Below are 72089 nucleotides of genomic sequence, written 5' to 3'. Positions count from 1 at the left end.
CTGGGATGCATTGCTGGCATGTAAAGCGCAGGAAGAGCAGGGATGCCCAAAGTTTTGCTATGAAGGAAACAACTATGTCCAACCAAGAATTGTCTTCCTCAAAATTCCAGTAGAAACGATGATAAACTAACTATACTTTCCATTCTAAGGTAAAATTAGTGCCTTATGGAAATAACACATAGCTAAGAGCCTATTGAAATCAAGGAATACTGGTAATTCTCAGAAAATCAGAAGAATTTCAATTATAGGCATAAATGTATATAATAGGAGCATATTCATTGCATAATATGATACTAGACCTCCATCTCATCAAACTCTACTCATAGATGAACTAATATTAATTTGTGCGTACGAACTTGCAGGATCCAAAGCAGGTAGCCCTTGAGCTTAACTTCAAATACACTGAATGGAATCGTACATTATTTATGTATAATAATTCAAGAAAACACTTGAATTCTAAATAAGTAATTCTAAATAACTTCCTGACCTATTAGGAAGGTCCTTCTGGCTCACCATTGAACTCTGAGCTATCACTTGAAAAATTTTAGTCGACTGTTTTAGATTGTTGAAAGTCAAGATCCTATTTTTTAAAAGATTTTATTTATTTGTTCATGAGAGACACAGGCAGAGGGAGAAGCAGGCTCCATGCAAGGAGCCCAACATGGGACTCAATCCCAGGTCTCCAGAATCACGACCTGGAGTGCAGGCAGCACTAAACCCCTAAGCCACCAGGGCTGCCCAAGATCCTGGTTTCTAAGAGCAGGCTTCATTCCTTAACCAAACAGGTTTGAGACATTAAAGAGGTCATGAAGAATTATCAGGCAAGCATGAAACCAAAAGGTGTTTACCTGGGCAGCCCGGGTGGCTCAACAGTTTAGCGCCGCCTTCAGTCCAGGGCGTGATCCTGGAGAACCCGGGATCCAGTCCCGGGTGGGGTTCCCTGCATGGAGCCTGCTTCTCCCTCTGCCTGTGTCTCTGCCTCTCTCTCTGTGTCTCTCATGAATAAATAAATAAAAATCTTAAAAAAAAAAGTGTTTACCATCACCTCCTACCTCACCGATAATATCTAGCAGAGGGGGAAGGAGCAGATAGTCCCTATTCTATATGAGAAAAAAACTTATCAATTCTTTTCTCATCAGACAGCACATAGGAGTTTGTGGGGTAGTAAAAGGGGGAAATCAGTCACTGGTCTCCTATGGGTTCCTGAGGCACTTTGTTTTGTTTGTTTGTTTGTTTGTTTGTTTGTTTTCCTGAGGCACCTTGAGTTTAAGTTTTCTGGTCATGGAAGAACTTCACAGTGTTTGAGGGTTTATAGCAAGTTAATAGCAGTGATATATCATAGCATACCATGCCAAAGCACATGTTCTAGTTTGTAAGGCTTCCCTGAAAAGAAAATGAATTTGAACCTTTCCTTATGGGTATAACTGGGAATATTCAAGACTGTCATTTAGAGTGCTCAGATACAGTGCCAGCCACAAATACAACAGAAACCCACTAATCTGCTCAAATTGTATCACTGAAAACCAATCACACTCATAATTCAAACAGGGCATTGTATGTGAATTTATATCACTGTGCTAAAATAAAACTGCATATACTTTGTTGTAACTTTGAGCAAGCTGACTTCTTCAAATAATTTATGGGCATAGTCTGTTCACTGGATGAAAATCCCATTAGTAAAAGTAGCATTTGCTTGGAGTGCCAAGGATCCTCAAGAATTATTACAAGGCCCATCATCAAATATCCGAACAATGACTAAAGAGGGTGTTTGATTATCCATCATTTGAGAGATCCTTAAAAAATCAGGTCAAAACCAACTTCTGATCCAATAATACTGTAATCAATATTCCTCTCCCATATACTCACACACACATGTGCTTGTGTGCATGCACACACAGACTCTAAATCAGGGGGAAAAAAACTTAGCTAACAATGAATCAAGCTGTATCTCACATTTATATAGTCTACTCTCTCCAAATCCTCACATCTAGCAAATACAAGGGCTTTAGGGCTTAACTAAAATACCTGGGAGGGGGGGAAATCCTGTCTCACATAGAGCTATCCCATTCATTCTCTAGCACAAGAGAGGACTGTCAGAATGTTTATCAGGCAGAACAAACATTGTTGAGGATGTGCCACCATCAGTTACTATTGATTAAGAATGATATTCAGTCCCTTACAGACCCTGTGTCCTAGAATAACCTGTTTATCAACCTTAGCGACACTTTCTTCTCTTTTTTCTCATATTCTGTAGCACATATTTTTCAGTTTTTGTTTTTATTTTTATGTTACAGAAGAGCAGAGGGCAAAGAATTTTGCCTATTAATTCAGCGTTAATAAGGAGTGTTATGTGCTTTAACATATCCTCCATGCACACTGATGTTCCTGTTTTCTTTGCTTTCTTCTCCTTAGTGGAAAGCTGTCTTCCTCACTAATTAAAATTCATTACCTGCTCCTAAAATGAAGAAGCTGAGAAGTTACTGACTGCCTGCCTCCATCATGCTTAATAAACCCCTGGAGAACAAATAATGTCCTTTTGTTTGGGGGAGGGTGTCTTCTTTAGCTTCCAATCTCTTTGGCAACACAGTGGCCTCAGCTATTTTATCTGTTTTGCCATTTGTGGCATCCAGCTATCAACATGAAGTGGTTAGACATTCAGTATTTATAGCAATCACTCATATCCTTAGTAAGCACATGTTTTCAAACATACTTTGTCTGGACGCAACCCCCACAATCTGACATTATCAGTCTCTCAGTGAGTGAAAACTGTTACTGAACTATAGTCTTATTCTCCAAAATTAATAATCCTAAACACAGGTTTTTATACACAAGGTGGAACAACCCACCTGACCGTGCCTCTTTTTTCAGCTGATATAAATTCATTGTTGTGCTTGTTTTTAGTCTTTTTCTTGCTACCTATAGATCTCCAGTGAGCTTTCTTGATCTGTTTGATCTGAATTAACCAGGTTTAAGTGTTAAGTGTGGGCTTGAGGTTTGGAGGAGAGAAATTCCTAATACTCCAAGGTCATTAAACTTTCAGGACAGGAGTTCTGTTACTTTTTGCCTGTCTTAATCCACATCATTCTATCTTTCTGGGTTAAATTGTCCACTATTTTAACTTTATCACATTGTTAGTGTTAACTAAGTAAGAATTTGCATGAGATAATAAAGTAATAAAGTTTAATACCATGGCTTTGAAGTCAGATGAAGTCATTACTTTGCTTCTTACGATGTGTAAAACCTTCGGCAATTTACTTAATTGTCTGGTTCTCAGTTACCTCATCTGCCATGTGGGAAATCATATCTTTTAGTTCAAAGGATTGGTTTAAATTAATTTGAATGATTCATGTAAAGTACTTATTTAGTGGCTAGAATAGTTATAAAATAATCATACTCTCTTTTTGGAAGATTTTATTTATGGGGCACCTGGGTGGCTCAGTTGGTTGGGAATCTGCCTTTGGTGCAGGTCATGATCTCAGGGTCCTAGGATTGAGCCCTGGATTGGACTCCCTGATCAGCAGGGAATCTGTTTCTCCCTCTCCCTCTGCCTCTGCCCCTTCTGACACCCTTGCTCATGCTTGTGCATGAGTACTCTCTCTCTCTCTCTCTCAAATAAAATCTTTAAAAATCTTTTTATCTTTAAAAATCTATCTATCTATCTTTCTTTCTATCTCTCTATCTATCACACAAGTCAGGGGGAGAAGAGAAGAAGAAGGAGAAAGAGAATCTCAAGCAGACTCCACACTGAGCGTGGAGCCTTACTGGGAACTCAATTTCATGACCCTGAGATCATGACCTGCGCTGAAACCAAGAGTCAAACATTTAACCAACTAAACCACCCAGGCACCTGATCATACTCTTCTTAACAATAATTCGTTTTGAGTGACTATCATATTTCTAGGATTCAGTGACTTTTATGTCTTCCATATGCATGAGGTGAAGCAGGTTGTCTGTGGGAAGTTAAAATATATCAGACTTTTCTGAATGTCCCAGGATACGCACAAAAAAAAAAAAAAAAGGATGTGGCCTGGGCAAATAATAAATGGAGAGGTTTGTGGACCCCATATGGAAAGAGAAAGTCCACAAGTGGGAGCTTATTGCCTTCTTTCTACTTCTCAGAGATATCACTATTAAACTGGCAGTTTTATTTTCCACTATTCTCCCTCATTTCTGTCTCCCAATAAAGCACTTGAAAATTTACTTATTCCCTAAAGTGGATGAGATGTGCCTGCTGAAGAGATACTTCCATAACAACTTGCCCCTGAGTATATTTGGCTATCCTGGTTCAGTGCCTCCAGTAATCTGGCTTTAGTCAAACAATGTGTTAAGGGATTTTGTTAACATAAAACTTAAGAGTAATTTAACAAGACTTCATAACCTATTCCCTTGCATCAACTCTAAACTCAACCCATTTTTGTCATTGTCACTGCTATTTCTTGCTGGTTTTTTCTCAGTCTGTCCTATATGATTATAATTTATATTCCCATAAGATCTATCTTCGTCACACTTGTATAATGTAACAGTGAGTGCCAACTCAGTACCTGACAGCAAACTTAATACTGTCCCTGTGCATGTCCTGGGCTTTGATCAACCCACAGACACACACACACACACACACACACACACACACACACCTTTGAATCAGGCAAACAGGGTCTCCTGTGCCAGCTGTGGTGGACCTATTTTTGAAAGAACAGGATATTCTGATAGCCACTTTTCCCTACTCCAAATTAAATGGTACTAATAGTACTCTTACAATAATTTTGGCCCTTCTCTCTGCCTGGGACTTTGAGTGTGTGTTGGGATAATGGGGTATCAGATGCTGCAAAAATAATAGCCCATTTTTGGCGGACACGCCATTATTGTTGGGGTTTTTCTGTTTGCTTTTAGTCAATATCTGGATGGAAATGGATGTGATGCCACAAGAGTAGTTCTCATTCTCTGCTCTCATACTTCTTTGGCCCCAATCTCCTCACTTTTGCAGGTTCTGCCTACTTCCTAAAGGCAAATGCTCTCAACTTCTGCCTCTTCTTATTTCCCAAAGTTTTCCTTGAGCCATTTTATTTACACAACTTCTTCCATCTCATATTTACACTAATGACTTCCACATCCATGCCTCCTCGGGGATTTGAAATGTTAAATCACAACTTTTCCTTTTGAGTTGTGGAAGAAAAATATGAAATATCTCAAGGAATTAGTTAAGGAGCAAACTCTCAGTGGTGTTACTGATACATTTGGAGTATTCAAGCAACTTGGCTGTGAGTTTAAATTGGACTCCCTATGTTTTCTCACCTTGAATTGAATTTACTCACCCATTGCCAGGTGGAACAGTCAAAGATCCCAGGCATCCGCATGAGGCAGGAGACCTCCCCTTATGAATTACCTAATGAAAAAAATAGTAGTGCTAAGTTTAGTGCATGGGGACCAACGTCAAAAGAACAAAAAGAGAGAGAGAGAGAGAGAGAGAATAAAGACGAAGAGGAAAGGAAGAGCCTGAGGTCTGAACTATACTACTGGGCCCCCATTTCTCCATTCCATCTAGTTGGAGAAATGAGTAGACAGCTGGATGTGCCCTTCTAATATTGTTCCCTCATAAAAAAATAGAAGTCCATTAAAGAATAGAGGACTAGAAGCCAATAGAGAATAAAGGAATACATGTTCTTCGAGAATGTGATCTCAGATCAGTTTTATACATTCCACACACTCATATATGCAGGTTCTATGGAACATCTGCATCTGATTGTCCCACAGGTAATTCAAACTAAGCATGTCCAGAATTGAAACCATACCTCTCCAAACCTAATTTTCTTTTTTTTTTTTCCAAACCTAATTTTCTATAAGTGAAGGTTAGGCAACTTGGCAACTTCTTCCTTGCTCTTCTTTATCTATTCAAGTACAAGACAATACTTTCTAGACTACCACTTAAGTACTAATTATTGAAAATGCATTGCTTCCTAGTTATTATGTTATATGTACTATCTTGGTCAATTTTTTTTTACAACTCTGTAGGGTAAGTAACATAATCTATAAGAATGAGAAATCAGAAAACTAGAAAGTTTAAGCATGTTACTGAAGTATAAACTCCTCAAGTACATGATGTTAGAGTGGACAGGCACTCCTCACACCTGGGCCCTTCCCTTTATACATTCTGCCATCCTTTGTTATCTTTTGCCTGGAGACTATTTGCACTAGTCTAGAAAATGGACCCTCTAACTTCAGATTTGACTCCTTACAATCAGCCCCTACATGAGTTGCCTACAGAGTGCAATTTGTAAAATGCAAATCTGATCAAGGAAATTTTCTGGTATAAAAGTTTCATAGACTCCCCGTTATGATGCAGCTGTTGTCTGCCTATCAAATTTAATCTTCTACCCTTGTCCCACACAGATCCTAGGCTCTGCTGATGCTGAACTAATTGTCATTCCCAGGAAATGCCAGCCTCATTCTTGGCTCCTAACTTTTATATATGTCATTTCTTTCTTCTCACTAAAATGCAATTATCTCACCTACCCTATCCCAGCCTTCGAAAGGCAAACTCTAACTCAACCATGAACTTAAATTTTACCCTTTGGGTGAACCCTTCCTTAAGCATACTTCAACACAAACATGTCACACTGAAGGCATTTCATTACATTGCATTGTAACTGCTACCCAGCAGGTCTGTCTGATTATGAAAGCTACCTTGGAGAGTACAGAGAATCTTTATGTTCCTGTCCCTCGTATCTAGCACAGAGACCAACACATAATAGGTACTCCATATACAATGTTTTATTCAGTTGAATAAGGCACTCTATATCTCCAGAACTGTATTTAATATATTTATCTTGGGAAAGGAGTAAGGGAGCACAATATTATGGCATCCTACTTACCAACATTCTACAGACAACACTGTGGTCTTTAAATAATTATTCATTTGAGAATGATGAGTAGAAATTAACAACAAGAAAAAAAAAAGAATTTGACTCTCTTGCTTGAGGCAGGAACCCTCCAAGAGTCACCTTCTGGTGGGGCAAATCTTCCTTGTTCCCACAAAAAGAAGCAAATTGTAAGAAAGCACAAGTATATACAATTATCGAATTTTGCCTATCCAATGAAAAATATAAAAGAAGTGACAAATTGCCAAATTAGAGCTCGAGGAATTGTGGATAGATATTTAGGGGTCCATGAAGAATAAAGTCATTAGGGAGCAAAATCTTTCAAAAAGCTTAGGTGCAGACTGTATGGTATAAGATACCAGGACAGAGAGAGAGAGGAGGTAAAGGAAGCACCAGATTTATGGCACCATAAGAGCTATGTATACCTGGCCACCTTAACCTTCGCAGCATGTTGTGAAGTCAATAGGACATTGGGTTTCAGAGTATTTAAATACCTAAAATCACACAGCTGGAAAGTGTCTTCCAGCCTAACTTGAAATTCTATATTTCTGCCAATTCACTACCTGCTCTTAAATTAGTCCTCTTTGTCTGCAATCAAACCAAAAGCTTTTGTATTTTGTGTTTGAAAGAGGAAGATATGCACTAAAAGCAATCTAAACAAAATGTCAAACTATAACTTCCCTAAATATACATACCACAAATAGTTAACAAATGACCCTCATCACTCACTGATTCATGCCTTAGGGCATTCAAGTCAGATCAATAAATGCCAAAATCACTCTAGCTGAATAAACTGGAATTCAGAAACAGGCACAGATGAGACTGACCTGGGATTTGCAGTTCCTCACTATTTCAGTCTAATGTTCTTGGTTCACCTTTGTTTCTTCATTAAAATCATAGAAAATGTTTTCAGTTAAAGATCTTAAGGAATAAATTCAATTTCATTATTTAATGGTCATGATAAATCAAAAATCAACTAACAAAAGCTGTTAGACTTGCTAGACTATGTGAAAATATATTTGTGTTAATTGTGGAGCAATTTATAACATAACTCACTAAAAAATATACCATACCATACAAGTGTTTTATGAGGTCATTCGATCCCTGACTTTTTCAGTCAGATGTTAATAATTAGAAAATGAATCAGAATCCCTAACATTAAAATGTAATTCAAAATGTTGTAGTGGGACCTTGGTAATAACAAAAAAAAAATGAGCAGAAATTACTACTATTACTACTTTTTATCATCCCCCAAATTCTCCTTACATATACAAAATACCTATACAGACAAATCTTCATTCAAATATCTCACTCCAATTTCAATATAGCTTTATTTACAAACATATACCCAGACAGATAAAAATGATGTTTGTAATCTGGAGAAAATAACTAAAAGTTATTTGATTATCCTCTATCAGTTTAGTAGCAGGGATGAATAAAAATGAAAGCTTTCCATTTATTTCTCTGTTCATTTCCCAGTTTTGTTGATCTTGAACCCAATTTGTTTTTTTTTTTTTGTTTTTTTTTTTTTAATTTTTATTTATTTATGATAGTCACAGAGAGAGAGAGAGAGAGAGAGAGGCAGAGACACAGGCAGAGGGAGAAGCAGGCTCCATGCACCGGGAGCCCGATGTGGGATTCGATCCCGGGTCTCCAGGATCGCGCCCTGGGCCAAAGGCAGGCGCCAAACCGCTGCGCCACCCAGGGATCCCTTGAACCCAATTTGTGATGATGCTTTGTCATTGTTTCTATTCATGATCTTCCTTTCTATCCATTGGATAGATATTATTACTAGGTGTCTTAGCATTCATCAGTAAAGGCTGTGGTCTAGGCCAACCCCACCCATCCTCACTATTTAGAACCAGTTCATAAAACATATAACTCTAACACCTTAGGTCAAAGTAGTGTTTTTGTTTTTGCTTTTGTTTTTGTTTTTTCCTGGTCATGTCTCTGATAGGCAAGCGAATAGGTAGGCACAAAGCCACAAAAGAGGCCATAATTTATAGAACAACAACTTCCCTGAAATCATTTGTAACACATCAGCAAAACTTCCAGGAAAAGAGCAGTTCTCAAGGGAAAATCCCTTCTTCTAGGGATTGCCTACATAATATCATAAGAGGGATAAAGGGGAAAAAAGGGAAAAAATTTACTCAGTTATACTAATAAGGCAGTATTAAAAGATTCAGTATAACATTTTTTTCTTTTGCCAACTAAGTGTTTTTGTGGACTATCCTAACATATTAACCATGATTAGTAGCATTATAGAAAATATATTCTAAGTTCTAAGAAGTTAATATATAGAACAACTTTCAGAAGTCAATTTTGATGTTAAAATGTCTTTATTTGGCTTGTTAGAGTTTCTAAACAACTCTCTGACTTCCAAATTTATTACATGTAAACTGGTGCTTTTATAAAGGTTAGTTTTTCTAAGGTACAATGGGAATTTTTTTCTTTCTAATAATTTAGAATTTTGATTTTGTGCATGATTGGCAGGATTTATTGTGAAAAAATTAATGTGGTCTCATAAATATTTTAAAATTTTACCTTATAAACAATAGCTGTGACTTGTAGGATTTTTTGGGAGGTGAAGAGGAGTCATTTCCATTTTAATATCAGTTGTTTTGGTGTCAAATATCCACTTGAATCCTAAAAATGAAGTTTCTGTTCATCAATAATTTTGTAAATAGATTCCTCAAAAATCTGTATTTTATTAACTCAAGGATATTTTTTGTCTTCTCCCAGGGTTGAGGCCTTTATTTATTTATTTTAAAGATTTATTTGTTTATTTATGATAGACATAGAGAGAGAGAGAGAGGCAGAGACACAGGAAGAGGGAAAAGCAGTCTCCACACTGGGAACCTGATGTGGGACTCGATCCCGGGACTCCAGGATAGTGCCCTGGGCCAAAGGCAGACGCCAAACCACTAGGCCACCCAGGGATCCCCGGGTTGAGGTCTTTAAATGTCATTATCTTGACTGATTATTTCACTCTGAAAATTTCTTTATTTTCTCTACTCTCAACTTTCTTCATCTTTATCATTTTCCTTGTTTTTACTTCCAACATTATTAAATTCTCTTTACAAGCTGTTGGGCAGTGATTAGAGTAAGGGCAGTCATGATAGAAAATTATTCAGGGATCCTTGGATGGCCCTGCTGTGCCTGGATGGCTCCGCGGTTAAGCTCTGCTTTTGGCTGGGGGCATGATCCTGGAATTCAGGGATCCATTCCCACATTAGGCTCCCTGAGGGTGAAGCCTGCTTCTCCCTCTGCCTATGTCTCTGCCTCTCTCTCACTCTGTGTCTCTCATGAATAAATAAATAAAATCTTGTTTAAAAAAGAAGAAAAGCATTCAAAATTTTAAGTGCCTTAAGAAATGGCCAGTGAAACTGCACTAATATATTCATGGAGCAATCATGCACTTATTGGATGTATGAGTTACACTTCTTGCTGGTCCAAGATGGTAAAATGGAAAAACAAGTTGAAGTAGAAAAAAAAAAAGGAAAAAGAAGGATGGATATAGCAAACACCACAATTAATGGGGAATGATCATGAAACAGAAAAGTCTGAAAAAAAAAAGTGATATTACAAGTTCTAATGTATATGGAATTTAGTCATGCATTCATTCATTCTACTATCATTGATCAACTATCCACTGAACGTGTACTCAGAACACTGTGGTAGAAACACTACAAATGTTAGAGTGAGCAAAATAGATGCAACCTCTGCCTTCATGAAACTTAACATCAAATCTTAGAACACTGACAGAAAGCAGTCAATTACCAAGTTAGTAAGCTGTAGAGGCAGAGATCATGTTCATAACACTCTTGTCAATATACCCATGACCATCCCCTCTCTCTTATCCCTCAAAAAGCTATCTAACCTTAATTCTTATCCAAAGATTGGAATCAAATATACCGTCTAGGGGCAACCCGGGTGGCTCAGCGGTTTAGCGCCGCCTTCAGCCAGGGCGTGATCCTGGAGACCCGGGATGAGTCCCACATCAGGCTCCCTGCATGGAGCCTGCTTCTCCCTCTGCCTGTGTCTCTGCCTCTCTGTCTCTGTCTCTGTCTCTTTCTGTCTGTCTGTCTCTCTCTCTCTCTCTCTCTCTCTGTGTCTCATGAATAAATTTTAAAAAATCTAAACAAAACAAAACAAAACAAAAAACATACCGTCTCTATGACATTATTCCTAATTATTCTCCCATGTAGAATTGATTGCTCTACCTTCTAAGACCCGACTGTACTCTAAAGTGATTAATATGTGCTCTAAAATGCATGGTCTACATTCTACTGCATTCTACTGCATTTACTTTTTTTCCACATCTACCTCTTATTAAGCTATAAGCTTTATCCTCCAATACTAACAAGGTCAAGTTCAGTATTCACCTTTGACTCTTCAGTGTATAATATAAAGCCTAACCAAAGGAAACAATTAATAAGTCATCATTGAATGAATTAAGGAACAAAACATTTTTCAGAGCCCACGCTAGAGTTTGCACAGTGTTCATCTGAGTCCGGAATATAGGCAAATAGGAATCAGAATTTAGATAATAGTCTTTGTTGTAGCTGAGTCACAGACTACAGTACCCATATGCACTATTGTGAAATGTGAAATGTGTTTAAGATTCAGTGGAAAAATGAAGATGTTTTTAATATTCTCCAGTAGTGCTTTGTCCAAAGCAGAGACAGTTCAACCATTAGTAGAGCTTATTATTGGCCATGGGGATAGAAAAATAAGTAACTTGTGGATAATTCAGCTCAGTTGCTGAGCAATAATTGCAAGATACAAATAAGTAAACAGTTACACATCTTAATAATAGGCAAGTAGAAATTAGTACCTGGACTAGAATAATAATTTAGAAAGTTCCTTACATTAAACAGCATTTGTTTTACCATTTCCAAGGATTTGTAAGTTTTCTAATTTTTATTTTTCATTTAAAAAGTTTCTATCAATATTTTATTTCACAGGAAAATGTTAACTTGTTTTCTTTATAAGTAGCATGGGACAGACCTGATCAGGGAAACTATAGTAAGTAAACTACTTCAGGAAACCAGAATGTACTATTACTTATTAAAGATTATACCTTATAAAATGAAAATATGTAGGCTGTAACTCCTGTCTGAGTATTGCGAAGTCTGTCAATCACTTATTGTGGCTGTGAGAGATTCTTCCAGATGGCAGAATAAATTCTCCAGGGACAAAACAAAGACCAAAATGCCTTAATTATTTAATGTTTTTGGTGATAAATGCCTGTTTTTTTTTAATGATCTGCTTTCCACTCAGTCAAGGAAGAAAAATGGAGTCTCCTCTTGACCATCTCTCTCACTTCCCGTATTCATTCAATCTAAAATAAAAACCACAAGACTTTCTCCAACCTCTTGCTTCCTTAAGATGATTTCTCCTTTATTCTCAGGTAAGGGCAGAAATCTCATTAACATTACCAGGCCAACATTTCAACACCTTCACTACCTCCTCTCTACGGGAAAAAGAGGTGGCTTACTCAATTGGTGAGGTGAGCAGAATCCTAGGCTATAGTATTCTATTGGATGGGTTAATATGTTGAAAAACACTGCTTACACATGGTCCTACCTCATAATGCTTGCTCTTTCTTTCACTTTTCTTGACCTCTTGGGTCTAACTGCACCCAGCTGTGATACTCATTCTCTTCAAGCTTTTCTCTTCAAGAAAAGCCTAGTTCTAGAAGATCTGGTTAAGATTTTTATCTCTTAGTTCTAGCTTCCCTAAATCTGGTTAAATAAGCCATGACAATTCTTATCTATGTCACTGAATGCTTTTATTTAGAGTGAAAAAAAATCAATAATTATCATTTCAACCTCTGATCCTTGTCTAGTCCTCTTATTTTACTTCTTATTGAGTCTTATATTTCATGTAGTAAATCAGATATCTCATTTTGAGCTTCCTATGTTTCTTCATGATTGCCCTTTCTTAGTTAAGAATCAAGGAGGAGGAGGAAGTGGGGGTTATTAGACTATATCAAGCCTCCAAAAATATTAGTCCTACTAACTCTGTGTTTTTAAACATTATCTATCCTTTATTTATTGCCTCCCTTTGAATAATCAGCGTCCCTAGTTTGAAAAAGTATAATAATATTCTCATCAGTCTCCAGCCTTTTCTATCATCCTTCCCTATAGGCATCATATTCTTTATAATATATACCTTCATAGGTCAGCTTCATTAGTCAACATGCCCTGCACTTAAAAAGGCCCTTCACTTGGTTTAAAAATGTTACTGGTCTCTTGAAATTCTTAATTTTATCTCTAAATTTGTATTTTGTAAATGAAGCTTAGGTACAGAAAAAAAATGCATGCTTACTGCAAATATGCAGAACTATAGAGTCCAACCAAATATTATAAAATATACTACATAAGACTAATATGGTTTAATTTATTGTATTTGAATATAATTTTTATAGGAAATTCTTGGTATCTTTTTCATGTGTTTCTGCATCTAATAGTTATTAAGCTCATTATAAGTGGTTGGCTAACACAAGGAAGAAAATGCTACTGAAAAAAGACATGATAAAACTCCTTGGTCATTTGTGTTTCGTAGAACTCCATTAATGACCTTCAGTATGTACTCTAAGCTAAGTATGTATTCAATTCTAACTTGTGGTTCAAAAGAAAGCCTGTTCTCTTGGGGCCTTCACTTACTCACTTACTCAGTTATAGAATTAATATACTTACTTTAAACTCACTTTGAATCTCACGGAATTCCTATGCATCATGGATCTGCTGGTAATTTGTATTCATGGGCATCAGTGACAAGGAATATAAATAAAGCAGCAAGGGACAGAGGGCACATATATTGCATGTGTCTTTTCTGCTTCCATGGATGATCTAAGGATTTAGCTTAAGTTAAGAAACTTATATAAGTTGAGGCACTTGGGTGGCTCAGTTGGTTAAGTGTCAGACACATTTTGGCTCGGGTCATGATCTCATGGGTTGTGAGATCAAGTTCTTCACTCAGCTCCCTGCTCAGCTGAGTATCCACTTGAGATTCTCTCCATCTTCCTCTGCCCCTCCCCCTACTTGCAGTCTTTCTCCCCAAAGTAAATAAATACATCTTTAAAAGAAAAAAGAAACTCATATAAGTCATGTTTAAACTAAAGACATGAACCAATAGGAGACATGTATTTTATATATAAGAGATTTATTGCAAGAGATTGGTGTACACACTCATGGTGGTAGGATAGATAAGCCTGAAATCCATAGGGCAGAACAGCAGGAACCATGTTATGTAGGTACTCTTGGGCATAAATTGAAGATCCTACTCCTATCTTGAAAGAAGTCTCAGTCCTTCTCTTAATGGTTTTGAACTAATTGAATCATGCGCCCACCTGGATTGTCTAGAATAAACTTCCTCACAGAAAGAAAACTAATTATACACTTCAATCATGTTTACAAAATATATTCATAAGATCAGTGTTTGATTAACTGGGGACTGTAGACTAGGTAAACTTACACATAAAACTTTCTTCATTTTTTTTTTCACTGTTTTACTTTTTGCTCCTCTGACTAGATAATTTCCAAAGATCTCTCTTGGAGTGTGCTCATTCTTTCTCCAGCCTGATCAAGTCTGTTTTTGAAATCCTCTAGTGAATTTTTCGATCATGTTATTGTATTGTTCAGCTCCAAAACTTCTGTTTGGTTCTTTTATGTTTTTTCTTTATTTTTGTTGATATTGTCATTTTTTTCTTTTTATGTACCATTTTCCTGAGCTATTGAGCATGTTTGTGATGATTATTTTGAATTCTTTGTCAGATGATTCATATAATTCCATTTCTATGGGGTTGGTTTCTGGAAATTAAATTTGTTCCTTTGATTAGGTCATCTTTTCTTCTCTGTTCATGTGCTTTGTCACTTTTGTGTTGGGGTCAGCAAATCTATCAGTTTTTATGAATTGGCTTCATATAGGGAAAGGCTTTCACTAATCAGTACAATTAGAAGTCCTTCAGGCCTCTTGAATTTTTCCTGTTAATGCATTTTCTCTGGACTAGTGCCTATAAATTCCCAGTTAGTAGGCTTTGCTGGGTTCTTTCCTCAGGAGCTCATAATCTCTTGCTCCCTCTTGTGTCTGTATGCAGTTCTGCAGGTTCTCTCAAACTGCCAGAGACCACCCAGCTGTCTATTGTTCTCAATAGTATTCAGACCTCAAGATATCCTGGGTCCAATCAGTGCATCCAGTCAAGAGAGACAAAAATTCATCCCTCAAGCAGCATCCCTTGTAAATCTAGATTGTTGGTCAGATGCTCCACTTTTCTCTTTCTACCCGGAGGGGGATGCCACTTGGCTGTACCACAAGTCCTCTGGAGCACTAGCAAGCTACCCAGATTTTTTTGTTCTCAATTGCACCCTGGGCATCTAGAGTATGCAGGACCTTTCAGTGCTCCCATAAAGGTGAGAAAAAAACCAATTTTTTGGGTAGAAAATGTAGGATGCAGTCAAGAGTTTGGGATTTTCTCCCACTCATTTCTACTGCCCTGGGGAGAGGAACTACGGCAAGTAACGGTGTATTATAACCAGTCACCACCTTTGTTCTCAGTTACCTCCAACTCAGCATTTTTTTTAGGGGGGGGGTGCAGTTCTTGGACTCATGGTCCATGTAGTATGGTTGGACTGGTGTCTTCATGGGAAGAAGCGGTCTGGGGCTTATTACTCTGCCATCTTGCTGTGTCACCCTCCTATCACTAATTTTTAAAGAGATTTTATTTATTTATTTGAGAGAGAGAGAGAGAGAGCACAAGCAGGGAGGGCATCAGAGGGACAGGGAGAAACAGAATGCCTGCCAAACAGGAAGCCCGACATGGAGCTCGATCTTAGAACCCTGAGATCGTGACATGATCTGAAGGCAGATACAACCAACTGAACCACCCAGGCGCCTCTCCTATTAGTAATTTTAAGGTAAATTTTTAGAACATCCTCTCTAAATCTGGAATAAGGAAGATAAGGATAAGATTTTCATGGCTTTTCATCAACATTTTATTTGATTAGAAAGAATAAGAATAATTTATTATTTGGAGATAAAAGAATTGTCTATGTAGAACCCCCCCCCCATATATAAACACAAAATATTAGAAGTTTGGAAAAGTGGGCATATATACAATTAATACATGAGAATTATTTTTATTTCAATATATGATCAACCACTGTTAGAACACATAAACAAATTAGATATTTAGGCTGCCTAACAATCCTAAAATTTAGTGGCACAAAACAACAACAATCATTTTTTTGTTGTTGTTTATAAATCTAGTTTGGGCAGAATTTTCTGGAGAGAGCTTGTATTTTCTCCAAGTGGCATCTGTTGGGACAACTTCATTGGGAGATGGAGGCTTCACTTTAAAGGTGACCAATTGGAGCTGACTGTTCAAGCTACATTATATAATGTGAATCTAATTTCCTCTAATACATGGCCCACTCTGGAAGGCCTGCTTGGAGTTCTTCATGACATGATGGCTGGCCTCTGAAGAGGGAGCATCCAAAGAACACAAGGAAGAGAAGAATTGCATTTTGTGAAAACTTCATATGTTATTTAGCATCATTTTGTCAAACTTTATGGTTTAAGGCAGCCATCTCTGTTTCAAAGACAAGGGATGTGGCATTTCTATACACTAACAATGAGACCGAAAAAAGAGAAATTAAGGAGTCAATCCCATTTACAATCTCATCCAAAAGCATAAGATACTGTAGAAACTACAGAACACTTCTGAAAGAAATTGAGGAAGATGGAAAAAATATTCAAAGAGAATAGAAAAGAGATGGAAAGATGTTCCATGCTCATGGGTTGGAAAAATTAATATTGTGAAAATATCTATGCTACCCAAGGCAATTTATACATTTAATGCAATCCCTATCGAAATACCATGGACTTTCTTCAGAGAGTTGGAACAAATCATCTTAAGATTTGTGTGGAATCAGAAAAGACCCCGAATACCCAGGGGAATATTGAAAAAGAAAGCCAGAGCCGGGGGCAGCACAATGCCAGATTTCAGGTTGTACTACAAAGCTGTGATCGTCAAGACAGTGTGGTACTGGCACAAAAACAGACACATAGATCAACGGAACATAACAGAGAATCCAGAAATGGGCCCTCAACTCTATGGTCAACTTATATTAGACAAAGCGAGAGAGACTATCCACTGGAAAAAGGACAGTCTCTTCAATGAATGGTGCTGGGAAAATTGGACATCTGCATGCAGAAGAATGAAACTGGAGCATTCTCTTATACCATAAACAAAGATAAACTCAAAATGGATGAGAGATCTAAATGTAGGACAAGAATCCATCAAAATCCTAGAGGAGAACACAAGCAACACCCTTTTTGAACTTGGCCACAGCAACTTCTTGCAAGATACATCTATGAAGGCAAGAGAAACAAAAGCAAAAATGAACTATTGGGACTTCATCAAGATAAAAAGCTTCTGCACAGCAAAAGAAACAGTCAACAAAACTAAAAGACAACCTACAGAATGGGAGAAGATATTTGCAAATGACCTATCAGATAAAGGGCTAGTATCCAAGATCTATAAAGAACTTATTAAAGTCAACAGCAAAGAAACAAACAATCCAATCATGAAACGGGCAAAAGACATGAACAGAAACTTCACAGAGGAAGACATAGACATGGCCAACACACACATGAGAAAATGTTCCTCATCACTTGCCACCAGGGAAATACAAATCAAACCCACAATGAGATACCACCTCCTACCAGTGAGAATGGGGAAATTAACAAGACAGGAAACAACAAATGTTGGAGAGGATGTGGAGAGAGGGGAACCCTCTTGCACTGTTGGAGGGAATGTGAACTGGTGCAGCCACTCTGGAAAACTGTGTAGAGGTTCCTCAAAGAGTTAAAAATAGAGCAACCCTCTGACCCAGGAATTGCACTGCTGGGGATTTACCCCATAGATACAGATGCAGTGAAACGGCAAGACACCTGCACCTCAATGTTTATAGCAGCAATGTCCATGGTGGCCAAACTGCAGAAGAAGAAGAAGAAGATGTGATATATATAGACTCCTAATTCTGGGAATCGAACAAAGGGTAGTGGAACGGGATTTGGGCAGGGGGTAGGGTGACTGGGTATGGGCACTGATGGGATGAGCACTGGGTCTTCTACTATATGTGGGCAAATTGAATTCCAATAAAAAATATACAAAAAAAAACCAATATGCATACCAAATTATGTATGTTTAAACAAACCAATTGAAGAAATTTTAAGAAAAGGAAAGTAGTTTTTAATGCAGGGAAAATGGATACTTTTATGATGTTTAATCTCCTTATTTATAAGCATGGTGTATACCTTTTCATTTTTGTTCCTATTTACAATGATATCTTTTATTAGGCAGACTTTCCTTTCCAAAAATGACCACTTCATTTTCTTACAATGTTATACTACTCCTTTGACACTCTCTCCAGCATGATATGGATTTACACCTCTTGTCTTTTTGGTTTTGTTTTTTTTTTTTTTTTTTGTATTTTTTTAATTAAAAAAAAACCTTGTTCGTTTCCCAGAATTAGGGGTTTCTCATGTTCTGTCACCCTCTCTGATAATTCCCACTCATTTTCTCTCCTTTCCCCTATAATCCCTTTCACTATTTTTTATATTCCCCATATGAATGAAACCATATAATGTTTGTCTTTCTCTGATTGACTTACTTCACTCACATAATACCCTCCAGTTCTATCCATGTCAAAGCAAACGGTGGGTATTCATCGTTTCTAATGGCTGAGTAGCATTCCATTGTGTGAGTGTATGTATGTGTATACATATATATGTATGTGTGTGTGTATATATATATATATATATATATATACTCAAATGCACATCTTCTTTATCCATTCATCTTTCGATGGACCCCAAGGCTCCTTCCACAGTTTGGCCCCAATAGACATTGCTGCTATAAACATTGAGGTGCAGGTGTCTTGCCGTTTCACTGCATCTGTATCTTTGGGGTAAATCCCCAGCAGTGCAGTTGCTGGGTCAGAGGGTTGCTCTATTTTTAACTCTTTGAGGAACCTCTACACAGTTTTCCAGAGTGGCTGCACCAGTTCACATTCCCTCCAACAGTGCAAGAGGGTTCCCCTCTCTCCACATCCTCTCCAACATTTGTTGTTTCCTGTCTTGTTAATTTCCCCATTCTCACTGGTAGGAGGTGGTATCTCATTGTGGGTTTGATTTGTATTTCCCTGGTGGCAAGTGATGAGGAACATTTTCTCATGTGTGTGTTGGCCATGTCTATGTCTTCCTCTGTGAAGTTTCTGTTCATGTCTTTTGCCCGTTTCATGATTGGATTGTTTGTTTCTTTGCTGTTGACTTTAATAAGTTCTTTATAGATCTTGGATACTAGCCCTTTATCTGATAGGTCATTTGCAAATATCTTCTCCCATTCTGTAGGTTGTCTTTTAGTTTTGTTGACTGTTTCTTTTGCTGTGCAGAAGCTTTTTATCTTGATGAAGTCCCAATAGTTCATTTTTGCTTTTGTTTCTCTTGCCTTCATAGATGTATCTTGCAAGAAGTTGCTGTGGCCAAGTTCAAAAAGGGTGTTGCTTGTGTTCTCCTCTAGGATTTTGATGGATTCTTGTCCTACATTTAGATCTCTCATCCATTTTGAGTTTATCTTTGTTTATGGTATAAGAGAATGCTCCAGTTTCATTCTTCTGCATGCAGATGTCCAATTTTCCCAGCACCATTCATTGAAGAGACTGTCCTTTTTCCAGTGGATAGTCTCTCTCGCTTTGTCTAATATAAGTTGACCATAGAGTTGAGGGCCCATTTCTGGATTCTCTGTTATGTTCCGTTGATCTATGTGTCTGTTTTTGTGCCAGTACCACACTGTCTTGACGATCACAGCTTTGTAGTACAACCTGAAATCTGGCATTGTGCTGCCCCCGGCTCTGGCTTTCTTTTTCAATATTCCCCTGGGTATTCGGGGTCTTTTCTGATTCCACACAAATCTTAAGATGATTTGTTCCAACTCTCTGAAGAAAGTCCATGGTATTTCGATAGGGATTGCATTAAATGTATAAATTGCCTTGGGTAGCATAGATATTTTCACAATATTAATTTTTCCAACCCATGAGCATGGAACATCTTTCCATCTCTTTTCTATTCTCTTTGAATATTTTTTCCATCTTCCTCAATTTCTTTCAGAAGTGTTCTGTAGTTTCTACAGTATCTTATGCTTTTGGATGAGATTGTAAATGGGATTGACTCCTTAATTTCTCTTTTTTCGGTCTCATTGTTAGTGTATAGAAATGCCACTGATTTCTGGGCAGGATACAGTGATTTTTGTATCCTGCCACACTGCCAAATTGCTGTATGAGTCCTAGCAATCTTGGGGTGGAGTCTTTTGGGTTTTCTAGGTAGAGTATCATGTCATCTGCAAAGAGGGAGAGTTTGACTTCTTCTTTCCAATTTGAATGCCTTTTGTTTCTTTGTGTTGTCCGATTGCTGAGGCTAGGCCTTCCAGTACTATGTTGAATAGCAGTGGTGAGAGTGGACATCCCTGTCTTGTTCCTGATCTTAGGGGAAAGGCTCCCAGTGCTTCCCCATTGAGAATGATATTTCCTGTGGGCTTTTCGTAGATGGCTTTTAAGATGCTGAGGAATGTTCCCTCTATTCCTATGCTTTGAAGAGTTTTGATCAGGAACGGATGCTGTATTTTGTCAAATGCTTTCTCTGCATCTATTGAGAGGATCATATGGTTCTTGTTTTTTCTCTTGTTGATATAATCTATAACGTTGTTTTATGAGTGTTGAACCAGCATGCCGGGGAAAAATCCCACTTGGTCATGGTGAATAATCTTCTTATGTACTGTTGGATCCTATTGGCTAGTATTTTGTTGAGAATTTTTGCATTTGTGTTCATCAGGGATGTTGGTCTATAATTCTCCTTTTTGGTTGGGTGTTTGGTTTTGGTATTAAGGTGATGCTGGCCTCATAAAACGAGTTTGGAAGTATTCTGTCCCTTTCTATTTTTCGGGACAGCTTTAGTAGAGTAGGTACTGTTTCTCCTTTAAACATTTGATAGAATTCCCCTGGGAAGCAATCTGGCCCTGGACCTTTGTGTCTTGGGAGGTTTTGGATGACTGCTTCAATTTCCTCTTGGTTATTGGCCTTGTTCAGGTTTTCTATTTCTTCCTGTTCCAGTTTTGGTAGTTTGTGGTTTTCCAGAAATGCATCCATTTCTTCTAAATTGCCTAATTTATTGGCATATAGCTGCTCATAATATGTTTTTAAAATAATTTGCATTTCCTTGGTATTGGTTGATCTCTCCTTTTTCATTCATGATTTTATTAATTTTAGTCTTTTCTCTTTTCTGTAATGTTATATATCTTATTAATTCTTTCAAAGAACTAACTCCTGGTTTTGTTGATCTTTTCTACAGTTTCTCTGGTCTCTATCCCATTGAATTCTGCTCAAATCTTTATTAACTCTCTTCTTCTGCTGGTTGCAGGTTTTATTTGCCATTCTTTCTCCAGTTCTTTTGGTGTGAGGTTAGCTTGTGTATTCGACTTTTTTCCAGTTTTTAAAGGGATGCCTTTTTTTGGGTGTATTTTCCTCTTAGGTCTGATTTTATTGTATCCCAAAGATTTTGAATGGTTGTATCTTCATTTTCATTTGTTTCCATAAATCTTTTTAATTCTTCTCTAATTTCCTGATTGACCTATTCACATTTTGTAGGACGCTCTTTAATCTCCACGTGTTTGAGTTTCTTCCAAATTTCTTCTAGTGATTCAGTTGTAGTTTTAAGCATTGTTATCTGAAAATATGCAATGGACAATCCCAATCTTTTGGTATTGGTTGATATATGATTTGTGACCCAGTATGTCATCTACTCTGGAGAAAGTTCCATGTGCACTTGAGCAGAATGTGTATTCAGTTGCATTCAGGTGAAAAGTTCTGTATATATCTGTGAAATCCATCTGATCCAGTGTATCATTTAAAGCCCTTGTTTCTTTTTTTTCTTAGAATATCTGTCATTTGCAGATAGTACCATGTTTAATTCTCCTACTATTAGTGTATTACTATCTAAGAATGTCTTTACTTTGGTTTTTAATTGATTGATATACTTGGCCACTTCCACATTAGGGACATAAATTTTCATGATTCTTAGGTCTTCTTGTTGGATAGACACTTTATGCATGATGTAATGTCCTCATCTCTTACTACAGTCTTTGGGGTAATCTTTAATTTACTTGATATGAGGATTGCTACTTCAGCTTTTTTTAGAGGCCCATTTGAATGGTAAATGATTCTCCAACATTTCATTTTCAGGCTGTAGGTGTTCTTAGGCCTAAAATGAGTCTCTTGTTGGCAACACATAGATGGGTCTTGCTTTTTGATCCAGTCTGAAACCCTGCGTCTTTTGATGGGATCATTTAGCCCATTCTAATTCAGAGTCAGTATTGAAAGATATGAATTTAGTGTCATCGCAATACTTATTGAGTCCCTGTTTTTGTGGATTATTTTTTGGGCTTCCTCTTTCTTTTACAGGGCACCCCTTAATATTTCTTGCAGAGCTGTTTTGGTGGTCACATATTCTTTTAGTTTCTGCATATCTTGGAAGCTCTTTATCTCTCCTTTATTCTGAGTGAAAGCCTTGCTGAATAAAATATTCTTGGCTGCAGTTTCTTTTCATTCAGGACCCTGAATGTATCCTGCCAGCCCTTTCTGGCCTGCCAGGTCTCTGTGGAGAGGTCTGCTGTTAATCTAATATGTCTCCCCATAAAAGTTAAGAATCTCTTGTCTTTCACTGCTTAAAGGATTTTCTCTTTATCTTTGGAATTTGCAAGTTTCTCTATTAAATGTCGAGGTGCTGAATGGTTTTTATTGATTTAGGGGAGACACTTCTCTATATCCTGGATCTGAATCCTTTCTCCCTCCACAAATTAGGGAAGTTATCAGCTGTGATTTGTTCAAATATGCTTTCTATCCCTCTATCCCTCTTGGCACTTTCTGGAACCCCTATGATACATAGATTCTTCCTTCTGAGGCTATCATTATTTCTCTTAACCTTTCCCTGTTGTCTTTTAATTGTTTTCTCTTTTTTCCTCAGCTTCTTTCCTTGCCATCAACTTGTCTTCTATGTTGCTCACTTTTTCTTCTACCTCATTAACCCCCGTTGTTCATGAATAGAACTGGAGGGTATTATGCTGAGTGAAGTAAATCAATCAGAGAAGGACAAACATTATATGGTTTCATTCATGTATCTACATTCAATGAATGTAGAAATATGAAAGTCAAAACAGAATATAAAAAATAGTGAAAGGGGAAAGGAGAGAAATGAGTGGGAAATATCAGAGAAGGTGACAGAACAAGAGAGACTCCTAACTCTGTGAAATGAACAAGGGGTAGTGGAAGGGGTGGTGGGCGGGGGGACGGGGTGCCTGGGTCACAGGCACTGAGTGGGGCACTTGACCGGATGAGACCTGGGTGTTATACTATATGTTGGCAAATTGAACTCCAATTAAAAAAAAAAAAAAAAACCCGCCCTCGTTTTTAGGACCTCCAGTTTGTATTGTAGCTCATTTAATCTATTTTTAATTTCAGCCTGATTAGATCTAAATTCTGCAGTCATAAAGTCTTTTGAATCCTTTATGCTTTTTTCCAGAGTCACCAGTAGCTTCTGAATTGGCTTTTTGACATCGAATTATAATCCAAATTCTGTAACTCTGTGGCAGAGTACTGTTTCTGATTCTGTCTTTTGTGGTGAGTTCTTATTTCTAGTCATTTTGCTCAGTGCAGAGTAGCTGTATGAGTGGGCTGAGTCAAGAATATCAACCACGACCTAAGTAAATTTCACCCTAGATGATTCTGCCGAGATCAGAGACCAGAAATTGAAAACAAAGATCAGAACGAAATAAAACAGGACCACTAAAGTGAAAAATAAATTTTAAAACAAAGTAGTAAAAAATAAAAGGCCAAGAATCCCAAAGAAGAAGAGAACAAAGAAAAAAGAAAAAAAAAAAGGAGAATAAAAAAAAAGGTGGGGTACTGGGAGATGGTGGTGGTGAGGAAGTTGTAGCAGAGGAAGAATGTCGTCTACCTGAGGGGTTCTAGAGGATGATCTTCTTGGTTCTCAGTGTATTAAGTTCTATATACTGGAAGATGCTCAGTCCCAAATTTATATAAACCAGCAATACTTGTAGAAAGCCCCACCAATGACCACCAAAACATAAATGAGATAAGAGGGGGGCAGAATGGGAATGAAGAGAGAACATAATCTCAGAATGAACCAGCACGGTATACTACTTGGTTCTGGGTGCACTCTGGTCATGTTTTATAAGGTATTAACTTCCACCATTGTAGCACAAGATGAGGGAGAGAAAACACAAAACACAAAACAAAAAACATATCTCGTATATGTCCCAAAATTGAATTGTATGATGAAGGGAATCTAGAAGTGGAAAATACATCTAAGACATGTAATTGTAGAAATATGAAAGTCAAAAAGGAAAAAAACTCAAAAATGAAGAGCTGTCAGAATATTGTAGTTAAGGTGGGAAAAGAGAAAAAAATATTGGAAAGTTTTAGTCTGCTATAAAAATGAGTTGTACTGAAAAACGGGGGAAAAAAGGGAGAGGTACCCTTTTTTGGTCAAGAGTAAATCCCTTGACTTCCCATGGAGCTTTCTAGTGCTGCTTGGTCAAGAACTTGCCCTTCCCCTGTTCTTCCAGCTGGTCTTCTGAGGGAGGGGGCTGCTGTGCTGATTCTCAGGTGTCTATGCCTGCGAGGAGATGCCCTGCCCCTTGCCAGGTGCCGGGCTCAGTGGGAGCCATTTATCCTGTGAAGCCTTTGTTCCCTGGCAGGAGAACAAAGATTCTTTAATTTAATAGATAGACAAATACATAATTAAATGCAGAAATAAGAGAAATCCTAGAAGACTACCTTCAGTGTGACATCATATATATATATATATCACAAAACAATGAAAGCTCAACTGTGTGTTCTTTAGAGATAAATTGACAAACTTAGGTAAGCTCAATTTTTAAAAGTATGTGAATGATACATAAAAATGCAAAACAATAATTACTTCTGTAATGAGGTGGTATGTTGATATTGGGAAGAAGTATGCAAGTGGCTTCCCCAAATTGACAATATTTTTTAAATGATCTGTATAATTGGTTTACAAACATATTACATAGAGTATATGTATGTGTGTGTGTGTTTCTGTAACAAATAAAAATTCTAGATTTTTGGAATTCTTCCAAACATTTGAATAGATAAATAAAACTTCCTAGTTCTCCTATACTGTATGCATGACTTCATATCTGACAAGACTTATGGAAGCATGTAGCTAAGTAGAAGTGAATTACTTGGTTTACTGTGAACTTTTATGCATTTGATCATATTCACAGAGGTATAGGAGTCAAGAGACCACACAGGGCCTAATGGCCCAGAAACTGAATTTCTTAATAGCCTAGCTTTATAATAACAATCTTATCCTGTTTTATAGACAAAATGCACAGTTCCCATACATTGAACAGAGTATTTTATTCATTATTGAAAAACTTCTAATGAAATAAAAGAGCATTTGTCCGGGGCGTGATCCTGGAGTACCAGGATGGAGTCCCACGTCAGGCTCCCTGCATGGAGCCTGCTTCTCCCTCTCCCTCTCCCTCTCCCTCTCCCTCTCCCTCTCCCTCTCCCTCTGCCTGTGCAGTGTGTCTCTCTCTGTCTCTGTCTCTGTCTCTGTCTCTCTCTCTCTCTCTTATTCTGTCTCTCGTGAATAGATAAATAAAATCTTAAAAAAAAAAAAGCATTTGTCCTCAGATAACTTACAGTTAGTTCAAATGAAGATAAATACTCTCCCAGGTATCTACCCTATTACTGGAGCTAAGTGCAGAATCAGCAGGGGACATCTTTTTACTTCAGGATTTTCTGCAATTTTCAAAGCCAATCAACCCTTTCAGAAAAACATAGTGTGTGCCCAAGGGCAAGATTCTAGAACAATATGAAAGTTGTTAATTATTGGAGTGCTTTTTGTTGTTTTTGTGCTTCTTAGGTTTCTGCATGAATATGCTGCTGGAAATTGAGTAGAGTTCACAATACAGTTCTTCACAGTAATAAAATTCTACGTTGGGATCCATAATTCTTTAAGTCTCATAAATCAGACAAGATCAAATTTACACAAATATTTGAAAATTACTGCAAAGCAATATAGTAACAGCTTAGGTAAGATACTAGTAAAAAATAAGAGTAATATTTTATCCAAAATGTAAGTAGGATCCCAGAAAAGGTTGTGACTAGTGTGGAGTAGAATTAATTTTCATATTTTTCTGCAGTGTAGTGTATACCTAATGAGAATAACTACTATTTGCAAGTTACTTAAGAAGATTCAAGGCAAATTAAACACGAATGCTGACTTCCAGAATCTTATGCCTTGGTAAATGTGATGAGGCACCAACATTATCATACAAGAAGTGCTATAGAAGACAATGCCCCACTATGACTATTTCTGTGCCCTAATACTCCAGCCCAACTCATGGGTTTTTAATAGCCAGTCCCCATGATCTTTATTGCAGGACTTCTCTCCAGCCACTAGAGTGACTTGATCCAGAATGATGGAACTCCATGTTCTGTGGGACCAATGCCTGGGATCTCATTGTCACTTGGCATTCATTTCTCGCTACCTACTCTTCCCACCCTTGGTTCCCACTGGAAGCACTCCTTAATAAATTACTTACACAAGAATCTTCAATTCAGGATATGATCCCAGTAACTCAATCTAAATTGAATATAGGATAAATCTGTAGATCCTGAGAGGGGATCTCACTGAGAAAAAACCCTGCTGTCTAGTTTGTGTGTGTGTGTGTTTTTTTAAGATTTATTTATTATTTATTTATTTATTAGAGACAGAGAGAGAGAAAGAGAGAGCAGCAGAGACACAGGCAGAGGGAGAAGCAGGCTCCATGCAGGGAGCCTGACGTGGGACTCCATCCTGGGTCTCCAGGATCACACCCTGGGCTGAAGGCGGCGCTAAACTGCTGAGCCACCCAGGCTGCCCCCTGCTGTCTAGTTTTTGTGTGTCATGTGGAGCAACATCATCTAGAATTTCTTGTAATGATTTCACTGTGAGATCTCAGTATTGGTTATTAGTTTACATTACAGAGAGCATATGGTCAATATACCTAATTTTAATTTTTCTAAGATTTTATTTATTTATTTGAGAGGGAGAGAGAGAGAGAGAGAGAAAGGGAGGGCAGAGGGAGAGGGACAAAAAAAAAAAAAAAAACAGACTCTACTCTGATCCCGGAGCCCAACACGGGGCTCAATCCAACAACCAGATCATGTCCTGAACTGAAATCAAGAGTCAGACGCTCAACTGACTGAGCCACCCAGGCACCCCTCAATGTACCTAATTTTAAACATTTTTTTCCTTTCCTTAAATGCAGTACAATCTCAAATCTATTATAGTTATTATATTCAATTACTAGAGGAATGAATCAAATGGACCAAATGTTTCACATTCACAAAAAAATTGCCATTTTTTTCTACAATGATTATTTAGCTTGTCCATGTAAAATGCAATTCAGGAGTCTTCCAACATTTTGTTACTTTAATTATGGTTTACAAAGTCAAGCTTGATTCACTAATACTAAATTCATGTAAACAACAATGTTAGGTTTGCTACGCTGACAATAAATTTCCACTTATCGAAAAAGGAAATTCATTCTGTCCATTGGAAGGAAGAGGTTTTTTTTTTTCTTTTTCCTTTTTCCTCTCTCAAAAAGTATCAATTGACTTAACTCTTAAACACAGTTCAAGAAATTATATCACATGTTTAAATATTTTAAAGACTACAAGAAAAAACTAGTTACCTTCACTTAGGAAATATAAAATTGTTATATTTAAAATCGATGATAGAGTGTTTTTTCTTTTTGTTTTGCTTTTTATGTTTTTGTTGTTATTGTTATTGTTTTAAATGATAAAGGAGAATTTAAGTGAGAACTGGATGAATGTACTCTGTTAGCACAAATTAGCTAGGGGATCTGAAATACGGTTAAAGAGGATAGAGTACACATATTGGGACCAGAAGATCAGTAATAAATCCTTTGAAAAGAACTGTATATCCACTATTCACAAGAATAGCCGATGGCTCCATGAGAAGCTGATTGATCTTCAACTCTGTACTGAAGCTACAACTAAAAACTAGTAATTAAATCTGGGGTGTATATGTTGATAAAGTTTCTGAGAGAGTTAGGCACGTCATTGTTGGCTGCCTACAGCCAAGCTAAATCAGATTAATCAGACGGAAATTTAAAGAATGAAATATGGTTAATCGACCTGATCCACACATATCAGAATGAAGTCAAGTGGATTAAGTGAATTGCAGCAGATCAGGCCAACGGGGATATTTCTAGATTACATTCCCAGAACTGAAGTGTTTTATGAGGGGAAAGCTGATCCTTTTTAACTTAATAAAACCCTATTGGTAAGCCAAAGTATTGATACATTTCAAAAGGTTTTATATTTATTATCCCACACAGTAAGAAGTTTCTAGTTGCTTTGGATTTGCATTTTATTGTATAACAGAAAGCCTTCCAGTTGTCTCACCAGGGCAAAAGAAGCATGAGGAGAGACATCAGGGTACAATGGGATGATGTGACTTAATGCTGGGTGGGGGTGGGGAAAAATAAGGCTTGTCTCTTTCTTTCTTTCTTTCTTTCTTTCTTTCTTTCTTTCTTTCTTTCTTCTTTCTTTCTTTCTCTCTCTCTCTCTCTCTCTCTCTTTCTCTCTCTCTCCTTTATTTTCATCTTTAAAAAATAGGAAAGTGTACTGAGAAGGAACCAACCCATAAATGGCAGAAGAGGATGATATAAAGCAGTAGAAGTGAAGTGGATAGTATAGAGGAAATATAAAACTAGTAGCCAAGTGTTGGCCAAGACACTAATGGTTTCCTAACTGTGTTTAGGAAATCTCAAACTTTTAATAAATTCAGCATCAAACTTGGTCTTTGCCAGATTCCCACAAATATCACAGAAACCTTTTTAATTCAACCACTTATTTATTTATTCACTCAAAAGGCATCTATCTTCTATGTGCAAAGTTAGCTGTCAGGTGTGTGAGATGTGGGCAAGCAAGACAAAATACATATCTATATGTATTAGATATGATCCTAGTTTTCCAGATACCTATAACCATAGCACAATGCATAGAGGCAATAATTATTTCAAAAAATCAGAATGACAGACATCTATGGATTTGAGTTATCAGTAAAATCTCTACAGTAAGAACTGGCAATCAACTGGATTTCTGAAAGACAGAAATAACTTCTTAAATTAGAAAAACTGTGAATAATTCCTGAGCTCTGAAGACAATAATATTGAGCAACCCTGGTAGAAAAGTTGAGGAGGGAGAAACCAACTTGCCAGGCAATACCAGCACAATAATTCTTTTAAAAAAAATGATAGTAGAAGAATCCATTATTCATATCTGAAAGCCATCTAATTTATAGTAAGTAACCAATAGTTGCATTAGTCACCTCTAACCATTTCCCTAAGAGTGTCTCTTAATTATGTGTTAAATTGAATGCATACTTCTGATGACAAAATAGCATTATTTGGAGCTACTGGATTCATATGTCTTTACTATTGCAAAAGCTTTTGGTTATACTTTTTAATCCTGTGTTTCTGAAGCCCACTTTGTTTGAGAAGAATCCTTCTGTGGGTGGGTCTTTGGAAAGATATTTTGATAAGGTCTCCAGGTGGTTTGATGTCTTTTTCCAATTGAGAGCCATTGTTATAGAGGGAGCCTTCCAGTTCTTGCTTTAGAGTGTAAACACATTTTATCCACCCCATAAGTTTGTTCTTTTTATTTCTCCATTCAGTCTACTTGATTTTTCATCCACAAAATAGCAACAATAACCCTTAAAGTTAACGTGGCATAGCATCTTACCGTCATAGGTTTCCATGAAGATGGATTTTCTCTAAGAATAACATTGGTTTCTTTTCACTTCATCATTCATTCTGCTTATAGAGAGTAGAGTGTCTTGGAGAGCCGATTTGGACATGTTTGGCAACACTTTGTTCTTCCTTCACTGGGGAAGATGTCTCCCAAAGAGACTACTTCATAGACTACGTTTTACCAGAGCAGGCTCATTATATGATATATAATAAAATCTGACATATGATACTAATAGCTCATAATATTATCACTTATATGTATTCGTTAGTACATTGTTGTTTGAATTGGCCATGTATAAACTGACCAAAGTAAGTTGCCATTTCTCTCTCATACCTCTATAAGGAGAGCCTACTATCCTATCCACAGGATGTGTGCATTTTCAATTTCTCATTGAGGTATCTAAGTTTTTTTCTCCTTAACAGTCATTATAAGAAAGGAAGAGAACTGGTCATGGGAATGATAAACAAATAAATGATTTGTCCACACTAGAGCAAGTTCACATAATTTGAATCAGTCACAAACTGTATTTAGGAAAATAAAAATTATCTATGCAGCTTTTAATAAAGAGCCTTTGGGGAGGAAAGTCATTTCTCACAGCAGAGGGGTTTTTTGTTTGTTTGTTTGTTTTTGTTTTTTCTTAATACCACATAATAAAGCAATGTTAGCAATATACATGACCAGAGCCCTCTAAAATTTATGCTGGGGCTCCAAATTAAAAATTGCTCCAGTGAAGGTACATGGTATTACCCAGTGTCCTGTTCTTCTGGGAAAAAGCAAGTTTGATAGACATATGGTGTAAAGGCTATTAGATACTGATAAATCCATTTAACAAGAGGAAGAGACATAAGAAAGCCTGATGCAGGAGGGATGCTACGGGGAAACAAATTAGATGGAACCAGTTGCTAGGAAACAGGGCAAGTAAATGCACTGGAGTGGTTAGATAGGGTAACTGAAGGACTAACAGTACTACATATCCAGGCAAAGGCTAAAGCAGGCCAGGTTTGCAGCCTTTGTTAGAGAATAACACAAGCTGTGAAGTTGGGCCTTGTAGGTATAGAGAAAATCTCAGTATAGAGAAAATCTCATTATACACACCTAAACCCAAAAAAATTAAAAAATAAAAAACCTTATTATCCCACATCTATAGTATACTACCAAAGTAGATTTGAATGTGGTCCAACTTTATTTCAAAGTAATATATTTTCTCACAAGCTCCTTATAAACAGATTAATGTGTAGGAATACCTTATACCGAGAGCATGAATAGAAGGAAACCTGAATCATGGTTTAAGGGATAGGAAGTATTTTGGGGTCATGAACTAATATACTGAATTTTCAGTTTTCATAGGAGATTGTCTAGAAAAAAAAATCTATGCCTCCTCCTTGGATTTCATCTTTAGTGTCTCTTCCTCATTAGTGCTGAGCATTCTCATGTTCTGTTAAATGCATTTTGGGCATGTAATTAAAATACGACCTTGTGGAGAGAGGCAAACCAAGAAATAGACTCTTAAACTATAGACAACAAACTGATGGTTACTAGAGGGGAAGTAGGCAAAGGGATGAGTTAAATAAGTGATGGAGATTAAGGAGTGAACACCAGTTTTAGTATGGAACTGTTGAACCACTAAATGGTACAACCTAAAACTAATATTACACTATATGTTAACTAACTGAATTCTGAACAAAAACTTTAAAAAATATAAAACAAAATAAAATATGAGCTCCTAAAGGTCAGTTTCCTCTTCATTTACTTATGTGCATGACATCCAGATTGGACCGTGGGTGACAGTAACTGCCCAATAAATATTTGTTCAATATTTGAAAGAATAACTGAATATCTATTTTATCATTCGTGCTTTCTTTCATTTCTTTATATATATGTTCTGACTTCCTGAAAATATTTGAGCCCTTTAAGTATACATAATATTATTTATCTCCTCCAATCAAAGAAATAGGTCAATATGAAAAAAATAGATATTCAAAGGGTATTTATTATATTAAGCTAAGTATCTATAGTCAGGTGATTCATTTGGAGGAAAGGTAGAGCTATGCTAGCAGGACATGAAATAGATTTTGAGAACAGTTTAAATTTGTTATAGATTATTGTGATTCAAAATAGTGACAGCTACAATAACAAAAACAAGCACAGTAATAATAAATATTCATTAACTACCTGGGCAACATTCTAAGGATGACCAGGAATATAGAAATAAACAAAACATACAAGAACCTCTGCCTTCATTGAGTTTACAAGCTAGTCAGGGGAGGTAGACAATAAATAATCAAATATATGGTGTTGGGTGATGATAATTGCTCTAGAGAAAAATAAAGCAGAAAGAGGGAATAGAGAGCATTGGGATGTTGCAATCTTCAATAGCATAATCAGGTGAGATGGTAACATTTCAGTAGAGACCTACACTAGATAAGGAAGGGAAGAATTAGGCAGAGGAACCAATGATGTCCTGAAATAGATTGTAGCTTCTGTTTGAGAAGCAGCAAGGAGGACAATATGGCTCTTACTGAGTGAACCAAAGGAGAACTAATATGAGAATTAACAAGAGACAGATGTCCTATGGAGCGTTGATTATCAAAGTAATGCTTTTGGCTTTTTCTTTCAGTGAGGTGGTGAGTAATAGAAAGGTATTGAGAACAATCATGTAATGCAGTGACTTCATTTTAATAGAATAACTCTGGCTCTTACAAAAAAAAAAACAAAAAAACAAAAAAACAACAACAACAACAAAAAAAAAACAAGCCCTAAAGGAAGACAAGGACAGTAGCAGCTAGACCAATAAAGGGGCTGCAGCAAGAAACTGGATCTCACTTGGATCAGAGTGTCATCATGGAACAGATGGGAAGTGGTTAGATCCTGGATATATTCTATAGGTAGAAAAACTTGATTTTTTGATGGTGTGACTGTAGGAATGATGGCATCATCTTTGACTAAGAAAGGGACTTGTACATGTTTAGTGGTGGAGCTGTTGGAGCTCCTTGAGGGAAGAATTGGGATGTTGGCTGTGGATACTTAAAGACTGCAAGTTTATTAGACAAGTTAATGGACATGCTCAGTAGGCAGTTGGATATGCAGGTCTGAAGTTTTAGGAAGAGGTCTTGGCTCTAGATATAAATTTGAGAAAAAGAAAAGAATCGATGGACTTATGTCCTTGTTTATGTAAGAGGTGATGAGATCTATTAAGTAAGTGAAATTGTTTGCCTTTATTAACTGCACAGGGAATTTATGTTATTAAGTGAAGAAAAGTCAGGGTATATGGGAACAGACTTATTTAAGTGGACAGATATGGTAAGCTGATTTTGTGAAAGTTCTCTTTTATCTACTTTTATTTTCTCAATGAAATAGGAATAAAGTTAATAACTAAGAGTGATGATGAAGGATGGAGCTAGGGTTGTTAGATGTCTTCTATATACCGAACATGTCCCATATCCATGAGACATAGAGTTGTTAGATGTCCTGTATTGACTTTGTTAGGGTATCCTAAATGTCCTACAGCCAGGTTTTTTTCAATAAATAACAAAAGTTTGGCTGTTAGAGCTATTTTTCTACCATCCTAATTGGCAGTTTACAACACTTACATGACAATGCTAGCTGAAAGTCAGACCTACACAAAGAAAAATCTGGATAATGCCTATGGTCCTCCATGCAGGTTTGGCTGAGAGAAGGCCAAAAGAGACAACTGAGAATTAAAAGTACTTATTTTTCATATTCAGGAAAGGACAAGATTGTTCTTTGGACAAAGTTCCAACTTGTGAATAAGTAAACACCATTAGAGATAACTTCAGATTTTTGAAAGTCAGCTGATCAACAGCATCCCTACTCAAGTAATTATGACTTCTGAAAGTCAGCCAATCAATAATAAAACTCCAGTCTTGAAAGGCAGCCAATCAGTGACAATTCTACACTTCTAAACATTAGCCAATCAGAAAGTGCCTCAGTCACTTTCTGAGTTTCTGAAAGGCAACAGGTCAATATCAGCCTTATTACAGTGATCACACGAACACTATTGAAAGTCCTATTATCCTCTAAACATAGAGACTCTCTGAAAGTCTGCCAATCTCTGAAAACAAGGCTTCCTAAAACTGTATATAACATCATCCCTGGCTTCACTTACAGAGATAATGTCCTACAAGTACCCTCTTACTTGCAAACAAACCAAAAGTTCACTTTTTTTTTTTCTTTTTTTGCATCAGGTAGTTCAAATTACTGTTTATAAGTTTACAGCACCTTCAACAGTTTAAGACCTGTTTATGGTTACTTCTAACTTGAGACTTGTGGATGGTGAAAGCAATAAGACTGCTGTGAGATTATCAAATTCAATTTTTTCCATTTTTTGTGGTGATTTCTAGTATGTACTTTTTAAATGTAGCCTCAAAATGTCAAATCACAGATCTAATAATTGTGAAAAATTTTCTTAATAGTGAGTATTCACTAAATAAGTAAATAGTCCTTTTAGAGGTCTTTGTGTACAATGCAATTATTCATTAAATATTTGAAGTGGTGGAAAGTCAGGTATGAACAAGCATATTGACATAAGAGATGTATGATTTTCTCAACTAGTACCAAAATAATGATAAAATAACAAAATTTTTGTTTTAAGTGAAATTCATATGAAGAAAAAATAATTGTAGTAGTTATTATAATGGCCTTCCACATCAAATATCATCAGCCAGCTCAAATGTCTTTTGAATGTACAGCTACCAAAAGTATTTTATGATTTTAAAATTGTGACCAAATTTTCAAGTTCCAGAACTAAATCTACCACAAGTTTTAAAATGGCTATATCCACTATTACAAAGATTATCAAAGACCTAATTGCTTCATCATATTACATAATAACCATGGTGTAAATAATCACAATGCAGAAAAAAATTCTTTTTTAATATTTTATTTATTTATTCATGGTAGAGACAGAGAGAGAGGCAGAGACACAAGAAGAGAGAGAAGCAGACTCCATGCAAGGAGCCTGATGTGGGACTCGATCCCAGGACTTCAGGATCATGCCCCGGGCTAAAGGCAGGCGCTCAACCACTGAGCCACCCAGGCAACCCCACAGAAAATAATTTCTTTTGCTTATGTAATACTTTTCTTATAAAGATGTCTTCCTTATATGAGGCTCTGGAGAACAAAATTCATTTGAGACTTCAAAAACTATAAATTTTTGCAGAGACTCTCTTTTTGAGTTACAGCGTAATGAGAAAAAATGTACTTCTCTTGATAGAATAAAAATACAAATTTTGGTAAATGTCTTTGTAAAGTGCAAATGATATTTATTCAAAGTTGAAGCCAAGCACAAATAATTCTTTGGAAAGTGTGAACTCTTCTGCCCATGTACTACACGGTGTTGCTCAAAGAGCATGCCATATCCTTTATGATAACAATAAAGTGGTTCCATAAAATTATTCTCTAATTTCAGTATTCCCTGTCAAACTGAGTGAGTAAAGGATTTTTAAAATTTTGTTGCAATTCAGTATCCTTCAGTTCTCCTACATTCAAAAGCCCATTGACTTTCTTTAACAAATACAGTTGAGATCTCCAATTTATTTGAAGCACTGAAATTAAACTTTAATTCTATAGAAGAGGCCCCCAAAATTCTTGTTGACTTTTTAAATAACCCATTGAGTGGTTTCTACTTATTTCTTGTTCATCATTTTCAATATATCTTTAGCAATAGGATTATACAAATTGAAAGAAGAGCAAATAGGGTTATTGGACTACTTCATTACTTAAAGAAAACTGTGGAATGTGTTAAAGACAGAACTAATGAAAAATTTATCCCTGTGTGTCAAGCTGTTTTTTAAAAGGAGAATATTACCATGAATGGAACAGGAACTCCATCTTTAAATGTATACTTATGATGGCATTTTCCATTATTACCTTTTGAAATGTACTTCATACCTTGAAGAATTTGATTCTTTTACATGAATATTACATGGGAAAAAGTGAAAACATATGCAGTGTTGAAAAATAAGAGGATGAAAATTGAAGAAATACTCTTTCTATTTAGGGTCCATTCTTAATCCTAAAGAATGGTTAAGCAAGTCATGCCAGGAAAGATGGTACTATGTATTCCAATAAATCAAATTTGAAGGGCAATTCTGAGACTTGGTAACTTTATGCCAGTACATGATTGTATACTGGCTTATATTGCTAATGATGAATGTATTTTTTCATGAATATGTTTTCAGTGAACAAAAAGACAAAATAAGTTGGATGGGATCACTGTAGAAGCTATTTTACAATGTAATGGAATATGGACTGCAAGGGATTTTATAAACAAATTCTGTGAGCAAAGAACTGTTTAGAAGAGCCAAATCATCAGGAAAAATATTCTTTAAAAGCAGAGTTATATTTCAGATAAGCAACAAGTAATTCTCTAGTAAAACTATGACCAAGGCAGCCCGGGTGGCTCAGTGGTTTAGCACTGCCTTCCACCCAGAGTGTGATCCTGGAGACCCGGGATGGAGTCCCACGTCGGGCTCCCTGCATGGAGCCTGCTTCTCCCTCTGCCTGTGTTTCTGCCTCTCTCTCTCTCTCTTTCTCTCTCTCTCTCTCTCTCTCATGAATAAATAAATAAAATATTAAAAAAAAAACTATGACCAGTGCTTCTATTATCTCAAAGTACATTTGGATAGTGCTTAGAAATTATTCAAATTTACCTGGGCATCTTGTTCCATTTGTTAAATCAGGCAAGCTTAATAGAGATGGAGATTTTGAGGAGAGATGGAAAGACATGAATCACCTTGGGCAGTGCCTGAATGAATGAGCCAGGAAAATGTAGTGTGACAATCATGCAGCATTTTAGGATGCAAAGAAGTTTAGTCACAAATTCTAAGTAGTCAGAATGGGTTTGTGTTTATTTCCAATCACCTTCAGCTGTGTAAGCATAGACAGCGAATGGATGGAGACATGTATTTAATTAGAGTTATAATTTTATGTATAACATTATTCTAATAAAAGTATTTCCATTAAAAATCATTGCTATGTGATTCTAGTCTTTACTCTTGACCATTAGGCTAAACTTCCTCTCAGGGAGAAGTGATTACTTAAGATTAAAATCTTGTTTCCCTATAAAATCTGAAATAAAAAACAAAGAAAAGGGCAGCCTGGGTGGCTCAGAGGTTTAGCAGTGCCTTCAGCCAACAGTGTGATCTTGGAGACCCGGGTTCGAGTCCCATGTCGGGCTCCCTGCATGGAGTGTGTCTCTGCCTCTCTCTCTCTCTCTCTCTCTCTCTCTCTCTCTCTCTGTCTGTCTCTCATGAATAAATAAATAAAATTTAAAAAAAGAAAAGTTAAATTGTATTTAAATAAAACAATTAGTAAACCAAGTATATGTAAATTATAATCTCCAACATTGAAAGATGGCTCTCATCTCTTAGTCTGCTTCTAGCTTTGCTCTTGCTATCTTCTAAAGAATGTAAGGAAGGTCACACTTGTTAGGATATAGCAAAGAACAAGAAAATTGAATGATCTTCACAAAAGTCAGAAATGCCATATAGCTTGAAGTAAATATTTAGAAAATATAGGGGTTAATTTTGATCCATTCACCAAGTCAATACCACAGACATATTTCTGTGACCTCAACTGCAACTGTGGTATCATTCTCCGAATAATATACCAATGCCAAGGAGATACATTCAATCTTACCTAACACACTTTGAGCTTTTCTGAAGATGAAACAAAGCACCTACAAGTAGAAAGAATCATTGGGCCAAAAGTGTTCCCCCAGCACACTATCTAGGATTGTCCCTTTTTTAATTCTTACATTAATAAGGTTGGAAGCTTTTGCTATTCTTTATTTTTTTTCTTATATATTTGAGTTTGTATTTCCCAAAGGATTTTGACTATAAGCAATATATATTTCCCATCTAAAATGCCTCTGTTGTATTGCAGAGACAGAAAATATTCTCTATTTTTCTACTCGTCCCGTAACACAAATGCTTTTAGACATTCAATGATCTATTTCTTTAGTAAGTCTCTTTCTATTTCAGTGTTTATGCATGAGATTGATCTAATGCCCAGAAGAGAAATATCATCGTCAGCTTTTACAACATTTTCAGAAAGGCACATATGCATTTTGCTTCTGTTTTATGAAGCTCTTTTTACTGCTTTCTCTTAAGAACATATTATGAAAAATCCAATTTCCCTGCAGATATGTCGGACCGTGCTGTTTCTTGAAAGCTGGAACAAAATCTGCTTTCCAGATGACTTATGCAATTTGGAACCAAATAGGTGGGTGTTCAGCTTGAGAAATTTTCATAGAATTATCATTTGCAATATTTCCACAGTCTGGAACAGGAACTCATTGATTGTTTTTAATCTGATGTACATCCAGTAATGAGGAGCCAGGCACCACTCTGAGCATAGATTTGAATAATCTCATGAATTGTTTTGTACTAACTGGCTCAGTGAGCCAAAGAGAAATCTGAGGTAAATATGGCTCTAGAATGCAGATGTGGAAGAGGAAGGAAGAAGAGGATAGTCAAGGAGTAAAGGGAAGTTTCCAAAGAAAAAACAACTGCCATCTTTCTCCTCAACTACCATTTGTTTGTATGGTTGTATATTTACTTGTTTTTAATGTAATAGTATTTGATATGTGGAAAAGAATTAATGTAACATAACTGTGAAAACTAAAACACAATCATAAAGTGAAACTCCATGAACCCACTATCCAACTTAAGAAGTAAAGTCTTACAACACCATGCTACCTGTGTGCTCCTCCTTACCCACTCCTGCACAAAAGTGACTACAATATAAGTGTTACTTATACCCTTCTTAGTGTATCTTTACATTTTTCACTACTTATGTATTGATTCAGAAACACTATCAGCTTCCTTTCTTTCAGACCTTTGTAAACATAACATCATACTGTAAGTAGATTTCTTAGATTGCTTATTTATGCATATTGTGACATATAGGTTTATTTCATCCATTTCCATTTGCAAAATATCTGAGTAGGTGAATAAATCATTCTATTTATCTATTTTTCTGTATATTTGAAGTCTTTCTTTCTTCCTCTTTCCCTTCATCTGTCTTTTCTTTCTTTTCTACCTCTCTCCCCCATCCTTCCATTCTTACAATCCCCTTCTCTTTACTTTCTCCTACCCTTACTTTCTTCCCCATCTCCTCCTTCCTTCCTTCCTTCTTTCCTTCTTCCTTTCATTTTCTTATTTTCTATTACATTAGTTTTGCCACAGATGTTTTAAGAATTTATTTTTTAAAGCAGTTTTGGGTTTACAGCAGAATTGAGAGGAAAGTACAGAGATTTCCCTATATACTCCCTTCCCCTACACATGCATACCTTCCCCTAGTATCAACATCTCCCACCTCAGGGTACATTTGTTACCATCAGAGAACCTACACTGACATATCATATTACCCAAAGTCCACAGTTTACATTAGGGTTCATTCTTGGTGTTATACATTCTATGAATTTGGACACATGTATAATGATACGTAACTTTCATTATGGTATTCTGCAGAGTGTTTTTACTGACTGAAAAATCCTCCATGTTCTGCCAATTCATCTCACCCCACACCCCCTCAATCACATTTCCATAGCTATCTCTTGGCACTTGACCAAAGAAAGCATCTAACATGTTTACATGGAAGTGAAATTGTTAGATCATAGCTTACGGAAATGTTCAACCTCTTAAAATAATGTTAGCGTGTGCCTTATATTTATACTTATACCAGAAATTGGTTGATTCATTTCCTCTCTAATACCCAGATTTGTCTGACTTCTTAATTGTTGTGAGAATTAATATCTATGGGAATAAAATCATGTCAATGGGTTTAAAATGGTAATTTGTATTTCCCTTATTGCTAATGAGGTTAAACATTTTTTCATGTGTTTGTTCTCTCATCATGTTTCGTCCTCTCTGAGATGCCTGTTTGTGTCTTTTACCTAATTTTCTATTGAGTTTTGTCCTTTTCTAATTGATTTGGAAGTGTTAATCCCTTGTAAATTGCATGTACTGTAAACATTTCTCAGTTTGTGTCTTGCCTTTTCACTATCTCTAGGCTGTCTTTTGTTGAAGTTTTCAATTAACAAACAGTGGAATTTATACATTTCTTAATGTTTAGTCTGTATCTTAATTTAAGGTACCTTTCCCTAGATCAAATTTGGAACAAAAATAAATATTATTCCTTATTTTCTTCTAAGGCCTCAGAGATTCTCCTTGAATTTTTAAGTCCTCGGCTCATCTGGAATTGACTTTTGTGTATGGTGGAAAGTAAGAATTCAATTTAAGGATCCGATTTTTTTTGTGGGCAATTAATTGCTCAATCACTTTTATTGATAGTCCCTCCATCCCACAATGATCTTCAATCCCACTTTTGTAATATATCAAGTTGTAAAATACAAGTCTATTTCCCAGATCTTCATTTTGTTCCTTTAGTCAATATTTTTCAATTCCTGTGCCAGTTTCATATTGACTTTATCATTATAGCCTTATGATATGCCTTGATATCTGGCAGGGCTGGCAGGGCACATGCACATCCCTTACTCTTCTTCCTCAGAAATGTTTTAGCCTTTTTTTTTTTTTTTTTTTTGCCTCTTCACATATATTTTAGAATTAGTTTGTCAAGATTCATGAAAAGGCCCATTGGGATTTTGGTTGAAATTGCACTGAATTCAGATAAATTGCAGGAAAATTGATATTTATACATGATTTTGAGCTTCCTATCTGTAAGAATAATATCACTCTTCATTTATTTAAGTCTTTCAGAAAAAGTTGATTGGACGTGGAGTTTCATCTTCTCTCTCAATTTTGCAGCTTAGCAAAATGCTGGCTTAGCTGGTCTGAATTTGACGAAGTTCCAGATCAGCACTAAATTCTCCAATAGATATGTAATGCAAGCCACACGTGTAACTCAAAATTTTCTAGTAGCTGCATTAAAAAAAAAAAACAGTAAAAAGACACAGGTGAAGTTAATTTTAATATATATTTAAGATATTATCTTTTTGACATGAAAGCAATATGAAAGTTGGTAATATTTTACACTTTTTCTCCTGTCTTCAAAATCTAGTGTATATTTTATCTCCAAAACACAACTCAGTCAGGACTAACCTCATTTTAAGTGCTCAATAGCCATATGTGACTAGTGTCTACTGTACTGGACACCGTGGCTGTAGTTACCCCATTTCTTTGATCAGGAAGTGTTATTGAATACATAATTACATAGACATTTCTTGGCCCTTCTTTTAGCTACAAATACATAAAGCAGCAGTAGGAAAGAGTCTTCCACCAACACCTTTTTCCTGAAGTACTCACTCCAGTGATGTCTGTGCTTGAAAGAATGTTCATTTTCCAATTGTTGGATGTCGAGATCTACATATGTTTATTTAATCAAGCTTATTAATTACATTGTTCATAATACATATATTTATGAATATTGTATCTGCCTGATCTATTAATAATTGGGAGAAATGAGCTAAAATATTAACACTATGATAGGTAAGCTATCCTGAAAGAGTTTCAGGATTTTTGTGCTGCTATAAGCATTTTCCTACAGAACCACCCTATTTGTTCATTTTGTCTCAATTCAAAGCATTCAACATCAGTTTCAATCCTTTCTTGTTTTTATTTTTGTTTTACCTTTTTAGGAAATTTATTGGTATAGGAAATGGGGTATTCTGTGTTTGAGATTTCCCTTATTTCAGCAACCCAGTTGGTACTCTATTAAAACAATGCTTTATTCCTGCTACAAAACAAATAGCAGGAGTTTCCTTGAGTGTTAGATACTTTTCCAGGAGTAAAACCCCTTTATTGGTATTTATAAAAGCATTTTTCCTTACATTAATTTTATACTACCTAAAAATCCTGTAGGAAATTAATGTCTGTATATTAATATAAAAATTATTTTCCACATTGTCTTTTGAATTTTTTAATTGATATTTTTCTGTGTTTTACAAAAGTTTTAAATGTTTAGGTTTTCAAAGCTACTTGCTATAACTTCGTGTTTTCTGGCTTTTTTTTTTTTTAAAGATTTTATTTATTTATTCATGATGGACAGAAACAGAGAGAGAGACAGAGACAAATGCAGAGGGAGAAACAGGCTCCCCACAGGGAGTCCTATGTGGGACTGGATCCCAGGACTCCAGGATCATGCCCTGAGCCAAATGCAGAGGCTCAACCCCTGAGCCACCCAGGAATCCCATGTTTTCTGACTTTGTTTCCATATTTACAAATATCTACTCCAATAAAGATTCCATAAATAATTATCAATATTCTTCTAATATGTTCATAGCTTTTTATTAATACTGCCTTTCATTTATCTAAAGTTTATTTTAGAGAAAAGATTGTGTAGGAATCTCATCTAACTTTTACTTCAGTGATTATCCAATTTTCCTGGAATCATTAATGAATATAATCCATTCTTTTTCTGATTACTTGAAATGCTACTTTTATCATAGAGTAGATTATCTTCATTTCTTGAACATTTTCCTGGTTCTGCTATTCCAATAATCTATCTAATAGGTTTAAGTGTTTTAATTTTAATTAATACTGGTTTATAGCAAAGCATAACATGTATTATCATAAATACATCTTTATTGCTTTATTTGTGGATTTTTTCACATATTTATTATTTTCTGTTTTAAACTTTAAACATTTAATACTTTAAACATCCTTGGATGAAAAGACTTGCTAAGATTATAATTGTTACATCCTTTTTTAAAAAGATTTTTTACTTATTTATTTGAGAGTGAGAACATGAGCATGAGGGAAAGCATTAACATGGTGGGCAGAAAGAGAAGGAGAAGCAGGCTCCCCACTGAGCAGGGAGCCCAATGCTGGGCTTCATCCCAAAACCCTAAGATCATGACTTAAGCCAAAGGCAGACTCTTAAATGACTGAGCCACCCAGGCGCCCTTATAATTGTTAAATCTTTTATATTAATTTTCAGATATTTTTTATTAACATTCTCATTCTAGCAAAGTTGTTTTTATTTCTCAATTTATTCAACTTGTTAGTGTCCATTACTGGAATTCTAAACTTCTCTTCACCTGGGTCCTATAAAAGCTTATTTCTAGGGATCCCTGGGTGGCAGAGCGGTTTGGCACCCACCTTTGGCCCAGAGCGCGATCCTGGAGACCCGGGATTGAATCCCACGTCGGGCTCCCGGTGCATGGAGCCTGCTTCTCCTTCTGCCTGTGTCTCTCCCTCTCTCACTCTCTCTCTCTGTGACTATCATAAATAAATAAAAATTAAAAAAAATTAAAAAAGCTTATTTCTAAGACAAGTAATTTTTTTTCTAAAACTTTTTTTATTAGAAAAAACAGCAAACATAATCAAAAGTAGAGAGAATAGTAAAATGAATGCCTGTTTATTTATTACCTGGAATCAGCAGTTATCAACTAATGGCTACTTTTGTTTCATTTGTGCCCTCATCTAGGTCCAAATCACCCATTTTATTTTGAAGCAAATTCCAGAAATCATATTATTTTATATATGCCAATATTTTGGTATTAGTAAAAGGACTCATTGTTTTACATAATCACATTACTATTATCACAGCTCAAAAATTAAATATAATTCCAAATAAATAATTCCAACTAAACCTTATATGTTGCAATTTCCTCGTCTGGAAAATGGAGGAAATAGTACTATATCGTAAGTAAAAAACAAAACAAAACTAATGTTATTATTAATAATTTAAAAGATCATATTCATTTTTCTTTTGGTCTACTCTGTGACATTTATTGAGGTATTTTTTATGTTGAGTTGTCATGCATTTCTAGAATGAAGGCTCTTTGGTACTTATATATTGATATTTTAGTATATTTTTAGAATTGAGTGCTGAGCATCTTACTTTGTAATTTTGCATCTATCTTGAAATATTACTTTTTAGACTTTAATTAATTTTTTTCTGCTATTTGAAACTTGTTTATGGAAGCATTTGGTCTTGATATTTAGGGAGGTCATTCTTTTTCAGTTTCTTTACCTGGCTTTATCCTTTATCTTTCTTAAAGTCTGAGTCTAGGTTGCATAGCCCTTTTCTAATCTCCTAAAGAATATTATTATATTGTACTTGTTTTGTAATTTTTCTGCATAGTCTTTCTCTCCCATAGAGTGTGAGCCTTTCAATGGTAAGAACCATTCCTAAGGGACACCTGGGTGGCTCAGCGGTTGAGTGTCTGCCTTTGGCTCAGGGCGTGATCCTGGTCATGGGATCGAGTCCCACATTGGGCTCCCTGTGAAGAGCCTACTTCTCCCTCTGTCGGTGTCTCTGCCTCTCTCTCTCTGTCTCTCATGAATAAATAAATAAAAATCTTAAAAAAAAATAAAAGAACCATTCTTGATAATAGATACTCAACAACTGTTGGCCAAATAAATGAGTGAATTAATTAATATATTTGTATAGCACTGAATACACTGATTGACATAGACATCAGTTGCTCTTTTTCATTTAGCAAAAATTTAAAAAATAATAATCATGGATTGGGGGGAATGAAGATGATAATCCCATTATGTTCTAAAAATCACTCCGTCCTTTTGAAGCCTTTATGTAAAATAATGGGTATTGAGGCAACTACTCTTCCGAAAGTGCCCAGGATACATGAATTGCTCATCTTTGGTTTTCTTTTTTCACAACCTCCACTCCCTGTTCAATGCTTCCTAAGAAATCTAAATGGATGAAGAATACCATGTGCTGAGAATAAAAGAGACAAAATATCTGAAAGGGTAAGTGAGAAACAAACTTTCTCAAAATCATAAATTATATGGTAATGCCATCAAGCATTCTTCACGCAGATAGAAAAAGGATAAACTCAGCAGGTGATGATGATAAAGGCTGTAAACATTCATTTTTGGTCTGCAGGAGACTTGCTGTCATCCCTTAGGGAAACCGTTTAATATGTGTGAGGTTCAGTGTTTTTATCTCTTACAATGATAACTTGTTTTACAGGAATTTAACCCAAGAACTTAATAATAATTAAAACTCCAAAAGGAAAATGAAAAACAATTAAGAATCATTAAAATAATTGTAGATATTAGATAACAATAATGTGAGAAATTTAAATAATCTAAAAGCTATGTTTAAAAGAAAGTATTTAGAGTTGATCATGAAATAATGGAATGTTTCAGATTTGTTTTAAATCTGAAAATGAATTTGTATACACCAGGAGTTTTGTCAGCTTTATTGTTCTGTGTAAAAGTTAATCTTGGACAGAAAGGGCTGTTCCTCAATTTCGACTGTCCCGGAAAGGAAACAAGTCATTTTTTTACAATGAATTATACACATTTTGCTTCCAATCAATGTCAAATGCTAGTTCATATCCTATACATTTGAAACATGCACTTGCTTCGATTATGTTCTGGGTATTTCTCTCATATTTTGTTAGGTTTCATTGTGTTTAATGTTTTTGTTTGGCTTTTCACAAAATATATATTTTGAAATTTTGTGCTTTAATGGATTTTGTTGTTGTTTTTTTTTCCTGTCCCAATTTTGAGGGAGTTGGTAGAAAGGCTGTAGCCTGTCATGTATATGGAACAACTATTATAATATTTCAGAAAAAAATAGAAGTTTCCAGGCACTTACTGAAAGCTGTTTTATTTTTAATGAAGATTCTAAATTGTATGTTTAATTTGTCCCATTCACTTTTTCAGGAGGCTTTCTGTCTTTAAACAGCAGTCCCTCCCTGCTCTCACACTCCCACCCATCCACACATACAATGTGCATATATGAATCTAACACCTTTTGACTTTTTGGACATGTTAGAGAGATCCCTGGGAGCCTGATTGCAGAGATTCAGTTCAGCTCATCAAACTGTAATCATCTAGTGTGCACATCTGTTCATGTCAATATAATAGATACTCTGCAGAACAAATAAAACAAAATCTACTCTGCTCACGGTAGTGCTAGAGAACAGTGGGACTCTAACATAGCAACCAGTATCATATCTCCATTAGACTAGTTTTGTATTTCACTATGAAAGTTTGATAACACAAAACCCTCTTCCGCATCACCCGATTCATCCATTTTAACCCCCTCCATTTCATTTTTTTCCTTCACAAAGCATTTACATCTTGAGCCTAATAATGCAAAATATAACACTATATTTTTATAATGCTAATTTCCACAAATCCTGCCTTCATCCATGCACAGCACTGTGAGGTGTGGATGTCCCTCCTTTATGGGGATAAACAGTTTTCGTCTTGCCAGTTCCCAACAGTTTTCCTGATTTAAAATATAAATACATAGTTGGAGTTTCTTTGGTTACCTCCTAGGGAAGGAGAGATAAAGCTAAAGCAGATACCATATATGTCTAAACTAGGATTTTTAAAAGGAACTTCTCACTTATAATTAGCCTCTTTTCCATTATTGTTATTCCATCAGTAGTCCTTGCTTTGAGATTTTTTAGTATCAGGAGATATTTAATTTATAAAACTAGTTGTTGATTCACAGATAGAACCAGAACTGGACAAGATCACTTTTGATAGAATTATTAGCATAACTGAAAATGTGTCTGAAGATCTCAATATAGTTATTCCTCTTTTTAAATCATATTTGACTTCACCAATAAGATTATAGTATTATCAAAATTGCCCAAAGACCAATTACAAGATTCAATAGTTAAATACCATAATTATAAAGGAATTAACTATTGAAAGCATGTTAATCCTTAATACTAATTTTGCAGGGCCATTATTAACTTTTGAGGAAAGATCAGCATTCTCAACTAAATCTCTAAAGTCTAGTGTTTTTAGATATCAGAACATAATAGCTCTGCATGTGTGTGTGTATGTATGTATAATCTATGTTGCCATCTAAGAGCTATTGAAAGAAGCATGTGTAATGACACATCAGGGGAGTATTTGTTTATTTGTTTTTGTTTTTGTTTTTCCAAAACCTCTATAAAATAAGTTTTTTTAAAAAACCTCCAACTGAACAATCTATCACAATACTCCCACTTGGGTACACCCAGAAAGAGTCACATCTGGAAATCAGTGAGGAAATTATCAGTAAACCAGACAAGAAAAAAATAATGACTTGAATTAAGGAAATAGTAATAAGGGATGAAGAAAAGGGAAAATTAAGAGAAATTAAGGTGTTAAAATTGAAAGGGTCGGACATTTTTAAAGATCTGGAGCGTTTGGGGCAGCCCAGGTGGTTCAGCGGTTTAGCATCGCCTTCAACCCAGGGTCTGATCCTGGAGACCTGGGATCGAGTCCCACGTTGGGCTCCCTGCATGGAACCTGCTTCTCCCTCTGCCTGTGTCTCTGCCTTTATCTCTCTGTGTCTCTCTCATGAATAAATAAATAAAATCTTAAAAATAAATAAGTAAATAAATAAATAAATAAATGAACAACAAATAAAAGATCTGGAGTGTGTTGTGAGGAAGAAACCGATATCCACAATGACGCCCATGATTCTGTCTTGAGCAGTAGAGAAATATGCTTGAATATATCATTATAGCCTTTGCAACAGAAGTTCTAGTATGAAAGAATGAAAAAATGTTATTAAAACACTATTATAAAAGGACAATCAAATTTCATGCAATTTCTGGGATCACAACAGAAGGGAATTCCAAATTGTAATTGGGCAATTTAGAATATTCCAGGGACCTAGATCAGTGATGCCAAGCCCAAATACTGTTTGAATGCTGGAGTAGTCACATGTTATCTAATGAGTTTCAATATAGTTAAGTTTGGCAAAATATCCTTTTTGCTTCCATGGTCTGCAGGGTCTTCCTAGTTTGAGGACTCCTTAAAGGATTAGCTAAGGCCTTTGCTGTGACTACATTGTATTTCAATTTCATCCTCTGCCCAATCCTTTTTCCTTCTCTCTCCCCACAGGTGTTAATTCTGAAAGCACTCCATAATAAAGTTCCTTCAGACAAATCTGCATCTCAAAGTCTTCTTCCTGGAGAAACCAACCTGTATAGAATTTCAGCAAGTCCTAATTTTCCATCCTTTCAATTTGAGATACAGGCAATATTTTTCAAGCATATATTTATGGTTATATAGGTATATAGATTTCATATATATGACATATATAATATAAAATAAGTCGATCATAGCAAGATTTCAAGAATACACTAAGATACTTTGCCAGAAGGTTCATTGTTGTACCAACTACCATTATGAACCAGACACAAGCCACAGTACAAAGGATCCTGAGGCATATGTCATTTCAGGGATGTGAATCATTGAACGCAGTATCACTCATAGTCACTGCTAGAACTTAGAACAATCTTAAGTTGACTGATCTTAAATTGGTGGAGATACTTTCTTTGACTCTGTTACAAAAATCCAGGGGGGAAAGAGTCCAAAATAGAAAGGTATACTAGAATTCTATAGCTAAATCTAGAATTGTCTAGCATGTAGTGATTCTACAACCTACGCCAGATTATTTCTCCACCCTTATTTCCCTCCTTGGTGTTCCATCTGCAATGTGTTTTCTGATGTCGAGTATCTACCAATGCAGAGAATAAAGCCCTTTTTTTTTTCCTTTTGATAGAGTATTGCTAAATTCTTTCCACTCAGAGGTCAAATTATTTTATTCTATCAGGTTTTTTTTAATATTTCAAGTTTTTGCTTAAATTTTAGTAAGCAGCATATAGTATAATATGAGTTTTAGAGGTAGAATTTGGTGATTCCTCACTTACATACAACACCCGATGCTCATCACAAGTGCCTTCCTTAATATCCATCACTCATTTAGCCCATCTCTCTGCTTGCCTCCCCTCCAACCACCCTCAGTTTGTTCTCTGCAGTTAAGAGTCTCTTATGACTTGCCTCCTTCCTTTTTTTTCACTTTCCTTATGTTCATCTGTTCTGTTTTTTAAATTTCATATATGAGTGCAATTATATGGTATTTGTCTTTCTCTGACTGGCTTATTTTGCTTACCATAATATATTGTGGCTCCATCTACATCATGCAAATGGCCAAATTTCATACTTTGTTATGGGTGAGTACCTATCAGTTTAGAAATACAATGGTTTTCTTAATACATCCCACCTAGATTAAAATAAAACTGAAATTGTTTATCAGGAGGTATCTAGAAGTACTGACTTCTAATATATTCTCTATCACTAAAAATGATGATACGAATGATGCAGTTTATTTTCATTATGTGTGCTGTTATAGTTTCCATGCTTAGCAATTTTGAGTAATCCTCAAAAATCATAACCCTGTAATGTATATTACTATGTCCAATTTATTGATGAGGAACTCAAGTACAGCAAGTCTGGGCAGCTTAACCATAGCCACTCAGCTGGAAAGTAGTGAAGGCCAAATATGAATCTGGGCAACATAGCTCTAAAATAAGGGCTCTGAACTTTGACACTCCGCTGCCTCCTGCTAAAAGTACCGCCATCCTCCTAGATCTTTAAATATAAAACAGTGGATTACAATAAATTAGGCCAAAACCCTACCTCTAAACCAAACCTTAAGCCAAACACTAATCCTCATTCTTGATATAAATGTTTCCTTTTCAAACAAATCTGCCAGCAGCTCTTAACATTTCTCTTTTAAATCACCAGGAACAATCTATTCCTACCCTTGCCATTTCGCCTGAGGGCACCAGTCGCTATACATCCACATGTTAACATCTACACAAATGAATGTCTGACAACATGCCAACCTTGGTCTCCATGGCATTTGTTTCCACAATTTTTTAAAACACCTCTCATGCAGGTTCAGCAGCATGTTCAGCATCATTTAAACCACAAAGCAGAAAAACTTATGCAAATGCACACAGCCAATATGAAAAGTCCATTGATTTCCTGGGGTTAAATATAATGAATTCTCATAAATTTTGTGTTTATGAACTAATGGAAAAGGACTAATAGTAGTAACCAGGGGGAGAGACTATACTTGGGAGAATTGTATACAGAAGGTTATATCACAGCACCACAATAATGCAATCAAGGAACCACAATCATTCATTCAATGTATTGCTTTAAAATAGCACTTAGGGGCTGCGCCTGGACGGCTCAGTTGGTTAAGCATCTGCCTTTAGCTCAGGTCCTGATCCCAGGATCCTGGGATGGAGCCCCCCCCCCCCCCCCCCCCCCCGCCCAGTCGGCTTTCTGCTCAGCGGGGAGCCAGATTTTCCCCCTCCTTCTTGCTTATGCTCTCTCTCACTATTTCTATCTCTCATAAATAAATAAATAAATAAATAAATAAATAAATAAATAAAATCTTTAAAAATATAAATAAATAAAACAGCACAGTCTAGATCATATATGCTTGGAAGGAAAATGAACTTTATGCCTATTATTCTACAAAAAACATATGAATAGGAAAAGGAGACTGGGCATTAAGAAAGCATAACTCAGAAAGTAAACAAGATTTTAAAATTATTAGTAAAATTGATTACTGTCCTGTTCTGGTGTCCAGTTTCATCAAATGGAAATGTGGCAAGAAGTGTGGGGAAAGTATTCAATCACAGTATGGGCAGGAGTATATGATTATTATCCAGAAAATCTCAGTTTGATTTCCAGCTACTTCATTGCTGCATGTAAAACTTTAATCAAGTTGTAGAAATGCTCTATATGTCGGTAGTCAGAGAAACATGTTACTTATGTATTTATATTGTCTAATATGTTAGATAATCTAAACAGAAGTACTTAATTCCAGAACAAGAAAGTAGGAAACTTTAGGTCAGTGCTAACTGAATGTGACCTCCTTTGGTTCTTAAGGGCATTGGAAAAAAGTCATTCTATAATAAAAAAAATAAATTTAACACATCTTATATATTTGTAGAGCCCTCACTATTAATTGTATTTTCTATTCAAGATAATTAAAGTATGGGAGATGTTATGGAGTGGAAATGTGCTTAAATACCATAGTGTTCAGGGTCAAATCAGGAGACAGAAACTGTAGAGTAATTTGAACAATGAATGCTTAATATAAATGATTATTAACTTGTAACAAGGGACTAGCTACCAAGGGGATAAAGAGAAATTGAAAGAACACAGGAGCAGAAGATATAGAGATGAGGGAGAGCACCAAAGAAGGAGCAACTTGAGAGAAAGACCCTCACTTCCAAAGGTATGATTCAGACCTCATGATAGAGGGAATGGCTGTAGCCTACAGGTCTATAATGTAGTTCACTAAAGTGCCATAGGCTAAGATTTGCACACAGGAAACTAACCACTACAGTGCTGAAAACCCTCACCTGTCAGCTGCCCGAGGAAATGCTATTGAACTTGACTACTGTACTGTCTACTAACACCAGAAGTATTCATTAGGAAGCTGCCTACATAAAGACCCTCAGCTGGGATATTAGCTGGAGTGTCCGTGGAACTCCCCAGGAAGTTGTTCATGGTGAAAATACTGAAACACTTGGGGAGTAAGTACCACTAAATGTCTGTCACTATGTGTCCCACATGCCAACCAAATGCTGAAATAGGGAGAAGAAACAAAGAAACACCAGGACAAGGAAGAGAAGCCCCTTACTCCTACAGTGTACCTCAATGCCCTGTACCGACAAAAATGAACATAATTAAATAAAGGAGAAATGTTTACAAGGTCTAGTTTAAGTATCACAAGCAGAGTAATAAAGGGTAGAGTTGGAACTGAGAGGCACTAATTGTACACATATGCATACTCATCTCTACAATGTACACATATCCATCCCTTGGGAAAATATTATTTACTGTGTGTTAGCTCTTTTAATTCAGTATCAGAAGGCTGATATTCATTTAGGAAACAGAATACCACTATCTATCCTTAGACATCAAGTCATTTATTATTTAGAGAATAGGAACAGTTGTCCAGCTACTACCACTTTGCCTTCAGAAGCAATTCCAGAGAGCATTGCCGGAGACTACTGTTTCCTTTCTATAAGGCAAATCTGTAGTGAGTGGTTAGCTTTTGCCAAATGTGTTTGTCTCTATGTAGATGAAGGGCTATAAATCCCCAAGAGTGGAGGGAGAGAAATACAATGGCATTCATCTGGTTTCCAGAGGAGTGAATGACAGAACAGAAGGAGACTGGGAACTAATACATGAACCTGTTTCTTTGGTCAAAAAGTGTTGTCAGTGATGTGGATCAGGGAAACTCTTTCATCCTCTAGGTGGATGCCTAGCCAATTTGAAGACCAACTAAAAATATATGGCAAAAATGAAGATGTATACATCCTATTGTTGGTTTAAATCTCAAAGAAAATTTTACGTTTTTTAAAAGATAAAGTACATGAAAGTACATAAAAGCATTGTTATAGCAAAAACAAAATTGGTAACAATATCAATGTTTATCAGTAGAAAAATGGATAATTTGCTGTATTCTCATACAGTGAAAGACTCCAGAGCAGCAGGAACAAATTAACTAGAGCTATTCATGTCAGTGTAGATGAATGTCATAATTATCTTTAAACAAAAACTGCAAGTTGTAAAATAATGCATATAATATTTATATAAAGTTCAAAGTAAAAATATATACACACATCTATAGTTTAGGACTACATGAATTGGTAATAAATATATAATAACACATAAATGATACACACAAATTTCAACATAATGGTTGCCTCTGGGAGTGAATAGAGAGGAATGGTATCAAGAAAGGATTCACAGGGAGCGTTAACTATTCATGTAGTATTTTATGTCCTAAGGTAGGGGTAAAAATGATTCTTTTACTGATGTGATGTCTTTGAAAATTTTAATACTATATTTTCTTATTGGAGAAAGGTTTGACACAAGTGTATGGCCATACTGATATTGACTACTAGAGATGATTTAGAAGATCATGATGGAAGAACCCTTTTATTCATAGCTTCTAAGATAAAGTCCTTGGAAACCACTTACATAGGGAGGAAGGTAAGGTGTTAGAGCTTGAGGAAGTAAGTAATTCCTATTTCAGAATAGAGAAAAAATTTTCCTATGACACATAAAAAAAATGGGATCACAAATAAAAAGGAGTATAGAACCTAATTCCCAGTGAACAAAAAAAAGCACTTTAGAAATTAGACTAATAGTCCACCACTTATATTCTTCCAGATCTCTTTCATAGCACAATGGTAAGTTCTCAGTACTCTCATTGAAGGAATTTAATGAACAAGCAGATTTTATTACAATGAATTACATCAGTTGAGGAATTCTAGGTAGATCTTACAATATCTTTAGTCATGAGTCTGATACTCAGCAACTGTAAACTCAAAAATTTCATGAATATATGTATAGACAGATGAGTGGATGGTTTGGCATGTGAATGAAAATGTGACATTAGATATGATGTAGCTCAGAATCTTGAGAGAGAGTAAATCTTATATATAATTAATTTTCTTATAGTTTAGTTATTAAACACTAAGGTGCAAGCTTCAAAAAATATATCCTCTTAAAACTGTTATTTCACTTACTCTTTGCTTTGAAACATCTGTGTAGGACTGCAAATATTTTACTCATCTGATCTGACAAAGTACCATTTAGCCTGCCAAATCTGTATTTGCTTACTAACATTATGAATGCCAAATGTGGCTGGTGAGCATTACAAACTCCCTTCACTGCTTCCCCAATGGCCAGGATTAGTATATAAGAATCTGTTTAGAAAGCTAGAACTGGAAGCCATGTTCTGATATTAATTTCCATGAAATTCAAAGCTACACATGATAATGGTTAGGATACTGACATATTCTTTTCTTTGGACTTTTAAAAATATATTTACTATTATATATGTACTACTTAGGGATCCCTGGGTGGCGCAGCGGTTTAGCGCCGGCCTTTGGCCCAGGGCGCGATCCTGGAGACCCAAGATCGAATCCCACGTCGGGCTCCCGGTGCACGGAGCCTGCTTCTCCCTCTGCCTCTCTCTCTCTCTCTCTCTCTCTCTCTGTGTGACTATCATAAATAAGTTAAAAAATTTTTTTTTCAGTCTTCTTTTTTCCCTACTTATAACTAAATTTAAGTTTTGAGTACCTACTTAGTAAATCAAAACACTTGTGGTCAATCAAGAAGTAAAATTGTTAGTAAGCAAGACAAACCTAGTTATATACAAGGTATATAACACACCAAAATAAAAATCTAATTTATCCTCTGTCCATACAAGGTATATAACACACCAAATAAAATCATTATCCTCTGTCCAAGATTCATGCAAACTTGACTTTAGAGCAGAAAGAGAATTCATTCCCGAAATGAATGTTGTACCCTTAAGATATTAAATTCATGGCCTAGAGATAAAATACAACAATTCTATTTCTGTGTACTCAGAGGAAGAAAGAAAATCTTGGGCCGCTTTCCTAATGGTACCAAGAGTGGGGAAAAAAAGCACAAAGGAAGCTGGGAGGACTATATTCATTATATAGGGACACTCAAGGGCTTCAGCTACCAATCTCCCCCTCCTCCTTTCTTCCCACCCCCTTTTAGCCTTATGATCAAGTAGTTAAGCAATGTGAAGAGAAGAAATTCTGTGCCAGTGGGTAGCAGATTTGGGTGGGACAAGTGTTGGGCATGTTGCTGGCAAAACAAATTTGTTATTCCCATTACATGTGATATTAGCATATTACTTTTGAACAAATTGAATTCTAAATATTCTCTACTAATTCAATATTTATTGAGCTACAAAGGCTCATGTTATTCATTCTTCAAACTACTTACTAAGACATATGCAAATGTACTGAGCATTATGGAGGAGTCTGTTTTTACTAGTGGCCTCTAACAATACGTGGAAGTTTGGAACAAACTGCTATAAATGAAATATGTCAATGAAGATAACTTAAACTTTGAAAACAATTACAATCAAGATACTTTAGCCAAGTTTCCATTTTATGGGTTCTTGTCTCACCTCTCTCCTTTGCCCTGAATTTTTCATTCCATCCATTACCTCTCACTAATCTTTCCTACACAATAAAAAAGTAGAGGTTGCATTAAAAAACATTGGTTATTGTGCAAAACATTCAAAGATTTGAAAGATTTTTGGTAATCACTAAACCATTGACCTTGTCTAAGAAATAAAGTACACAACCCAAGAAGGAAAGGGATGTGAGTTATTCAGAAGGCAGTAGAGGAGGGATAACAAATAATACCCTGAGGTTCAGTGAACTGAATGGGAGACGAGGACTATTAGGATAAATAACCTGTTCATGGGTTTGTACACCAACCTAATCAATTACCAGCAAAACTCACACATTTGAACTTTTAGAACTAAATCATTTCTGCAGTCTCTATTATACTAAATCAATTCAGCTACCCTCAATTTCCTTAATAATTTGAAAATGGAGCTATTGGTGCCCAGTTATTATAAATGATTATAATAGAAATATTATCCTACTCTCACTTTAAAAAATTTTAATAACTAAAAATTTTACAAATCTTTATGTTAGAATATCAAAAATCCACGTGCTTGCTTCAAATTCTATTATGGCTTTGAATGAGACATCCAGTTTCAAATCTTCCAAGAATAAATTGTTTCTCTAAAATTATCTGTGACTGTGGTGCCTACAGTATAGACGTGTGTTGAGCAATACATTTGATCAATACATATATGACTATTAGCATCTATCAGTGGCCAGTCTAAATTGAGACATGCTACAAGTATAAAATAAATTTCAAAAAAGTAGTATGAAAAGAAATTTCACTTTAATAAATCTCTATGTGATTATATGTTGAAATAATATTTTGGATATATTGGGTTCAATAAAATATATTATTACAATGAATTTTACTTCCTTTAACACAGCTACCAGAAAACACAAAATCACATATATGGCTCATATTTGTGGCTTGCATTATTTCTCTATTGGACAGCTTCAGAACTGAGAACTATAAAGATCATAGGATAGGCATTTTCTTTTGTTTCGTTCATTGTTGTGTCCCATGCAAACATAACTGTGTCTGTTACATAGAATGCATTAAACAGTTGTAGAATGAATGACAAGAGTGGGGCTGTTTTGCGCCACCCCCTCCCCAACTATTTGACCTTGTAAAGATTTTAAATGCACTACCGAGAATGTTGGTAAAGAATTAGGGATCCCTGGGTGGCGCAGCGGTTTAGCGCCTGCCTTTGGCCCAGGGCGTGATCCTGGAGACCCAGGATCGAATCCCACGTCAGGCTCCCGGTGCATGGAGCCTGCTTCTCCCTCTGCCTGTGTCTCTGCCTCTCTCTCTCTCTCACTGTGTGCCTATCATAAATAAATAAAAAAAATTAAAAAAAAAAAGAATTAAGTTAATCTAATGGATATTATTGCAGAAAATACTTCACAAAAAAGGGTAGTTATGTTCTGTTTACTTCAAATTTTCATATACACAAAATTCCTCCATATCAAAATACTATGGCCAAAAAAACTCTGTGATCAGAAAAGTAACCCATAATATTTTGTATTTCAACACTATGATTATTTTAACAATGAATATTTCATTCAACTGTTAAATTATGCTTAGATTAACAAATAAAACATATACTGACTTCTGAGATTTAATTGAAAACACATCAGAAATCTAAAAACTAGAACTTATCTGATACATTTAAAATGAATACAAAAATAACTTGATTTCTGATGGCAAAAGAAAATAAACAGATCACACTTTGTATAGTCTGGAATAAGATTCTGTAGTATCAAAGGGCAGATCTGTCATAATAAAATAGTTTATCTCAAATTATGCATAGTTTAAAATTCTTTTCTAAATGATGTATTATAAAAATTATTATGAAAAAGTTTAACCAAATACTAGACAATGCCAAATTTCTTTGCTATGTAATAATATAATGTAATTAAGGTTCATTTTCTATTAGATTCACATTTTTTTTAATATAGCAGGCAAAGACTTGCAGGTTCAAGCATTAAGTATTTATGTGCTTATAAAACACACACACACACTGTGAGGTCTAAGTGAAAAAAATAACATAATGCAGCACTCAAACGCTTATAGCAGGCATCAAACAAAGGTAAATATTCAGCTTAAGTGCTACTTTGTGCATTATGTTTATTGACACAGAAAAACACAGAAAATCTAGAATTGTCCCCTGAATAGAGATTTAAGAATTGAAAGAATACATTAAGTGCCCTCTCTCTTCAAAAAGTGGGCATGAAAAACACACAAGAAAAATATGGCATATGGACACAGAAGTCAATGGAAAGAGTTACCAAGTGGCCAAAACTGGAATAATTTGAGCAATGAAATAAATTTAGTATGGGATTATAAACCAAAGTCTGAAATACATTTCATGAGTCCACACTAATATAAGCACGTGATTAAAGGAGGGAGGGAGGGAGGGAGGAAGGAAGGAAGGAAGGAAGGAAGGAAGGAAGGAAGGAAGGAAGGAAGGAAGAGGGTGGGAGGGAAGATAGAACAAATCCCTATTTGTGTATTTACTCCCTGAAAGGAGATAGAGCATAATCTCAACTTCTTAACTGCAGACTACACATGGTGACTTAATTCCAAAATGTATAGCAAGGAAAGTAGGAAAAAGAGTAGCTTTAGAGAAGAGAAGTCTGACAAAAACTACCTTAGCGAAGTGATCAAAGCCCACATGAACAGTGATAAATCATGTTGACAGTATATACCCTTGATATCATGTAGTGAGAATGGCACTTCACCTCTTTGATATTCTTTCCAAAAATCCATAACCCCAGTATAATCTGAAAAAAAAATCAACAAAACTCAAAAGACATTCTACAAGCTACAAAATACCTGACAAGTATCACCTGAACACTTGTCAAGGTCACAAAAAATAAAGACTGAGAAACTATCATAGTTTAGAAGAGTCTAAGAAAATATGCTGACTAAATGTAATATGTAATCTTGCATGAGATCCTAAAACATAAAAGGAATATTAGGAAAAAATTAAAGAAATCTGAATAATCAATGAAATAATGCATCAATATGATTCATTAAATATGACAATTGTCCTACAGTAACATCGGGTGTTAACAGTAAAGGAAACTGGATGTGGGATATATGAGAAGTTTCTATGCTATCTTCACAACTTTTCTGTAAACCTAAAATCAGTCTAAAATTAAAAATCTACTTTTAGAAATGAGAATATGGTTGCCTATCCTTCATCATCACTTGGCAAGTAGTGAAAGCAGGAAGTAAAAGAAACAACCTGAGTGTTAAGTTTGTGTACACATCAATTATTACTTGAGTGCATTTGTAAAATGACTTTCTTCATAGGTCTGTAAAACTGAATTATTTGGTTTGGTTAAAACCAAACATGTTTTTCACACCATGGTTAAAAGACCAAAAATTGCCATTATATAGAATGGGTTCAAAATTGTTACTACCAATATTAGTAGTAATAGTAGTAGTAGTAGTAGTAGTAGTAGTATTACCACTTTTCCACAAGAACCAAAAAAAGAAAACTGGCATTTGCTACAATATCCAAAGTAAATTTTGTATAAGAATATAATATTAGAATCATGGCTTATCAGCTGATAACAAAATGAAGGGCTTCTGAGCAAAGGTAGAAGGCTCTTTAAAGTCTGAGGTAGATGGGTTTAGTAGAAGACACGATTATCTGATTAAAGAGCATTTGAAACTTAAAAATAAGGTAAAGATAGAGGAAAATATATGTAAAACTATAAAACTCTGAACTTCACAGCATATGAAACATAAGGAAATGACAGAGTTCAATTCAATGTAGTAATCATTTGTTGAGCTTATTGAGTCCCCAATATATTCCTCCAAACTCTGAAGGATACCTAAAGCTGATTGTGAAGACATGGTCATCCCACAAAGAGACTGCTGCTGCTGCTGCTTTGGTAATCCATGATCTCAACTGTCCAGCATTATAAAATTCAAAAAACATATAATATCTAACACCTCTGGTCAATTATATACCTTTGGAAAACTAAAGGATTAGAAAATTCTGTTTCCAGGGCAGCCCAGGTGGCTCAGCGGTTTAGCGCCTTTAGCCTGGGGTGTGATCCTGGAGACCAGGGATCAAGTCCCACGTCGGGCTCCCTGCATGGAGTCTGCTTCTCCCTCTGCCTCTCTGCCTCTGCCTCTGCCTCTCTCTCTCCTCTCTCTCTGCGTGTGTGTCTCTCATGAATAAATGAATAAAATCAAAAAAAAGAGAAAAGAAAATTCTGTTTCTAAGAATTTTAGTTTGAATGACTTATGTTTAGACTTTGTCAATGCAATGTACCTCTGTCCACAGTAAAGTTGTGTGTACCTTAATCTGTTTACCTCTGCATCATTTTTTGTCCTTCTTTTTTTTCTTCCTCATTTTTTAAAAGATGCATTCATTTATTTATTCATGAGAGAGAAAGAGAGAGAGGCAGAGGGAGAAGCAGTAAAATAATCAAGTTTGTAAAGTAAGAAGGGGGAAGGAGGAGTTAATCCCTAATCTTGGAATTTTAGGTCTACAGCTAAATCTCAGATGTATTAAGAAAGAAGAAAGGGCAGCCTGGGTGGCTCAGCGGTTTAGCACCGCCTTCAGCCCCGGGCCTGATCCTGAAGACCTGGGATCGAGTCCCGTGTCTGGCTCCCTGCGTGGAGCCTGCTTCTGCCCCTTATTTTTTTATTTTTATTAATTTTTTTACTGAGATACTATTGATATTTAACATTGTGTAGGTTTAAGGCAAACAATGTGTTGATTGGATACTTTTATGTGTTGCAATATGACTGCCACTACAGTTTAGCTAACATATACTTCAAAATTGCTAAGAAAGTAGACCTTAAAGATTTATACCACAAAAAAGAAATTATAATTATATGACATGATAGAGGTGTTAACTAATGACCTCTTAACAATCAAACCAACAACTTCTTTTCAGACTATAATCTTCTTGATCTATAATTCAGTTTTTGATTCACTTGATAGCAGACTTCTGATGAAATTTTTCTCCTCCATGATATTTTGATCTCTAATTGTTCTCTAACTCTCTGATCATGACCTGTCTGGCATCTCTCTATTCTCACTTTCTGAACAAGTGCATTCCATTGTCAGCTATCCTCTTCCTTTCACTTTTTGCCCTGAGCAACCTCCCAGACTACATACTTTCACTACCATTCCCCATACAACTTTCAAAACTCAGCATTTGCTGAACCCAAACTAGACTCTCTCCTGAGACATATGCTAAGCCTTTAAATCTCTATTCTCCTACTCTTTGTATTCCTCTTTCTTTGCATTCTACAAGCCCACTTCCATTTCACCTTCTCTCCTTATCTAAAACTTTCTCATTATCTTAAGAAGAAATATCTACTTCCTCTGATATTCCACAGTACTTTATCTTCAACTCCATCTTCCATTATTGTAAGCATGTATGCAGTGTATCTACCACAACAACTTGCACATTGTAATACCTCAATTGGACAAAAGTAAAGTTGAATACTCTCATATATACTTCCTTTTCCAAGGAAAAAGGGCTGGAAAGTAATACTAATAATACTAACATCTAAAAGTAGCATTGGACAAGTAGAAAATACCTCCATTGTTTACCAAGATATGAAGGAAGTAACAGGAAGTCCTCCATTTGATGGAATTTTTTAGGGAAATGTATGAAGAGGACAAGGAAGTTGTAATTTGTTGGGAACAGTAGTGAAGATTCAAGGCAAGGAAGGAATAAGACAGTATGATTTGGAAATGGTGGAAACTGCCAGAATGGTAGAAGACTGTTCAATGGGAAACCATGGAATAGGGCTATATGAATGGGAGGAAGCAAAGAATGAAATTATACTGAAAGATGAAAAAGGGGTGCTAAACAGAAATAGAATACTGAGAGAAAAATCCCAAGACAGTGATGAAAATCCCTTGCTCGGTGATGAGGAAGCAGAAGGAAAAGTGAAGAGGATGGTATTTCTAATTAATGATACTATTTCAGTGCTCAAACCAGCTTAGCCAGTTTTCCCTTTTCTTTTCGTGTGGGTTTCAGCTGTTGTTTTCAGCAGTGTTATGCCTCCTCAGGGAAAGTTTCCAGATAAGTTTCTCCTGATGGGCTGCCAATGGGTCAGGCTTACCTTATCTTTAGCAGAACAGATAATACCTTTTGAAAAGTGAAAAATATTTTCCTTTTGCTAAGGGGAGTTGTAGCTTTCCCAGCTGGAGACATAGCTATGAGCAAGAGCCAGAGAATTCTTGGGTACAACACAGATCTAAGTCCATGCAGGAAGGAGATGGATGGAACGTGCCCTTGTTTCCATACCTGAAAGGTTTTAATTGCCAGTATCCTTTCACCTATAACCAGAATTGAACTTCATTCCATTATCTGGAATGAGGTACAGCAAATGATAGCTTAAGAAAAAATAGTTCTTTATATAATGAGTAAAAAAATTCTATGATGAACATATTAGACATGTTTATTACTATGAAGCAGAGACAAATATGCAAGTTCCTCTTAGAGTGATGTTTACCATTATCAAAGGGATACCAGAATCATTATATTGTGCCAGTGTACCTCTGTCAGTATATGGTGTGTGGTTGTCAGTGTACCTCTGTCAGTGTGGGTGTGTCAGTCTATGTAGTATTGGTGGGAGATAGTTGTAATTTGACAAGAAATTTCCCCAAAGAGTCTACTATTTATAAACACACTTGAAAACCACCCTCTTAGAGGTATGGATTATTTTCAGAGTCCAGGGAGGACAGCATTTATCTTTGCCCTGTGCCCTACCTGCCCATTTTTGCATTAATAAGAAATAGTTTATTAAATCTTTTTAGAAGGGTTATATTTTACAAATCATGTAAATCCCTCTGAAGAAAATCCTCTTCAAATATCTCTTCTGGGAATACCAGTTCCTTTTGGCCTATTTTTCAAATCTGCTGTATCTGTGAGTCATCAGAACTTCTACTCTATAGAGATCTATTAACTCCATCTTGATATCCCCTTTATGTTCAGAGCAATTTAGTTATCTCTCTACTTCATTCATTTTTTTATCCTGACTTATTATTCAGTGATTCAAATCTTTTCTAATAAGATGTCAAGGTAAGAGACATTATAATATACAAAATATATATAAAATATTAACTATTATATTAAAGTATAAATATTAAATATATATTTTTGTGTGAAAGGGGGGATCCGTGTCAGAGTCTTTCTTATTTTCCAACTCATCTCTTTCTGGACTTTAACAAGGCATGTCTTCTGTTTTTTTCAGGACTGTTCACTTTCCAAGATTACTCCTAATCTTGGACTCAAGCCCTAGGCTTAGCATCAACTCCATATTTACTTACTGAAATATAACCATTCTGGTTATTCAGACTTTTTGAGACCCAGAGTTTCTGGTAGCCCAAGATGTTGCAAGGTTTTCTGTTATAATTCTTGCTTTGTGCTCTCTTGCTTCAGCTTCTGATCTCCTTATCCACTGGACTCTCTATTGCTGCCCTGTCTGGACTGCAAGATCTTGATTTTATCTTTCTCTCATATGCATTGTTCTTGGTATCAACCATATTCATCTTACCTCTTTGTTTCCCAATGTTGTCTTCTGTTGGCTTGCCTCGTGCTGCTGTTGTGAAGTTAATTCTGATACTTCTCTCCATTTGGCATTGATCTCCTAATCCCTCAGGAATATAGTCATTGACTAGGTTTTTTTATCCTAGTGTGACTTTAACTTCAAATTTTTTACTTTTAAGTTGGAAAAGAACTTAATGATAATACAACCCATCTCTTTTGTTCAAGAGGTTAGAAACCTGATGTATAAAAAAAATATTTGTCATAACTAGAAATAAAACTGGAGCTTTCTAATTTCCAAGCTAGTGCTCTTGCCACTAAGTCATGCTTCTCCTTGTCTAAGACACTTTTCCTCTTATGGCTTTAGTTTTTTTTTTTCAATTAATTTATTATTTATTTATAGATTTTATTTACTTATTTGAGAGAGAAAGAAAGCATGAGAACAAGCATGAGCAGGAAGAAGGAGAGAGGCAGAGGGAGAAGCAGAGTCCCCACTCAGCAAAACCTGATGAGTGGCTCAATGTGGGGCTTGATGCAGGGCTTGATGCGGGGGTCGATCCCAGGATCTTTGGAATCATGACCTGAGCTGAAGCAGAGGTTTAACAATTAAGCCACCCAGGCACCCCTCTTGTGGCCTTAGTTATTCATCTTTATAGTAGAAATAGCTTCTAAGGTCTCTCTTGAATCAGATTTTGTGATTAATTACTGTATCAATATCACAACTCATTTTTACTTCCAAATATATAGAGAATGATTCTGTGAATGAATGGTGTTTTTAATACTACAAAGAATTATTTGCATATTTATTTCAAATATTTTGCAAAAAATGTTTAAGATAAAACAAGTGTAATAATTTTATTCTGATGATGGAGAGCATTAGATGGAATTTTAGCATCTCTATATGAATATTTTAGGACTATGCATATTTATCAATGAATATAGGTATCTAATAAAGTAAATTAAATTGTTTCTAATAGCAAACCCTTTTTAGTGATGAATTACCCTATCACTCTAAAATTTCAAATAATTTCAATTTTATCAGCATAATTGAAAATATCAAAGTAGCATAAGCTAATGAACAAGGCTCTGCTAAATGCTATATAGAGTACTGTAGATGAAGTTCTTGTCCTCTGAGGGTTTAAAATTTAAAATGGTCATATAAAAACTGACATGACCATAAGTAAAAGGCGAAAGATTTATTCGATCTGAAGAGAAACCAGAGTATTGACATGACCATAAGTAAATGACATAAAGAAAGCAGGGCATAATCAAGTCAATTCCCATTACACTAAATAGCATTACTATAAAGATCCTTGCACGAATACTTTCTATGTCATAAATAATAGCTTATTTATTTCAACTAGTATTTAGTAATAAAGTTTTATTTATCCAAGAAAGGAGGGGTCATATACGTGCTAAAGCTAATTGCTACAGTTTCTACTGCTCCTACCTAGTTAGCAGAAGTCACCATTGGCAGGGAAGAAACAGCACGGAGGTTTCAGAATCTCCTCAGACACTACTGCATGAAAGGAGCATGATAATATGAAAATATTTGCAGAAAGACACAGAAAATTATCAGAGATGACTGCAAAGAAATGAGAAATAGGAAGAATAAAGACCAGGAATAATACTGCAATGCCCTTCGTATTATGTTCCTCCTCATCTCTGATAGGAACACTAATAATATATGGTGTAAATTAAGCTGGTCTTTCAGAATAAAAAGCTAAAAACCTGAGGAATGTTTCTGTCTATTTTAACTATACCCCAACTGACCTCCACCATTAAGTGTCCAGATTTCAAATATCATCTCCCAAGGATATGGTCAGGGAAGTAGATTTATTAAATTCATTATTTCAGAAGTGTGGTAATGCTGGTTGACAATAATATTCAGGATGAATCTATAGGAATGGGTGGTTCAGAATGAACTGCCATATAGGTCACTGCAGGTAAGAATGTATTCTTCACTAGACGTGTATGAAATAGTTCAATGCCAATATACAGAAATAAAAGAAAACAAAGCCAAGAAATAACCCTGTGTCTATCAGTTAAAGATTTGGCAGTTGGCATGCCTCCAGAATCTAAGGTTACAGTGTTTTTTGTGGCATTCTCTTAGCAGCATTGCCTATCAAAACAAACTTTTACAGTTGTTTCTTTATATGTCTGATTTCCTGCTAGGTTATAAACAGGTGGAGTTCTAGTGTCTTTTCTTCACAGTACAGTTCCCAAAAGATAGCAGCTCATCAATGACCTTGTTGGTTCAAATTTATCTCCAATGTCAATGCTTTGGTGATATGCTTCAGTCACATCATCTCTTGCCTACACTACATAACCTATGGTCTCATTCCTCTCAAAATCTTGCTCTCTTCTTCAACAAGAGTCCTTTTTCTAGGGCAAACATTATTACTTCACTCCTCCACTTGAAACCCTAGAGAGCTCCCCTTTTTCTACAAGAAAAATTCCAAGTTCCTTAGAGTGGAATTAAAAGCTCTGCATGTCAACTCTCAAAAGTATTAAATCCTGCCTCTTCCTTCCCTTTCATGTTGTGCTATTTCAATCATCATTCTCCCACCTCACAGCCATTTTCACTTGACAAATGCCTAATCATTCTTCAAGATATTTTTTACACTGTCCTCTAATGTAATACCTCCTCTGTTTTTATAATATTTTTAAAAATACTATCTCCACCACTTTTGGCCCTTTATTTGTAATTGTTAATATGACAGATGTTATTAGTGAACAGTTATATCATGGACCTACTTCTTCCTCATTCATTTGAAAGTAAGCAGGCATGTGACATGCAGTGGACAATGACCTATGTGAGGAAGTGACCTAAGTGAAGAATTTAATTACTAATGATTAACTCTCTATTTCTCTCTTTCCTGCTGAGGCGATAATAAAAGCACATTTTGATAAGGAATTGCAATAAGTGAGCCATCTCATGGAGAACAGTTTTCCCAGAGCATGTGTTAACTAGACTTTCAGCAGACTGTATTTAAGCCCCTCAAAGCTGGGAGTCAATTTATTATTATTATTATTATTATTATTATTATTATTATTATTATTGAGCTATCAGTTTACATTCCTTCTTCCATACTAGACTGAAGTTCTTGAGAGCTATTACTGTACTCAGTGTGTTTTATAAAATGAAAAAGGAAAAAGAGAGAGATTAATTGAATGATGTGGCAGCCTGAGTATGATTGATCGGTATTTATCCCTTGTTTTTTTTATCAGCTATCAAGCCTCTTTTAGTTGTTTTATTCTTCTCTGTCCACGCTTGTTCCTGATGATGTGAAGTCAGTCTGACCAATACCAAGGTAAAACATGCAGTTCTTTATTCCCTAAGTTGCTACTTTAGGATATTATGTAATTATGAAATTAGGTATGTGAGGAACCAATTTCACAAGACTGTAGCAATATGTATGCATTATAAAAGAGTAATCAAGGTAAAATTGAGTTCATTTTCCATGAAAATTTCATGCACAGCTACTAAAAAAAATCATTTTTGAAGAAGTATTTTAAGGGCAAAAAGTTGTAGATGCAAATAATCCAAATGGTAAATGTATTTGCTCTCTCATCTTGAAGGTAAATTTCATGTTTTCAGCACTAAAAATTAGTACTATATTTTCCCTCTTCCTTAGCTCCAGTGGACACCAGCAAACCTTTGCATAAAATTTTGAAGTATCCCAAAGCAAATACATCTTTGTATTGACTCTCTTCCAATTCTGCTTGGTTCAGGATTTTTCGTAGAGGAGTTTGGGATTTCCCTCTCAAACTATTTTCAGGACTAGAATTCATTTACTAAAGATGCTAACTGAGGCCTCTGTGCTCTCTGCTCCATTTTAACCCTGAAGTCTCAACCATGAATCCACACCTCATTAAGAGGCTTTGTCTATTGTATTTGGCAATTTGTCAAAAATTTAATGCATAGTAAAAATTTCTACATCTGAAAATAAGTAAAGACAGTCCTGAATTAAGTTGTCAATCTTAAAGTACATTCTAATTTTCTCTGGAACCTTAATAAACATCTTACAGTTTACTTTTCTTCATCTGTAAAAAAAAAAAAAAAATCTGTTCCTAATAGGATAGAGATACCAAAATTTATAGTAGTCATTATTCCTTTAATGTGATGAAAATCATACTATCTACTGTTATAACCCAATAAGTTTCCTGTTAAGAACACTATTAAGTAGGGATGCCTGGGTAGCTCAGTGACTGAGCATCTGCCTTTGGCTCAGGGCATGATCTCAGGGTCCTAGGATTTGAGTACTGCATTGGGAACCCCATAGGGAGACTACTTCTCCCTCTGCCTATGTCTCTGCCTCTCTCTGTCTGTGTCTCTCATGAATAAATAAATAAATTCTTTTAAAAAAATTTCTTAAACAAATTTTTTTAAAATTTAAAAAAAAACATATTAATAAACCAAAACTAAATGTTGGGATGTCCTTATATACCTTGTAATGACTATGTTTTAAAGATAGTGACTGTAATTTTCATTTTCAATACACACATTGAAATAGCATTATAGGTGAAAAAAATCAAATTTTACCAGTTATAATATATTAGACTGGTATATATACACTAGAATGTGATATTCTATGATTTAATAATGGTTATATCTAGGGTCGCCTGGGTGTCTCAGTTGGTTAAGTGTCAAACTTGATTTTTGCTCAGCTCGTGATTTTAGGGTCATGAGATCCAGTATCAGGTCAAGATCTGTGCTCAATACAGAGTCTGCTTGAGATTCTCTCTCTCTCCCCTCTTCCTCTGCCCCTCCCCTTGCTTGCACTCTCTCTCTCTCTCTAAAGAAATAAATAAAATCTTTAAAAATGGTTGTGTTTATTTAGACTTGTGATGAGACTATTTGAAATATGTTTTAAATCTTTAGTTCACTTAAATTTCAGCATTATACAGTTGCGATAGAGGGAATGTAATGTGGCTCCTTTAACCATCAAAGTTTATAAGAAGTGAATTGAATTGAATTGTAAAACAAGCCTCTGGACAGGTACAACTTCAGATTAGTTCTAGGGATTATACTTGGATTTCAAATACTTTGATATCTTTCAGGAAAGAGTAGGTTTTCTTTTTTCTCAAGGTAGAATGAAAAGTATACTTTTAAAATGTGGAAAATAAAATCAAGTTGCTTTAAGTGACTTTATTTCTTGCTTTAAATCCTATTAAATATACATATTCTTTTATGTTGCATCTATAGTGAAATAAGAGTCAGAGAAATAGCAAAATTAATTTGCTCTTCAAAAGAACAGAGGCCCCAACTAAGTCCATCCTTTTAGTTTTTCTAAAATTCTAGATATGTGAAAGAACTGATTGTAGCTGCATGAAAAAAGACTGCTACCATAGGAAATACTTTGGGCTATCTAAACCTGTGCTATCCATCTTGCATGGTATGTTATTTCAAGGGAAGATACAAGTAAGTTACAAACTTCCTTCGTTAAGTCAAAGGATTAAGCCAGCCATAAACAAATTATATTTAAAAAACATTTTATAAGTTATATGTGAAAAGTATAGAGAGAACCCAATTTTATTTGGATGTTTATTCATTTATAGATAATATTCTGCAGGAATTTTTAAACTAGCATTTGGTAATCTTTATAAAGGCATCTACTTTGATTAGCCCTTTCTATAACTGATTTGGAAAACCTAAGCATTCTTCTTAGTTATGTTTAGCTATCTGTGGTTAATGACTGGCACAGTTAACTAAATGACAAATGAATATTAGCTATGGATGTCAGTTGTAGTGATTGTAGCCTTACTTCTACTAAGATATCTAAACCTCTTAAAATAAGAGTCATTTGGTGATAAAAACTTATATGCACAGAATTAAGTTTTAAATGGGTTCTGTATTGTAGATTTCTACTCTGGACTAGAGGAAGCAAGGTCTGATTTAGCAAATGTGAACTAATAAAGGAGCAGAAATAAGTGATGATGGAAATCCTCTAGAGAATAGGACTCTGGTCCCTTGGAAGGTTGCCTCTTTGTGGGTATGTGTTGGACAAAAGGGAAAAATCCTAAATTTAAGATGTAAACAAGGGTCAGTAGATTGAATTTGAGCAGAAGTTAGATTATATTATTCTGTATGTTAGTAAATTGAACACCAATAAAAAAAAATATTAAAAAAAACAAAACAAAACAGGTTATTATGACAATTAGATAATTAATTTCTATAATCCTTAGGAATTCAGAGAAAGGTGGTATATTGAACAAAATTTGGGTCATAATATTTTGCAACTCAACTCACCAAGAGATGAAGTCTATTTTTCCAAACCTTTGATGTGGCCTTGGCCCTGTGACTTTCTTTGTCCAATAGGAAATTAGCGTAAAACCAGAAAAAGGCTGAAAATTGCTTGCTACTGGGTCTTTCCCTCCCATACTTCTTGGAAACTTGAGACCATCATATATGGAAGGATGGCCTAGGGGAGGAGGAGAGATACATATAGTAGAGGTAAGCTGCCCCAACTGAGACCCACTAAACAACAACCCTGCCAATCACCAGATGTGTGAAGAGGGTCATCCTAAACTATCTATCCCTAGCTGAGCTACCAACTGATTATAAGCTGGCCTATACCAGATACAATGTCAGACTAGAATTAAGGCATGGTTGACCAACAGAACAGAATCATAAGCAAATAATATGATGGTTGTTCCATGCTACTAAGTTTGGAGTGGTTTCTTATGTAGGAAAAGAGAAATTTAATTTTTTCTATTGCCTTTGTTTCCTACAGTAGATATAAAAAAATGAAATTTGATCTCTTCCTAAGATTAAGTTTTGGACCTACCTTAGAAAATCCTATTGCTTCAGAGAAGGTTTGTAAGGAAAGGTTAATGAGCACATGACATGGCACACCTCTACTAGAAATTGGCAAGTAATTTCCATCTTACGTATAATTTCAGATAAATTGGAAGTGGATTCTAGTATTGCTGGTCTAAGAAGGGCTTAATAATCAACACAAAGGAATACCATGATTGATTAGTATTGTCAGTCGAGGAATATTCTATTAAATCAGGAAGGAAGGGTTACTGATGCGCTGGAGTTTGGTGTCAAAAAGAGACTAAGGGGTGGTCTTCCTGCTTTGTTAATGCAATAGTTCTTAATCCCAACAACCACTGTACTGTTTACAGTAGATGTTTTGCAAATCCTCCCTTACTATCCGAAGTTAAATTCAGAGGAAATACAATCTCCCCACATGTATAATTAAAAAGCTGTCAATAATTAACTTACATATAAGCAGGAGATAAAAGAAGTTAATTTACAATAAAAATCAGTTAGATATTTTATCATTGATGAATGCTCCAGTAACATAATACAGAAAGTATTCTTGCAGCTAAAAATAGAAACTTATCTATACATGCTATATTTGTAAACATAAAGCCACAAAGAGTACTGCCATCTCTTGATTTGCATAGTAGTTTCATTCCCAGCAAATTCAGCACTTATTAAAATCAAGCAAACAACACTTTTTTATGTATAAAACAGAGCTAAATCCTAGTCTCAAAAATATAGATTTTTGTTTCATCTATACAAATATTCATCAAGTTATTTGCATGTAGGATATTTGAGACATATCAGTGTTCAGTGTCTATTATTGGGTCTCTAAGTATTGTTCATTTCTGAACATCTTACAGAATACCTTTTGTTCTGTAATTAATTTTTCCCTAAAAGTAATTATAGTTTCATTTTATTTGTTTATTTTATCATTTGTTTGGTTTTCTCTTCACATCCTAATCAATTTTCCAACCTCCTCTAACAGTTCCATGAAAGCCCATTGACAATTTATCAATTTTATATTTATTCTTTTTCCTAGAGATATCTGATTAAGTGCTCTCTTTTTGGTTCCTGGATACAATTCCAACGTGTGTGTGTGTGTGTGTGTGTGTGTGTGTGTGTATGTGTGGACTTCTCCACACTAATAAGCAATACTTGGATACCAATAAGGTGTTCAAGAATTCAAATCAATTTGATACTATCAGAAGAGTCCACAGGTAGAGGTCTCAGTTCCACAACACTCCACTGCCACTTCAGACACTAGTAGCAAGTCCAGGTTACCATCTGAGCTTCTGATCAATTGGCTATAAATCAGAGGTTCCCATGACCCTTTCCTTGGGTTTGATTAATTTGCTAGATAGATTTACAGAACTTAAAAAACTCATTTACTCATTAGATTACTGATTCATTAAAAAAGGATATTAAAGGATATGAATTAACAGCCAAAGGAAGAGATATATATATAGGGCAAGTCCCCAAATGAAGGAGCTTCTGCCTTCTGGAGCTTGGTACTTGGCACTCTGACATGTGGAAGTATTCTGGTTCCCTAACCTGGAAGGTCTCAAACTCTATCCTATTGGGGTTTAGAGGTTTCATTTTATAGGCATTATTGCTTAATTCATTGACCATTGTTTATCAGCTCAACCTGTAGGCCATCTTATTGGGCTAGAAATCAGAGGGTAGGAATGAAAATTCCAACCCTCTATTCGTGATTGACTCAAGATTGATTCCCAGGCAAACTGTTCCCACCCTTCTGTACATTCAAAAAGTCACCTCATTAACAAAAATCCAATTGTGTTGGAAGAGGCTTATAGTGAATAATAAGACTACCTTTTTAGCTTGATGGCTCTGAACCATTTTCAGGAAATGAGGACAACCAAATATTATATAAAAAAAGATCCTTCCGTTGCTCTTATCACTCAGGAAATTCTAGGAGTTTGAGGAGCTGTGAGCCAGGAGCTACTGTAGGTGAAGACCAGATGCATCTGAGAAATATATTTTGGTCATCTGAATAATCAAACACATATATTGTTTAAAAAAAAAAATGTCACAGGCCCAAAACAGTGTCATTTAGACTAAGTCAACAAACAGGTTTCATACCTACCTAAGTATAGTTTCAATCTCCCCCCAGAAAGGTAGTTTTAACTGGTCAGCTGGAAATGGGAGATTTTCTAAGTACTGGTGAAATAATCTGTCACCTGTGCCCTCCTTACCCGCCAAAAGAGTATGAGATAGTATGCATGAAAAGACCTCCTACCTTTCCTCCTATAGGAAGGTGACCTTGGAAACAATCCTTTCTTTTCTTTTGCTAATATCTCCTTGCCTCAGCCTCCTTCCTATAGAAACCTTCCATTTTGTAAAACTCCTAAAAGCAACTTTCTTTGGGATGAAATACTACTCCATTCATGAATTTCTTAATAAAACCATTTAGATCTTTAAATTTACTCAGCTTTATTTCGATTGTTTAACAATGTATTTCTCATAAGTCATATCACACCCTTCAACTCTGCTTCTCCCACTTGGATTGCTTACTCTCTTGGCTTTTAGCCCAAGTATCACTATGAGTTTTCCCTTTCCTATCATAGGGGAGATTTCTTCACCCCTTCTCTGCATTGATCTCCCAATTTTCTGTTTCTTCTTGATTTACTGCCTCATTTTAATACAGAGATCTTACACTAGTTCCCTGAAAAAAATAATGAAAAGGGGTAAAATTTTAGAGACTTAGCTCTTGAATCTTGGTTGAAATTCATATTCACTCAGAATTTTGACATTGCTTCTAATTCTGCTATGAAGAATCCACTGATATTTTTATTTCATATACTTTTATAAGTGGTTTTTCAAGTAAATACATCCATGTGCTTTTTTTTTCTGGAAGCTTTTAGGAGTTTCTCTATACTCCTGATGTTCTAAAATTTTCTATTATGTGTCTTAATATGGATATTCATTCATTTTGCTGAACCTTAGGTGGACATTTGATTTTTCTAGAGGCATGTATGTCAGCATTGATAAACTTTCTTAAATATTTCTTAGATATTTTCCTCTCTTGCTTTTCCCCATTTCTCTATTCTTCTTTCACGAATCTTGTATTTCTATGACAACTCTCAGCACATTTATTTTATTTTTGGACATCTATCCATTCCTTATCTCCATTTCCTTTGTATTCCTTTCTCTTTTTATTTGTTTTCTGCTATCCATGGTGCAAGTTTTCTCCA

General features: G+C 35.6%; 1 long non-coding RNA gene across 1 annotated transcript; it reads left to right on the top strand.

The window, feature by feature from the left end:
• The first annotated feature begins 15736 nt into the window (after positions 1-15736).
• On the top strand, positions 15737-48170 carry LOC140600707 (uncharacterized). The gene is made up of 4 exons (XR_012003869.1): positions 15737-15796; positions 23514-23611; positions 37974-38053; positions 47623-48170. It is a non-coding gene; the product is annotated as an uncharacterized lncRNA (long non-coding RNA).
• The last annotated feature ends 23919 nt before the right edge of the window (positions 48171-72089 follow it).

Source organism: Canis lupus, chromosome 12 (genome assembly GCF_048164855.1).
Source record: "Canis lupus baileyi chromosome 12, mCanLup2.hap1, whole genome shotgun sequence".
Taxonomy (NCBI): domain Eukaryota; kingdom Metazoa; phylum Chordata; class Mammalia; order Carnivora; family Canidae; genus Canis; species Canis lupus.
This window is presented reverse-complemented; position numbering and strand designations above follow the sequence as displayed.